General features: G+C 45.5%; 2 protein-coding genes, 1 long non-coding RNA gene, 1 other non-coding gene and 1 pseudogene across 10 annotated transcripts; 1 reads left to right on the top strand and 4 right to left on the bottom strand.

Annotated features, from left to right (window-relative positions):
* On the bottom strand, positions 5,075–5,754 carry Gm6858 (predicted gene 6858; annotated as a pseudogene).
* Gm52421 lies at positions 15,343–19,616 on the bottom strand. Its single transcript, XR_003953046.1, has 2 exons — positions 19,539–19,616; positions 15,343–16,408 (listed from the first exon to the last, which is right to left on the bottom strand). It is a non-coding gene; the product is annotated as a predicted gene, 52421 (long non-coding RNA).
* On the top strand, positions 15,915–21,655 carry Pnma5 (paraneoplastic antigen family 5). Of its 3 annotated transcripts, XM_011247625.3 has the most exons (5): positions 15,915–16,012; positions 17,571–17,693; positions 18,291–18,349; positions 18,468–20,472; positions 21,309–21,655. In XM_011247625.3, the coding sequence occupies exon 4, from the start codon at positions 18,562–18,564 to the stop codon at positions 20,416–20,418; it is 1,857 nt and encodes a 618-aa protein (XP_011245927.1). In that variant the 5' UTR covers positions 15,915–16,012; positions 17,571–17,693; positions 18,291–18,349; positions 18,468–18,561; the 3' UTR covers positions 20,419–20,472; positions 21,309–21,655. The 3 variants fall into 3 exon arrangements, with proteins under 3 accessions (XP_011245927.1, XP_011245928.1, NP_001093931.1); XM_011247626.3 differs by lacking the exons at positions 17,571–17,693; positions 21,309–21,655 and having other exon boundaries at positions 15,951–16,012; positions 18,468–20,677; NM_001100461.3 differs by lacking the exons at positions 15,915–16,012; positions 17,571–17,693; positions 18,291–18,349 and having other exon boundaries at positions 18,533–20,472.
* A 2,437-nt stretch (positions 21,656–24,092) lies between these two features.
* On the bottom strand, positions 24,093–68,384 carry Zfp185 (zinc finger protein 185). Of its 5 annotated transcripts, XM_006527961.4 has the most exons (20): positions 68,117–68,354; positions 65,233–65,319; positions 58,524–58,601; positions 58,231–58,354; positions 57,833–57,898; positions 57,062–57,100; positions 56,890–56,967; positions 56,299–56,385; positions 55,536–55,619; positions 54,565–54,648; positions 54,190–54,231; positions 52,978–53,061; positions 52,177–52,263; positions 43,008–43,196; positions 39,787–39,897; positions 38,861–38,941; positions 37,194–37,262; positions 34,666–34,768; positions 26,693–26,791; positions 24,117–25,963 (listed from the first exon to the last, which is right to left on the bottom strand). In XM_006527961.4, exons 3-19 carry the CDS (start codon positions 58,555–58,557, stop codon positions 26,693–26,695), a joined length of 1,461 nt encoding a protein of 486 aa, XP_006528024.1. In that variant the 5' UTR covers positions 58,558–58,601; positions 65,233–65,319; positions 68,117–68,354; the 3' UTR covers positions 24,117–25,963. The 5 variants fall into 5 exon arrangements, with proteins under 5 accessions (NP_033575.3, NP_001102513.1, XP_006528024.1 ...); NM_009549.3 differs by lacking the exon at positions 65,233–65,319 and having other exon boundaries at positions 24,093–25,963; positions 68,117–68,297; NM_001109043.1 differs by lacking the exon at positions 65,233–65,319 and having other exon boundaries at positions 24,093–25,963; positions 54,190–54,228; positions 68,117–68,297.
* Positions 63,492–63,557, bottom strand: Mir2137 (microRNA 2137). Its single transcript, NR_035517.1, has one exon. It is a non-coding gene; the product is annotated as a microRNA 2137 (primary transcript).
* Positions 68,385–70,682: the final 2,298 nt, after the last annotated feature.

Raw genomic sequence — 70,682 nt, 5'->3', positions numbered from 1 at the left:
CTTGTTCAGCCTGCTCTCTTAGAGAACCAAGACTACCAGCCCAGAGATGGCACCACCTACAAGGGGACCTCCCTGCTAGATCCCTAATTGAGAAAATGCCTTACAGCTGGATCTCATGGAGGCATTTCCTCAACTGAAGCTCCTTTCTCTGTGATAACTCCAGCTGTGTCAAGTTGACACACAAAACATTGTGTATCTCCATTGCACAACACACCCATGGAATAAACCTGAAATCCTATCACAGAGTGGTTTATTATGCACAAATAACTGTTTCACTATCATACCATGAGTCACATCTTGTCTGACTGGTCAGGGTTCTAGCAGACATGATCTGCCACTGGATAACTTCCCTGGTGCCTTTTCTCCACTGGCAGCTCACATAGCACCATCCAGTAATATGATCAATAGAGAGCAATGAGGGTGTTTCCTCCTTTTTGTAGGGAATGATGGCTAATACAGATATGCATAACTGCCCAATGTACTGAGAGTAAGTGACTGGAGCATGCTCAGCTTCTTATCTGTTCTCCAGGCCTAAGGAACATAACAGAAGACAGGTAAGGACTTAAAAGCTAGACTATGGATACCTGCACATGACTGGGCCTTCCAACTTTCCACCGTGGACAGGGGAGATGCCCATGTGGCCTCATTATTTCCTCAGGAGCTATTGGCAATAGTTGTTAGTGAAGGAAGTTTTTTTTTCTCTAATAGGGGCAGCCACTGCTGGGACTTGATGGGAGGAAGGAGTTTGGAGAGAAGGGAAGAGTAATAGCAGAGTGTGATGGAAGGTTGTGTATAGCAATGCAGTGTGTGTGTGTGTGTGAGAGAGAGAGGGGGGAGGGGAGAGAGAGAGAGAGATTGTTTTTAAAAAAATGAGTGGAGGAACTGTCAGGACCAGGTGGGAAGGAGTTCAGAGAGAGGGAAGGAGGGCTAGCATAGTCTAATGGGAAGTGAATATTATAACAGTTTACAATATACTGCCTGGGTATATAACTGTCAAAGGAAAAAAAAACAGGTAGGAAAAAAAAAGCCCTGGCTCTGACAAATTTGCTCTTCCACTTCTGTTTTTACATTTAAACAAATAGAGGCTCCATGACCACTGGGACTAGACAAAATGTGGCTCCACAGCTAGGCCTAATCTCTCTCTCTCTCTCTCTCTCTCTCTCTCTCACACACACACACACACACACACACACACACACACACCACACACACACACACACACACACCCTGACCTCATTCCCAATCCCCCAACCACACTCCACCCCCTGCTTATTAAATGCACAGGGAACTGAACTCCCACAACAGAGCTGGGGCGTGGCTGAGCTGAACTCATTAGTGGGGGATGGAAAAAAGAAGGGCTGTCTTTTTGAGATCAGGACAAGTAATGCAGTTGCTTCAGCAGACTGCCCATGTGAAGAAACCCTGGAGTCCTCCACCATAGCTAACCACCTCCTGAGATAGGAGAAATGGGAGTGGGGGATGGGCAGCAGGAGCTCGCTGGGCCAGCCAGGACCATTTGTGGTCATCTACCACCATCTAGCGGTCAGCCCGGACATTGCCTCAGGAAAGGTTCGGCAGATGCCAGTCTCATTAGCAGCCATTTCACGGTTTGTACTGTCGCTTTTCCCTGGGGTCAGTGCGACTTGAGCTCAAGGCTGCAGGAAATGGCTGCTTGCGCAAGCGTACTCTTACTTAGTCTCCGGCTCTGCTAGCGACTGCCCCTGGTATATTCATGCGCCTGCGCTCATCACAGGCTTGTAGATCACTAAAATTTAGGCTTTAAACGCTTGATTAGTCTGCTATGGAGTCAACACACAGAACACACAAACAGATATATATGTTCTGTTTCTGTTTCTTATGTCTCCGGAATTTGAAAAAACTGGTCTACTCCCCCCACCCCCCATCCCCGTCCCCTTTTACATCTTAAAGTGTGTATTTCCAATGAGATCATGTACACAAACACTATAAAGTGCAAAAAGAAAAAAAGAGAAACAAACTAGAAAGCTATGAAAACAATGTCGATGATGGGGTTTATATGCATATCTTCTGACTTCCCTTTGATATCTTATTTTTTATGAAACAGGTGGTATATGAAAAAGAGGATGCAAGCAGACGCTGCCATTGCCCACCAGTGCCTAGTGCTTAGCATCTGATAGTAAAGGGCAGCATAGTCATTTTCTACAACTTCCAGCTGATAGGAGCTTCACATGAATTTTAAGAGGAGCACTTTTGTTGTTGTTTTTCGAGACAGGGTTTCTCTGTGTAGTCCTGCCTGTCCTGGAACTCACTCTGTAGACAAGGCTGGCCTCGAACTCAGAAATCCACCTGCCTCTGCCTCCCAAGTACTAGGATTAAAGGTGTGCGCCACCACTGCCAGCACTTTTAAACCTATACTTAGAAAACAACCAAAGAAAATTTAAAATCTCGAGCTTGTGACTTTTTGGAATCTCAGTATAACAATAGCACAGAGAGGGAAAGAAATATGAAACATTTTTACATACCTTGTCACCCCCTTTCACTTTATAACCTGCATTTACACATCTTAAACACTTTGTAGTGAAAAAGTAAAACGTAAAAACAAAATTCTAGGCCTTTAGGCCCAGGCTTGGGAATGTGACCTCTGTGACTCAGTGCTCCAAGGTATGCTAATCATAAAACAGATAGCCACATTCCTCCACCCACCTGCTTCCTGGGTTCAAAGAGTGTTCATTCAAAGAATGTGCTATTGTTAGGGGCTCTTAGAAACTGTCTTGAGAGATAACCTGAACAAATACCAGGTATTCCTTGTGACACTTGTGACTTTGCACTTCCTTGTGACTCTTAACTGGTATCTTTGGTATTTTTTTCCAACAACGCCCTCCCCACTTCCTTGAGTTGTGGTTTCTGCCTTTAAATACCCCAGCTACTCAGGGCGCCACGGTCCTCTACCCCTGCGTGGTGTATGACTGTGGGGCTGAGAGCGCTCTTGAATAAAAATCCTCTTGCAGTTTGCAGCAAGACCGTTTCTTGTGGGTGATTTTGGGGTGTCACATCTCCTGAGTCAGAACGTGGGGGAGTCCTCAGATTGTGGGTCTTTCAGTAGACCCACACAGCTTAGAAAGTGTTCACATTCTCGGATCCATATAACTTGTATTTATACACCTTACAGCATTTTTTTCAGAACTTACATAAACTTTAAACATGTTTTTTCCCTGTCCAATTATCTACCACAAGGCATAGGTGGTTGACTACTAAGAGCAGTCACTGCAAAGCAGTTTCCTTTAAAATGAAGGAGAAGTAAAAAGTTAGTTCGAAAGCTGTTTTATGAGTTGATCTCTTTCAGCATAAGGTCTGCCAGCAAGGGAAACTGGGCCTGTGTCTTTCTCAGCAGGAAACCTAGCCGCTCTAGAAACAAGTAAACCCTGTGTGTGTTTGTTTGTTTGTTTGTTTTGCTTTACATAAGAAATGAACTAAGAAGGCAGCTACCAATCTATAGGGCCAGAGAATAGAATGTGTTGTGCTGAATGAAAATGCCTCTCATTGGGGTTGGCATTACTGGAGAGAGTGTATTTATTACCTGAGGCTGGGCTTTGGGATTTCAAGTGCTCAAGCCAGACCCAGTGTCTCATTCTCTTGCTGCTGCCTATGGATCCAGATATAGAACTCTCAGCTATCTCTCCAGCACCTGCATGCTGCCATGTTCTTGTCTTGATAATGGACTGAACCTCTGAACTCGTAAGCCAGCCCCAATTAACTGTTGTCCTTATAAGAGTTGCCTTGCTCATGGTATCTGTTCACAGCAGTAAAACCTTAACTAAGGTAGTCAGGGTTGGCACACACCTTTAATCCCAGCACTTGGAAGGCAGAGGCATGCTGATCTCTGACTTCCAGGACAGCCTGGTCTACAGCCTGGAGTGAATTCCAGGACAGTCAAGGAAGACTACACAAATAAACCCTGTCTCAACAAACACCCCCAAAACACCCACCACCATCAACAACAACAAAAATCCATAACTAAGACACCATCCTAATACCAAACTCAAAAGATCAAAACAGCCTGAGCAAATGCAAGACAGACATGAAAGTGGGCAACCAATAGAGGCTAAAGAGCTTAAGAGCCTGTCTAGTTCTTTTGCAAAGAGGACCTTATTCATACCCCTAGCCTTGTACTGGGGACCATTATTCACATTTTTTTCTTTCCTAGGGCCACAGAGAGGCCCCCTTCCAAGCTCTCCACCAGACGCCGCCTCCTCTCCCTCTCAGATATGTGGCGCCACAGGTATAGCATGTCATTGGCATAGTCCAGCCAGCTCTCGAAAGACTGACCCCCACAGCCAGGCTCTTCCATCCCAGAGAAGTGTCTCAGCTCCTGGTAGGCCATGTTTTCCAGGATGGGCTGCAGGGCTTGGCTCCACTGCTGGGTCCAGGCTCCAGCCCCATGTGCCCCTCCTGCCACATCAAAGGCCCCTTCCTCACCCGAACCTCCTGCCTCACCTACAGCTCCTGCCAATCCTACAGCTCCTATGATCCCTGCAACCCCCATGTCCCCTGCAGCTCCCTCCTCATCTGACATCCCTGCTTCACCTGCAGCTCCTGCCTCATCCTCACCTATAGCTCCTGCTTCACCCAGAGACCCTCCACCGTCCACAGATCCTTCATCCCCTGCAGACCCCTCGTCACTCCCAGACTCCTCATCCCCTGCAGACCCCTCTTCACCTGCCTCTAAAACTCCTCCCTCTCCTGCAGCTCCCACCTCACCTGCAGCTCCTACCCAACCCATAGCTCCTAGAACACCTACAATCCCCATGTCACCTCCAGCCCCTTCCTCTTCAGACATTCTCACAACCCCTGCCTCAACTACATCATCTTCCCCATCCAGAGCCCCCTCGTCTGACAGCCTTGCTTCATCTATAACTCCTGCCTCATATATAACTTCTGCCTCGTCTATAAGTCCTTCTTCATCTTCTGCTCCCTCCTCATCCGACAAGCTTGCCTCAGCTGCAGCCCCTCCCTCCACTGCTCTTCCTGCCTCACCTGGTCCTCCCTCCCCCTCTGCTCCTTCCTCATCTGACAGTCTTGCTTGAGCTGCTGCAGCTCCGGCCTCCTGTAGGAAGGAGACAGGAGCTGCAGCTCCTCCTCTGGCCTTACCTGCTCCTTCCTCGCCAGGCATTCTTGCCTCATCTGTGGCTCCTTTCTCAGCTGGTCCTCCTGCCTCGCCCACAACCCGTCTCATCTATGTCTCCTTCCTCAACTACAGCCCCTGATCTGCCCGAGACCCCTGCCCCACCTGAAGCCCCTTCCAAAGCTTGCCCATGAGCCTGTGCAGGGAAATTGAATGTATCCTGTGACTCGACTTCAGGGACCGGAGGCAGGAAGATCACACTCCAGGACCCCCTATTATTTGGTATTTGTTGGGGGATCAAACTTTGGTTTAAATTGTCGGCGAATTCAACCAAAGCGACCTTTGCTCCAATCTCCTTTCTGAAGACCTTGCCAAGCACTCGGTACCTGCCCAGGGGCCTGAGGGCAGCCTCCACTGCCTCCTGAAATTCTTCTTCTTCACAGTCATCGGGGATGCCCAGGATAAGCAGTGAGCGCTGGGCATTGACCCCCATCCACCCACACCAGTCCTGCAGAATCGCCAGTGCCATAGCAGTGAACTTAGGAGGTACCATGACCAGTCAGGGATGTGTCTGATTGTACTAGTCTCTTCCTCAGCCTGTGAGTGAAAAAGACAAAATTGAATGTTGGTACCAGACAGCCCAGCCTATACTATCTCCAGCAGGGACCTGTGGTTGTTTGAATAAGAACTGCCTCCATAGGCTCATATATTTGAATGCTCAGTTAGCAAAGAGTGGAACTCTTTGATAGGATTAGAAGGATTAGGAGGTGTGGCCCTGTAGGAGGAAGTGTGCCATCTGATACCTAGCAGCTGGAGCCCTTACTAACACCATATGCTACGGGGTCTAGCAGAGGATCTGGAGTGTCCAGAAAACCTTGAGACCCCTTCCTCAGTTGCCCCACCCTGACACACACTAGAATCTTATGAGTCCCACTGCCATTATCACTGCCCCTTTGCCACCAGAGCCACTTCTGCAGCCTGGAAACCTCACTACTCCGAGTCCTAGAGCTGCTGGAGAAATGCTATCACCTCTCTGCAGATGTCTCCATCTATATCCATTGTAGCAAGTGGTGACAATCTTATCTCTTCCCAGGGTGTCTATGATCACTCTAAATTCTTGCCAAAACAAAACTTACAGCTACCTGCTAACTTTCTCAACTCTGACTCCGGGGAATCTGCTGCAGCCTCCAGGAATATGCTACCTTCAGATTGCAGAGAGGATTCTGGAAGCAGCCTCAAACCTCTGGAATAGGAGGTCCAAGAAGACACTTTAGCCTAAGTCCCAAAACTGATCAGGTTGGGTGGGATAGTCTCCAAATTTTTCTGTGAATAAGGCCATGTGGGTTTTTTGCCTCTCCTACAATCCCTAGGAAGATGAAGATCTCCAATATCTGTTCATGGCAAATAGCTGCACACATGGAAGTATCACTGTTGCTACGGCAACAGACATGGGTAGCAAGGGCTTTCTGATGATGTTTGGAGAATCTAGGAGCAATAGACATATCTAGTTAGTGATCTTCCACAAACAGAATGACGTACAGGATATGGAGTGGCCCATGGCTAGAGGCTGGTTCTAGAAATAGTAAATAGCCAAATGCTAGGACTCCAGACTAGGCCTCTGCTCTTCCTCTCCACTTACCAGACTTTCTCATTATTCCAGGAACCTTCCCAGTAGGTAAAGTTTGCCTGTTCCTGACTCAGGAGTCTCATCACACTTTCTTATATTGCAGTTGGTCTTCCATACATATGGAGCCACTGAACTGGAGAGTGCTTGCTTTAACTCAAGCTGAACTGTAGCTGAACATTCAGCCACCTTCCCCACTTAGTATTTTTTTTCAGAATTTTTATGAAGAATTCTGAAAAAAAAATGAGACATTGCACAATCAGGCTTGGGAAATTGACATAAGGTCACTGGCTAAGATGCAATTAAGTGTACAACAATAAATGAACTTTGCATTCATACTTACTATCCAGATTTATCCTTATCCATATCTTTTCCTGAGTGATAAATCAGGAGCACTCACTAAAACATTTATTCTACCCTAGGATCACTTACTGAATTAGTCTGTCATGGTAGTACATGGGGAAAATTAATAGAAACAGCTATGGCTTCCCTCACTATTAATTTATACATTATTCCATTATGATTTTATAAAGTACAAGTAATTAATCTCTTCTTTTTGTATTTGTTAAAGTTGGCTTTATGACTTAAAATGTGATTTATTTTGGATCAACTTGGTTTTCCTCCAAGGATGCATGATGATTCAACCTATGCAAATCTATAAATGCATGAATAAAGAATTACAGGAAGGCTGGGCAGTGGTGGCACATGCCTTCAATCCCAACACTCCCATGGCACAGGCAGGTGAATCTCTGAATTTGAGGCCACCACAGTCTACAGACCTAGTTCCAGGACATCCAGGACTACATAGAAAAACCCTGATTGTATCAAACAAAACAAAACAAAACAAAAAATCAAAAAATAAATTACATTTCATGGTCATTTGAATAGATGTTTTATATTTAAATATTTAATTACATCATTTCTCTTTCCCTCTTTCCTTTTTGAACACCCCCACATCCCCTCTCTAATCTTAAAAGGTTTTTAACAAAGTCTTTTTCTCTTGACAATTTACAATGTGTTTTAGCACTAGACATCATATTTAAACTTTGTTAGGATTACGGATGGTAATGTTTGTGACTTTAATAATATGTACGGAGATTTCTGGTAATTTTTCTTAAAATAAATATTTTCTTGGATTTTTGTCTTCTAGAGTTCTGTCTCGGTAAACACTAACCAGACTGTTCTATAGTGTCCCACAGGTGACTTAATAAATAAATGCGACCATTTTGAAAACTCTATTAAAATTTACAGTTCTGAGGACTAAACTTGTATTGTAAATTATTACAATTAAAAACAAGCACTTGGAGCCAGCAAAAACATTAAGGCCAGCTCACCTCTATAAAGTAGTTGGACCAATGTCAAATTTATAGTAACCTTTATTCTATACCTACTAGTGCTTAAACACTCATTTAAACTGTCTTAGGAAACAGGAATGATTAACCAAATGTTCACACTGTATTTCTTGACTTCTTCTGTCTTAAACAAGTTTCACGTGGCCTCTCACCTCCACAGGCCGCTAAGCAGGGTAGAAACCTATAGACCAGTCAGCATGACCAAAGTCTGAACTGAGAGTCTATATTGAGCCAAGTGCTGGCTGCCTGGAGAGAAACTGTTGTCACATAGTAGTTGAATGGAGTTTACAAGGAGCATTTAAAGGCAAAGAACACAGAAAAACTACATTCTGGTTGGCAGTTGCAAGCAAGCAGCTTAATAAAAGCAGAAACCATCCGTTAGCTAGCTGTGTGCATTTTGACCCCAGTTTCTAGAATAGGCTTGGATACTTTCCTACAGTACTTTTCATGACAGGGATAGAGAAATGGGAGATCAGTTTCAGGTTAAATCAAAGATGGCTCCAGCTGAAATAAGATGTAGGGAACTTTGCTCTGTTAAAAAGGCCACCACACTAATTAAGCCAATTAAGAGTATATGAGTCCTTTAATTTTTATCTGGTGACCAAGAACATAGTAACTGCCTCAGAAAGTCCCTTGATGTTTAAGCTCAGGGGTACAAAAGTCACAATAGCATCAATGTTAAATGTGAGTCAAAGTAGACTTGCAACATTAGTTTTCATAGAACATAGTAATTATTTCAGACACAACATGACAATTTTGATTTATATCTTTTTCAATTATTTTATTCTATGTTTAGTTTGTATAAACCTTAATTATTTTGGTTAGTACATGTGGATTATAACCAAACTATATGGTCAGGGGCATGGAAATCCCAAACAAGTTGCCAAGATAGATGGGTGAGAAATGTTTAAGCAGGCACAAAATGGAGTCAGGACAAGATGGTATTACCTGAGTTGCTCCACCTGACTTTCTCAGAGTCTTAGATACATATGTTCCAGCACGTGCTCACCTGTCCCTGAACAAGATGGTCACCATTCTACTGGCCTTTCATGGCACCTCACACTGACATTCTAGGCGCCTATCAGTCTGACAGCATGATTTCTGGACTGTAGAGACCCCAGAATCATGCTTAATACCATTTAAATCATTTTAGAGGACTGCTCATTGGGATTCTTCTCAGGAATTCTGCTGGTCCTCCTGGTATGAAGATTGACCATATATGATTTAAGTCTTTGCAATTTACTTGCAACCTCTTAGTTTCTGGCTCAAAGACTACTGAAATTTGATAAGATCTCAGGCCCATTTTTGTCATACTGACAGCGTAGATGTTTATTTCCATCCCAGGAGGTATTGTCTCATCTGGTTTGGAAGAAAAACAATTATATAACTGCTTGAAGGATCTAATGCACCAGATAAAAGTATTCTTAGCACCATGTGGGGCTACAAATTTGTGTTTGAAACAGCATGGAATGTGGACTCTTGCTTTCCATGGTAGTCAGGTATGATTTGTATCAGGACCTGGGTAAATTAACTTCTGTGCTAAAATATATAACACAAATAATTCAATGGTGGGTTGACTTTGTCCATGATTTCATAATTTTAATCTATTGTAATGGGAAGGCCATTGAAGAACAGTTCATCTCATGGTGAATAAGAAATAGAACAAAGCATTCACAGGGACTAACCAACATCAGATAGAGTCCTCTAAGACACTATGGAGAGTAATGAGGTTCCACCTTCCATAGCTCTACCATAGTTTTAAGCTATCAATTAGGCCAGAGACACATGATCTAATAATCATCTCTAGAAATGTTATGACAGAAACATGCAGAGGTATAATTTGCCATTTAGGCTCCTCCTCCCTACCCATAGCAGTTTGATATGCCTGCAACCACATGGAAGGGCTGCCAGTAGAAGACACCTCAGGCAAGCACTGGGAGAACACTCTCAGGTGATAGCTTCAGTAAGACAGCTTGTTTAATGGGGAGAACAAAGGCTACTTAAACCTTTGGAGGGTAGGTAGGGGCTTTTATGGTGAGTGTATATCATTGGCAGGGTCCAGGGCATTGGTGATGCCCATTTGCATAATGAGGAATTCCAGGTACTACTGGACATGACCTTAGGGAGAGAAAGTTTAGCCTGGCTAAACTTTTTACTTTGGTGGGCAAAGGTGGAGGTGTGGGGATACATGCTTCAGGACAAGCAGGCACAGGGCAGAGGGTGGGGGTGGGGGTGGCACAGCAATCCTACTCCCTCCTGTTAAGATAAGATTTTCAGGGTTTGAACATGCCTCAACCTGACTCTTGCTCCAGCCCCAACCCCAGTTCCATGGTTCCCTGGCCCCATAGTAATTAACTAGTATCCAAAGTGTTTCTCAATCTAATCAGTTGACAGTCAAGATTAGCCATCATCATAATAAACTAGATGCAGCTGAAAATACTACCTATAAAACGACCCTTAGTGATATCACAGATATTTATGTTGCTATTTTATCCATACAAATCTCATATAGGAAAAGTAAATAAAATTTGTAGTGTATAAGTGCATGTGCATATGTATGTGGATGAATGTGGAGGTCAGAGAGCAGCCTCAGGGAACTATCAATCTTTCTCTTCTCTTCTCTTCTCTTCTCTTCTCTTCTCTTCTCTTCTCTTCTCTTCTCTTCTCTTCTCTTCTCTTCTCTTCTCTTTCCTTCTTCTTCTTCTTCTTCTTCTTCTTCTTCTTCTTCTTCTTCTTCTTCTTCTTCTTCTTCTTCTTCTTCCTCTCTCTCTCTCTCTCTCTCTCTCTCTCTCTCTCTCTCTTTCTTTCTTTCTTGGCACAGAATCTCTCTTATCCAAAAACTCCCTGAATAGGCTAGGCTTCTTCATGGCTACTGTACCCCAAGGATCTACCTATCTATGCCCCCACCCCGAACTATGATTACAGATGTGCACTGTCGGGTCATTTTTTATTTTAAACTTGGGTTCAGATGACTAAACTCAAGTTCTTGTGCTTGAGAGGAAAACGCTTTTTCTACTGATTTATCTCTTTATTCCTAAGATTAAGATATATAGAGATATATATGTATATATATATGTATATGTATATATATACACACACAAATCCCATGCAGCCTTCTTTTTCTTCCAAGATATGAGAGAGTCCTCTGTGATTGAAAAGGCGAGCCTCTAGGAAATATCAAAGACAATTTCAAGTTAAAAAGTCATCATTTATGAACTAGAGAACTAGATCAGTGTTTCAGAGTACAAACTGTTCTTACAGAGGACCCAAGTTCAAGTTCAAACACCCACATTTGGCAGCTTACAACAGCCTATAATTCCAGCTGTAGGGTATCTGATATGCTATTCTGGCCTCCATAGGCATACACACATATCCATACATACATACACATAATTAAAAATACATGTTTTAAAGAGAAAAGGCCATTTAGAATTTTATTTAAGAAAGGAAAAAATATCAAACGTGTCACGCATTTTGAGCACTTTGTATACACAGTATACTCAGTGCAAAATAGAGCTTGACTACCTATTTAACCAAAGTTAGATAAGAATTTTAAGAGTTAACATAGGACATTATATGATTATTTAAAAATTGAATGGAATTGGGAAATGGGAGAAAATATTGATAAACCAAATATGTGATAAACAGTTTATATTCAAAATATGTAAGGAATTCACACAAGTCAATAGCATGAACAAATTAAGGCAGAGAAATTGGGCAGAGAGTGAGTTCCAGGAGGTCTTGCACAAAACTTACAAAATTAGCACATGGAAAAGACAGTTAACAAAGAAGAAGGCTAGAAACCATCCAAGCAGAGCTAATTAAAACCAGTAAATGGTGTAGACACACAGAGGCATTCCTGACCAAGGGAGATCCTTATAATTGATCTTTATAATGAAGATTTAAGATGCTAATGTGACATGGAATGTATTCTTAGAAAGCTCACTGTGGTGGTTTGACTGAGAATGACTCCCTTAGGTTCACTTGGTGGAACTGTTTGGGAAGGATTAGGAGGTGTGGCCTTATTGGAGGAGGTGTGTCACTGGGGGTGGACTTTGAAGTTTCAAAAGCCCACACTTTTCCTTTTGTTCTCTGCTTCCTACTTGTGGATCAGTATGTGGGCTCTCAGCTGCTGCTCCAGCCACCTGTTGCCATACCTTACTCTTAGACCCCAGCCCTCTGGAACTATAAACCAAATTAACCTCTTTCATTTGTAAGTTGCCTTGGCCATGGTATTTTCTCACAGAAAAACAAAAACAAAAACAAAATAAAACCTAAGACACCCACATTGTACAAATGATACAGAAAAATAATTCTATACAAATGAACCAAAAAGCCATGTGACATAAATATTTTTATTCTTTGGGCACTAGAGCCATTTGAGCTGCTAAACTTTTTCCATGCTCTGCCTGTTTTCTCCTTTGTAAGTGTATACTTAAAATATTGTCTTACTTGGCTTGTTACTGTTGGTGGGTAAGAGTAATCTTGGTGTTGCACAAAGAAACACACAAAGTGAAAGTAACTTGGACAAGTGAATTTTTTTTTTAAAGAGTGAATGAGACCCCACAACTGGGTATCAAATACACATGGCTGAGGTGGCCTCTGCTTCTTATCCCTGATCTAGGTGCTGATTGTGTCTCATACCATTGGCAGGATCTGGACTTCACAATCTGACATGACTAATCAGGGACAAAAGGAAATGAAAGTTTAAGAAAATTTGGACCCTTGTCCAGATATCTACCTTTGAGAGAAAAAAAAAATAAAAATGTTTTTTACATTATATCTTGGTCCATTTTTGTGGGTGTATGTGTGTTGGAGTGTTTGTGTGTGTTTACATCTTTCTGTCTCTCTCTCTCTCTCTCTCTCTCTCTCTCTCTCTCTCTCTCTCTCTGTGTGTGTGTGTGTGTGTGTGTGTGTGTGTGTGTGTGTGTGTGCCAGAGATCAGCTTCAAGTTTCTACTTTCCCACCACTGTGGTTTCTGGGAATTGATGTCAGGTTATGAAGCTTGCAGTCATCTTTCTGGATTTTATGTTAACTCTTAAAACAAATAAAGGGGAAAAAGAGAAACAGGAGGTTTGTTGGAAAGGAAGCTAAATGAGATTTATTAGGAGAGCTCTGAAACCACGTGGGGAACATGGTTGAGCCTTGTACTGGAGGATATTAGAGAGAGGTGAAGAAAGACAGAAGGAAAGAAAGACAGAAGCTAGAGCTTACTCAACAGTCACCAGGTTCAGTGGGAGACTCTTGACTCAAATGATAAGGTGGACAATTGAGGCCACTCAATGTTGATGTCTGTCCTACACATGATATACATAGATTCATTCACAGAGTATATTCACATGTATATCCCGCCCCCAATCTATTAAATAGCTTAACTTCATCAAGAAGAAGTAAGCTCACCTTCCTGGCTTTCGAAAACCTCTGCTGTGTTCCCCTTTTCAGACTCTAAAAAGGGTATTTGTGACCGTCTCTCCTTTCCTGTGGTGTTTCAAATTCTAAGGTGGGGCAATTGTGATACTTTACACTCCTTAAAATTAGCGTGTTAATAGGGATTTAGGAGAGGATGTGCTAAGCTGTTTTTTTTTTTTTTTTTTTTTTTTTCTCGAGACAGGGTTTCTCTGTGTAGCCCTGGCTGTCCTGGAACTCACTTTGTAGACCAGGCTGTCCTGGAACTCAGAAATCCGCCTGCCTCTGCTGGGATCAAAGCTGTTTTTAATCTTTACTAACAATACCTCAGTAAATCTTGGGACAAAGAATAAAGTCTGACTTGATGAAAGGCAGGTTGTTGCAATAGGAACAATGTCCCAAAGGTTAGGCAAAAAAGGGGGTGGGTGGTTTTTTTGTTGTTGTTGTTTTGTTCATTTGTTTTTGTTTTACTCTGTGTTGCCATAGTGATAAGGCTTTCATTTAAAGGGAAGAACAAACAGAGAGAACTTGTGGTGAGCAGACACATGATGGAAAGCTTTACCTGGGGGGCCTGCTGATTCTAAGGATGGGCAATTAAGGCTGGCTTTGGAGTGAAGGATGGGGGCAAAGTTCAAGACACTAGTCAAAGTGTCAGATAAACAATATGTTCCTGTTGACAGAGGGTATGAGCAGTTCAGCTAATCATTCATGATATACAAAGAAAAAGAATTTTAAAGACATTGAGCCTGACTTTCTTATATGCAACCAAGAAAAGCATCCCTTGACTCTAAGTTGCAACTACCTTCTTCTTTTTGGGGGGTTGGGGGTTGAGACAGGGTTTCTCTGTATAGCCCTGGCTGTCTTGGAACTCACTTTGTAGACCAGGCTGGCCTCGAACTCAGAAATCCACCTGCCTCTGCCTCCCGAGTGCTGGGATTAAAGGCGTGCGCCACCACGCCCAGCTCTGCAAATATCTTGATCAGTACCTTTTTTATTAAAGTATTCCATAGATGCCTATCCTTTTTATTTGTGTATTTTTGTCTTAGAGTTTTGAGACAAGATTTCATGCTATAACCCAGGCTAGCTGGGAACTGTGTAACTTAGTCTGGCCTTGAACATAACCTGGGTTGCCTTGAAACTTTCCATCCTCTTGTTTCCATCTCCTGGGTGTTGGAACAACAGGCAAGAAACAGCCTATTCTTAAAACAAAACAAAAAGAAACAAACAAAAAACCCTCAAATAAAGCAAAACAAATCTATTCTGTCACCAAAGACCTAAAATATACACCCTGCTGTATGTTGGCTGTGTTCTACCCATGCCCTTCTTTGGGGTAGCAATTTGGTGCTCCTGGACTAATGTTTGAATCTTCCCACTGTCCTTAGGAAACGGTGGAAAGTGTTTAAAGTCCTAGGTAGGTAATTTAGGGCTGGGAAATCTACAGATTGAAGTGAATAGAAACAGGGGAAAAAAGGAAGGAAAAAGGGAGGGAGGGACAAAAAGAGTGAGGAGAGAGGGAGCAGGTGAGAACAGGGAGCTAGCGAGAGAGAGAGAGAGAGAGAGAGAGAGAGAGAGAGAGAGAAAGAGAAGACAGAGAGAGAGGAGACAGAGAGGAGAAGGAGGAGGAATCTAGAGCAAGAGCTGCTAGAGTGAGTGAGGGAGGGAGGGAGAAAGGAAGGAAGGAAGGAAGGAAGGAAGGAAAGAAAGCAAAAGGAAAAAGAATATACAGGTTCTCACTGTGTATCCCGGCTCATGTTTCTCCTGCTTCTGCCATCTGGGGAATGAACTCTAGGATTACAGGCACCTGCATCTAAGTCCAGACAATGAAATCTTTTCATACTATATATGTCTTGATGACCCTGTTTTTTTTTTTTTTTTTTTTTTTTTTTTTTGCGCCGGAGAAACGCAAGAAACTTGTAATAGTCGCCTTCCAGCTCGACAGCAGAACCTAATAAAGAATAAACAGGTAATATGTAACTTTCAGTTATGAAGTCCCTGCTGGGCTTGTATTTTGTGCTGGGCCCTATATATTCCAATCAGACACATACTTAGTGCTCAGCCTGTACAGTTAGACAGTTACACCCACTTTTCACTATTTGAATATACAAATAAGAGTAACTGATGACCATCGCATCACGGCTAGTAGCCAATGAGGCACAGACACGTGAAACAGGAGAACCAATGGCTGCAGGGCCTGGCATGACACATGCTAAGCTTGGTGGTGTCTACTAAAACAAACTTTAGTCCAAACCTCCCGCCACTTTGTTCAAATTCGGTGTTCCTTCCATTTTCCCCTCCCCCAGGACCAACAGGATTGGTTAAGGCAACAGAATCCTCCTATTAGGGAGTGGCGGGGAAGGGGAGGTGATACCAGGGTACAGCCCCAAAAGGGTCGTGTGCAACTCCACGGGCGTGGGCGGGGCCGGCATATATAAGATCTTCCTGCCCTGATCTTAGACTCATTTCACATTGAAGAGTCTGTGGTTGTCGCGTCTGTCTCCTGGAGTTCTGGCCTGGCGGCCTCTTCAGCAGGTACCATGCTGCTTTCCCCTTGGTACCCTAAGGATTTCTGCCATTTCTAGACATCACCCATTCCATTTGTGTCCTTTTTATGGCCTTCTGTTTTCTTTCACTAAAACTTTTTGGAAATGTGAGATAAGGGATATGAGGAATGGAGGATATCTGTGAAGGGGTGCAAAGCATAATGGTTTTTTTGTTTTCTGGTTGTGTTCTCTTTGTGAGACAGTCTGAAATTTCTGGGTTCCGGTGATCTTCCTGCCTTCTGAGAAGCTGAACTCCAGGGTTTGTTTGGCTTTTAGAAAAGGTCCAGGTAGAGGAATTTAGGTAGAAGTGAAGGAGGCATTTGGCAGCAGGAGTGACTTTAGGTTGTCGCTAGGATGTGTTGGTGGGACATGGATGGCACGGAACCTGGAGATGAAACTTGAAAGGTTATTGGAAGGTCCAGAGCAGGGACTCGGAGATGGCTTGGGGTGGGGGGGTGGGGGGTGCTCTGGGAACTTGCCGCAACTGGGAAGGGGTAATACTTGGGACAGTTGAGAAGTTGCTGGAACCAGGATCGGTCTGTGTCTTGTTCAGAGCTGGAACTGAGATAGATGGTGAGTGTCCTAAAATGGCGCTGGGACAGGGAAGGGGCGGTCCTTGGGACAGCTGGCAGGTTGTTCGGACCAGGATGGAGCTGGATGGCAGCAGGTTCTGGAATTTGGAGGGACGTTTCGTTGTGCATGAGGTCAGTGGAGCAGTTGCTCAATTTCATGCAAGAACTTTTTCTTTTTGTTTTTTTGAGACAGGGTTTTTTTGTTGTTGTTTTGTTTTGTTTTTGTTTTTCGAGACAGGATTTCTCTGTGTATCCCTGGCTGTCCAGGAACTCACTTTGTAGACCAGTCTGGCCTCTAACTTAGAAATCTGCCTGCCTCTGCCTCCCGAGTGCTGGGATTAAAGGCGTGCGCCACCGTGCGCCACCACGTCCGGCTGCAAGAACTTTTTTCTTTTTTTTCTTTCTTTCTTTCTTTCTTTCTTTCTTTCTTTCTTTCTTTCTTTCTTTCTTTCTTTCTTTCTTTCTTTCTTTCTTTCTTCCTTCCTTCCTTCCTTCCTTCCTTCCTTCTTTCTTTCTTTCTCTTTCTTTCTCTTTCTCTCTCTCTCTCTCTCTCTCTCTCTCTCTCTCTCTCTTTCTTTCTTAGGTATTTTCTTCATTTACATTTCAAATGCTATTCCAAAAGTCCCCCATACCCCCCCACACACACACACTCCCACTTCTTGGCCCTGGCATTCCTCCGTACTGAGGCATATAAAGTTTGCAAGACCACATATTCGGGAACTTTCAGAATAGCATTTGAAATGTAAATGAAGAAAATATCTAATTAAAAAAAAAGTAGCTACTGCCCGCTTAGGTTTCAAAACTGACAGATCAGCCCCAGCCTACTTCAAGTGCAGGGATTAAAGATGTGCTCAGCCATACCCAGCAAGGGGCTGTCTTTAGATTCTTGAGCAGACTCAGAATTAGCACAGCCTGCGTGGGCAGGGACATTCAGGATAGACCATGTTAAATATTCCTTTGCCTTGCCTTGAACAGATCAGTGGGCAGGAACCAGCACTGCTTGTCTGGATAGAGCCAGAAGACTGCCAGGATCAAGCACCAGCACAGGAAAGTCACCATAGCCACACTTCAGTGGGGCACTCTACAGAAGACAGCAGGGTGAGCATCTATTTTGGGAATAGCCTCTAACTGTAGCAGAAGACTGGTGAAGGGGTTTCTTGCCAAGATTCACAGACTGCAGGGTAGGGCCATACCTGAGAGTTGTCTTTTACTTTCTGGGGTCTTTTTTTTTTTTTTGCCTCTGATTCCAGATTCCATACTATTGTAAACCCATATGCTTAATTTATCAGCACTCGCTCCTCAGTCTCTGCCCTATCCTACTCTCCACACCTGTTGCTAAGATGCTTCATTAGTTGGAGAACCATGGCATCACCTGTTGTCCATAAAAGGCCTTAACCTATGTGGTAACTTATGGTAGAAATCTAGATTCACACTGTTCTTGTGTCCATGTCAATACTTTAGCTTGTCGTACGTTCTTTGCACTCAGCACTGTGATCACATCTGCTGAGTTCTAGTCATCTTTCTTATCTGTTGAGCATTTCTTCAGGTGGAGGAGAGTTTATGTGTTGCCAATCTTGAACCTAACAAGGAATGGGTTAAATCCAATATAGCACTGAGTGGGTGGCAGAGTGCTCTCCTGTTCTTTCCTCCACTGGCATTGGTCTTTGCCTCCTGACATTGGCATTTTCCCCACAGGTACTTGCAGAATGCACAGTAGTGTCCCTGGACTTGCAAGGAGGTTGCTGCAACCAAAGGTCAGCAGGGTTCAGTGAGGTTTGGGGAGCTTTCTGTGATTGAACAAGACTGAATGTCTGGGAAAAGGAAAGGTGATGGGAATCATTAAGTAACATCTTAACTTCATTTGCATTTCAGGTTGTGGAAACCAGGACATCACTGCCTTTCTATATGGCATTGGTTTAGAATCTTTGAGTCCTAGTGTTAGGTCTGCTGATAGAGGGAGGGAACAATGGCCGTGGCTCTATTAGATGACTGGTGTAAGGGGATGGATCTGGATCCCAAGAAGGCTGTGCTCATTGTGGGCATCCCCGTGCAGTACACTGAGGCTGCGATAAATGATGCTCTGAAAGAAGGCTTACCTCCCTTGTGTGCATACAAGGTGATAGGCAGGATGTTCAGGAGGGAAGATGAAGCTAAGGCAGTCTTAATTGAACTGCCTGAAGTTGTTGATTATACTATGATGCCTACTCATATACCAGCAGAGGGTGGGGCCTGGGAAGTGGTTGTCAAACCCCGTAGCCCAGATGATGAGTTTATGAATAAGTTGATCTACTTTCTAAGAGATGAAGGACGGAGAATAGTAGATGTGGCCAAAGCCCTGGGGTTTAGCACTGTTCCTACAGGGAAAATAGAGTTAAAGAATTTAGACCAAGACAAACCAAAAGGCTTGAAGTCTCTGTGTAATAATAGCACATGTTACAAAAAACTGAAAGTATTTTCTGGCAGTCCCTTTCCAGGCCCAGGAGAAGAAAGCTTTGAAACCTGGTTAGAGGAGGTCACTGAGCTGATGCAGTTATGGCAGGTGTCCGAGAGGGAAAAGAAGCAGTGCCTTCTAGAGAGCTTGCGTGGCTCTGCCCTGTCAATCATGCAGGCACTGTGGACTAGCAATGACTCCCTAACCGTGGAGCAGTGCTTGAAAGCCCTAAAGCACATCTTTGGAAATAAAGAGGACTCTAAGGTCTTACAGTTCAGGTTCCTTCAGTCTTCTCAGAAACCTGCAGAGAAGGTATCTGACTACTTGCTACGTTTAGAGCCCCTGCTGCAAAAAGCAGTGCAGCAGAGCCCACTGTCAGCACACAGTGCAGATTCAATTCGTCTCAAGCACGTCTTATCTCAGGTCTCCATGACCACTGGCCTTCGGGGAAAGCTCTCCCTCTTAGATCAGCAAGGGTGCCCACCTACTTTTCTGGAATTAATGAAACTTACTCGAGACGAGGAAGAGTGGGAAAGCACTGTGGTAGTGGAGGAGCAGGAGCAGGTACGAAGGGACAGCAGCGCATGTGAGGCGGCAAATGAAGTTGTCACCCAGGCAGAGGATTCTAGGGAGGTCAGCACCCAGACCACAGGAGAGGAGATGACATCAGTGAAACGGAGGCGACTGCTCTGGAGACACAGTGCTGGGGAAGAGGGACAGAGGAAGGAATCAGGTTTCTGGGCTGAAAGTGAACCCGATGAGCAGAAACCTTATGTTAGAGCACAGGAGTCGGGGAACGAGAGAGGGGCTTGGGCAGTGAGCCACCCTAACCCCAAGGAAATAGAGGCTCAGGACAGCCAGGAATTCCTTCCTGTGGCAGGCAACAGAGATACTTTGACAAAATCATGGGGCAGCCCAGACAAAGGAACAGGGGACATGAGTGTTGCAGAAGGGCAACAGGGCCAGGGTAAGGCACCCAACTTCTTACTAGCTAGAAATGATCCCAACAAGCAAGAACAAATTCCACACAGCTCAGTGACTACCAAATGGCAGGACCGTGGGGAGTGTCAGAGACTGAAATGGGGAGCTAGTATGATAACTAGACCACAGGGTAATCCAGACCGCAGTTGGGATACTAGTGGGTCACAAGATGGTGAGGATGGGTGTTCTGAGCTAAGAATGCCCACTGGCACTGAAGCAGCACAGGGTGTGGAGGAGCCTGCCACAGGGTTGTCTTGGGCAGAGGACACCAGTGCCTGGGAACAAGCACGGCTAGGCAGGGAGACAGTACCCAGGAGAGGAGGCCGCAGGATCCAGCCTGTCTTCAGGATCATCTACACAGCTCTAGGGGAGCCCCATGAGGGCAGCACCCTTGAGTCCTTTCGTGAGTGAACTCCCCCCGCTCCTGTGAAACCTGCAAGCCTCAGGACCCAAAGGACCCGGGAGGCAAGTGCCAACACAAGGCAGTTTCCTTCTTGACACCCTGACAGGACACTAGTGCCTGAGAAAAGCCCCAGGCTGGGGCACATGGCACCACAGGGTTAATGCCCTCAGCTGGCCTGAGAGCCTGGGAGTGTGCAGGACAGGTTTTGTGTGAGCAAACAGGAGCAGCAGAAAGAGGACTCTGTGTGTGGGGCGGGGGCAGGCAGGGGGCGGGGGGGGGGAGAGTTTGTTCTGCTCTCTTTTGTCCAGGGCTGCTGGAGAATTCCAGAGAGCAAGCAGGGACAGGCAGGTGAATACAACTCTGCCAGGCAGCTGCCAAGGCTGGCCCCAAACCCTGCCGACCTGGAGGGTGGCCTGGCAGCTTTGCCGAGGTGCCATCCTCCATCTGCCACCCATAACCAAACAGGTGGACATCACAGAAAAGGCCATCTCAAGGGTTCTGCCAACTGCCTGGCTCTCCCAACACAAATGCCCCTTCCTCTTCCCTTTCCCCTCTCCCCCTTCCCCTGCCACTGCTGTCCAGAGGCAGGCTGCCCCCTGCTCTGGAACCCCGCCCCCTTATCTGTTAACCTCATAGTGACCCAGCTGTCCAGTGAGTCCCTTCCCCTATCACGTGCTTACCCACCATCAGCTGCTCCTGTATAAAGCTGTGAGTGAGGGCAACTGGAGGCCCTGACTACCTACCTGGTCAGCCACTTCTACACCCTGGCACGTGTTGTGAGCTTCTGTGCCAGCCTAGGCTACGCTAGCTGCTCTCTTACCCACCTGGTGTTGTGAACTCCTTGTCAGCTTTCCTAGTGTACATCTAGGCCAGCTGCCTGCTGCTTGTTCTCTTGCAGATGTGTGTGCTAACCTGAGTTCCTGAGCCTGGTTCTGGAACCATGGATGTTGACAAGGCTGATGACTTCAACTTGGGACTATGTGTGATATTCCTCTCCTGTTATTACTTATAATTTTACTTTCTAGGGTTGGTGGGGTGTTGCATGCTATGGTTCCACCAATTCCCTGTGCCTGGACTGTGTATGCTATAAGGGAGAACTACACTGTAGTGAGTGATCTCTTGAGATAGCAGAAGGCCCTGTGTGAGCAGAGCCTATGGCTTCTAGTGACCACTCAAAGTTTCTGTTATGTTTTTAATGGTTTTAATACAATTTTTGTTGAATAAATCTCATGAATGTTCTGGCTATGTTCTTTCTGGCGATGTTCTGCCTCGCTGTGAGTGAGTTGGGCAGCAGTAGTGGCTGAGTTGACACTGGCATATATGCATGTCAGAGACCATGAGGGGCTATAGTCGTCTCCTGGGTGGGAAGGAACCAGGCTACTGGTAGCCAATGGATATGGGGTACAATAGCTATTTGTCTTCCTAGGGCACTTGGCAAGAACAGGGATAAAGGAGCTATGTGCTGAAGGGAGGATGCAGTATATAAGGCAGGCCCCAGGATTCCTGGTGCAGCAGTGTACTTGTAAAGAGCACAGGGCATCTATGTGATATATTGACAGGTATGAAAAGATGCCCCTATAGATGTCATGCCTAACTCAGACCATGGTGTTTTTCACTCCACCTTGTTCAGTCTACCTCCTGACTGGTTAGGGGCCAGCTTCTGTCTTCGCTGAAGGGTGTTTGAGCACTGGTAGGACAGTGCTTGGCAGACATGGGTGTCACAGGAAAGAGTGGAAGGAAGGACTCATTCCGGACACCATGTCATAGTATTCTTCCTTTCCTTTGGTGGGGATATATTTGACTGTTTACATGCACTCATGCATGCATGCATTCACATGTACATGTGTTAGTGTGCATTTCTGATTGACTAGGCATGTGAGTCACTGTGTAGGAGGTTCTTTTTGAATGTAGGGAGTGTGTGTGCTCATGTATGAAAATCTCTGGATGTGAATGTTTGTCACTGAAGGTTAGTATGATCACATGACATTGTATGTGAGAATGAGTGTGTCAGAGCATGAGGCTGGACTCTGAGGGTTAAGTGTCTTTAATATGAGCCATTTGTATGTCTGTGAATGTAAATATGTGTGTGTTACTGGGTGAATGTGGCTGTCATATGTGTTACTACATAGCTTGTGAACCAGTGTGTTATAAATTTGGTGGGTCTGAGTGAATCAAATGAAGATGGAAGGGAGGTAACAGGAGGCAGAACTTCCTTTGCACAGATTCGTGTACCACTCTCTCGTGGCCCAATATTATCCGTAGTGGGTGCTCAGGAAACATGAGTGAGTAGGCAATTCTCCCCTTTCCTTTAGGTTTACAGCTCTGAGGTTACTTTCCCTAGGAAACTGTCTTTAACTTGAAAATCCAGATTATACACCTCTTATACTCCTTTAGTGGTTATTATTGGAATGGGGTTGTTGACCACTATTTTCTCATTGGGGTAGGAGAGCTCTCTGTCTGATACCATTAACAAGAGGCAAGGAGATAGGTAGCCTGTGTATAAATTCATATTAAAGCCACACATCATTGTGGGACCGTGAAAGGTATCCTGGTCCTTAGCCGAGCTAAGGCTAGAAGTCCTGGAGACCATAAAGGGACGGTAGGAGCTTTGTTTGCTCCCAGGCACCAGGCTCCTGTCACTAGCTGCAGGCCCCCATAGATTTCTGGCCATCAGTCACATAAGGGCAATGCTCCAAGCCCTCCACATGTAGATGAGGAAAAGGACATGACCTGAGGTCTTAGGCTCAAGACAGAGATTGCCATGCTAATGAGGTACCTAGAGGCCTGGAGGGCTTAGCCAATAAGCTTTCCTTCCCAGACACTCCTCCCTGCAAAAGGTATTTAGTCTCAGGCCCACCCTGAGAAGTGGGGTATGGTTTTACACATCCACTTTCCATGGCAATAAATGATTTGGAACCACAGAGTGTCTCTATTCATCGGGATCTGTGGTGGGGAGCCATGGAGAAAGCCTTTGTTTACAGAGCTGCTGTCTAATCTTCTGAAGAAGGCCTCTCTGCACTCCTAGCCACAACCACCACCAAGCCCAAACCGCAGCCCACTGAGCCAAGGACAACCACAGTGGGACCGGCTGGAGCTCCCTCCTCCCACCCCTCTCCGGTCACCAACCCCAGGTTAGATCCAGCCTTCTGGCCCAGATTCTGTTCTATGCTCTTCCTCAACTTGTAGCAGCACCTGGGTGTCCAAGAGTCTGGGAACCCCATGGCCCCAGCCTCTTTATAGGCTTGGGGACCCCGAGCCAGCTCCAGCTGTCCCTTGCCTCAGACTTTGCTCTCCCACCCCACAGTAGTGTCCTGGGGATTCCCTACAGCCCAACACTTGCCCGGAGACAGCGTGGGGTAAACACAATTAAAGTTCCCATGTCCCGGTTCCCCGAGCAGCTGTGCCCTGTGATGGAGCAGACTTGGGCCCCGCATATCATCTTGTTTTGTTTTAGACAGGCTCACTCTAAGTAAGCAAAACAAAACAAGAAGACAACAATTCACTCCTTCTTCAGTGTTCCAAGATTATATCAGGGATCAGGCCTGTCACCTCAGAGTGGCCCGTCTCCTGAGTGCTAGGATCACAGGCTACCATGTCCAGTTTTGTTTTGTAGCAAGAATGGCATCTGGTAAGGCCTATAACTACCAAGTTATTATACTTAAGTGCACACATACACACGGATGGTTTAAAAAAGAAGTTATAATACTGCTGTGTAACATCTTAACATTTATTATAATTTGTGTACATTAATGTGGATTAAGCAAGGATAATTAAAAACGGAAAGCAATTAAAAAGAAGCAAATCAATGCAAAACCATCTCTCTTTGTTAGCTGCAGAATTTTGTGTCTAAGACACAAAAGGGCTGTTTTGGATTCAAATCAATACTAGCCTTACAAGCTGTCTTTGAGTATATTTTATATTTCTAAAACTCCTTAAATGGCAGAGTACACCTTTAAGTGGGGAAGCCATCCGATTTAGAGCCTTTTACTCTTGTCTATGAGGCCTGCACTGAAATGCCTAGATAATTAAGGGACTGACTTAGTTTTCTCTTACTAATTCATTTGGCACACATATGTTATTGGCCACTCTCTGCTAAGTCCCATCCTAGAGCTGAACTTGAGAAAGAACTAGTTCATAATTAGTATTGGGGTGTGGCACAATGTACTCCTTCTTCCCTTCAGAGTTCAGGTAACAGATAAATAGTCAAATAAATAGAATGTTCTTCTCTGGTTACCTGGTAGGAAGAACAAGCCCATTCAAAGTCTGCAGAGAGTGAAGAGCTATCTTCTAAGTCAATCCAACAAAGAAGCCTCAATTTTGCATTCCCAAGTCTTGAGGACTATTTTTTTCCTTTCAAGGAGCTTCCAATTTAATGCTGAGCCCAAAGGCAGCAGAGTGAGGTTGACTTAGAGCAGCATATTAGCAAACTGCAGGGACGAACCTGCCTCTGCTGTGCCAGACATCAACTGGTAGTGTTTTGAGTACCTGGGAACCTAGAAGTTGATGTTAGTTTGAGACAGATTCAGGACTAGAAAACAGGTCACAAAATGCTGCACGATCAGGGCAGAGAGCCTACTTGACGTTTCACTGGATAGCAAGCTTTTCTTTGAGAAGTTACATAAGCCAAATTCGTCTCTGGGTGAAAGACTCTGGAGGAGAGGGAAAGGGAGCAATTAAATTACCGTAGTGTTTCAAGGAGGGACCCAAGAAGCCCAGAGATGGGGTGAATTTCACACTTTTCAAAGCCATTTCTAACACTACGCTTCAGGGAAATATTTCACAGTAGGAACAGAAGTCTCAAGAAACCGTATCTGTTTTCTTTACCCTGATTTACACACATTAAAAGCTGTTCAGAGGATAAAAGTTCAGCAATACTGAGGGTAAAGATTTTAACTAACTAACAAAATTCAAACAGACACAGATATCCCTTTGGTAGAAGCCTCCTAATATTGTATCTTATCAAATTTAAACCTGGGTAAACTTTCCAACATGTGCTGACATACCTTACTGGAAAAACCAAAGGAGAATGGAAGGAGGTAATTTAAATCTGCTATGTAATTCAATCAAAAAATTAACTATTTTTAAAATGTGAGAAATTTAAACACACACACACATACACACAAAGTGAATAGACAAGCTAAACAGTAGCCTATTGCCAACCCTTAGTATTTAATGCCTGTAATTTCCCTACCAGGGATCGTCAACAGTTTTTTGGCTTGGGCTCTCAGAAGCCTCAGAAAGTCTGCATACGCTGATACCTAGACTTGTACCCATGTCTAACATACTAGGTCATCTGCACTCATTAGAAAACATGTCTCAGGGAGGTCAAAGTGGACTCATTCATCCTGGAAGCAAGGAACTGAGATATTCCTAAGGTATAAAAGGCTACACAAAATCATAACATCATGGCTACACAATCTTAGATGTATGCTCCTTCCGCACAAGGTAGGCAGAAGTACAGTGGAACCATGGAGGATGTAAGTGACGAGGAGCCAACAATTTGGGTCAACTGGACAGCCAAATACAGCTGGGGATCATCAGCTTCTGTTCAGCCTGGAGGAACCAAAAAAGGAAATAGAGGTACTGGTGAGATTGAAGTATCTAATCCCTTACAGCCAGGGTCCTTTGGGATGGGTAACTGTTGCAGTGATTGTGAGCCCAAGCCCAGCACAAAAAGCATTTCCTGGAGATAAGTCAACCTTCAGGTAACCAGAGAGGGAAAATATGTTGTGTTCCGACACTTGGGATAATCCCACTGGCTACTGGCCCAGAGAGAGCTTTTAGTCAACATCTTGGTTATTAAGCCTAAACCTAAAGCTATGCAAATAATGCTTGAAGATGGCAGAGACTGGTACTAGAATTTGAGAGCTGAAATGAGGTAGAGATTTTTCCATATACCACCTACATGTTTGTTTAGAAACACTCCCTTTCTACATATTTATTTCCTTGTCACAAAATAGGCCCAGGTGTGCCAGGGTTAACAGATTCAGCTGCGGTTCTACATGGGTGAGGTATTTCTGTAAAGGAAGATACTATGACTTTTAACAACTTGGAAAGGGTCGTGGGGGTGGAGGTGAGGGTGGGGAGGGGTTCCTACATTACTTAAGATCTCAAAGAAGCATAGGGCAAAGGACAAGGACTTGAGATTCTCTAATTAGATGGCTGAGAAGCATAGCAGGGTCCTGAAGTAAAACCCATGTCCAAACCAAAGCAAATTTTTGTCTTGCTCCTTTAGTTTAATTCGGCTCTGGGATGCTTCTCCTATGAGCTTCCGGAACTCACCTAGAAGAGCTTCTCATAGCATTTCCCACAGTGGATGGTGTCACGGTGAATGAAGATCTGATCTAGGAGATCACCCATCGGTTTATTGCAAATCCCGCACTAAAAAAGCAAAATGGAGGTGAGCACTCAAAGCTGTGAGTTGATGGCACATCCTGGACTTCCAAGGAGATAAGACATTGCAAACACAGATATTAAACGTGATTTATAAAGCAAGATAAACACACAATAAAGCACCAAAAGTAAGCTGGTAGTGGCTGGGGAGATGGCGCTTGCTGCAGATTTGATCTCCAGAGCTCATATAAAAGCTGGGTGTAGAGGCACAAAACTGTAATCTCAGGGCTAGGATGGCAGGCATGGGATTTCTAGGGCTCGGACTAATATTCCTGTTCTTAAATAACACAGCAAGCAACCGAGGAAGACATCCAGTGTTGCTATATGGCACACACACACACACACACACACACACACACACACACACTGGCAGGATGATTAGCATCCTGGCTAGGGGCTGCAGTTTCATGATCAGCCCAGGTTAAAATCTTGACTTTTATTTATTTATAAGCTGAATTACTAAAACTTTCCCAGTCTCCGTTTTCCTCACCTATACGATTAGGAGAGGCTGGAAGCTGTGAATGTTTAAGGTCCAGAAGAACGTGATAGAGATCCCCACAGAAGAAGGGAGGTTTTGTTAACCCAATCCCTCCCATAAACCTGTGTCCCCAGGAATGGCAGTGGCAGGACTTCCTAACCCTGGGCGTTGAGTAAAAAGAGACTATGAAGTGCCAGGTTTGCCAGAACTCTCAATGTCTCCAGCCTGAGGCTTCTAGCTACAGGCAGCCAAAGGTGCACGGGAAGGAGAGAATAGCCTTTCGACAACCCCAAGCTCATTGCTCATCCTCTCCATGCACCCTTCTGATGGCAATCTGCATACTTCTACTTCCCAACTTACTTCTCCTGGCAGAGTATCCCTCAATGTAAATCAATTATGCTTCTATTTCCTACAGAATGTTTCTATCCTTTTAGTTACTGTACACCAGACTAGAACATGGACTTAGAATGGTGCTGACACATTGAGAGGGTCTCTTCTGGGCATGCAGAAAATGGACAATGTATATGACTGGCCCTAACCAATGTAATCATCACTTTTCTTGGGGCAGCAAAAAGGAGCTGGGTAGAGCCGAGGATGAAATTTAGTGCCAACCCTGTTTAAACTGTGGGCACGCAGGACACTGGGGAGTTGACTGCACTGCTTTGCCTAGACAAGCCAGGCTGGTTCCCCCACCCCCAAGGTCCTACTCCACAGCAAAGTTTGTCCGATTTTCTGGTCCTGGTGGTTGAAGACTAACTCTGTCCTGGGACTCTGCACCTAGTAACCATGGAGGAACCTACGTTGATGACTGTCCAGGTTAGCCAGTAAGTCTGCCATTTTTAATAGATTCAAAAGCTGCTTGGCCTGTAGTTCCTGCTTGCTCAAGTAAAATGTATCCTTCTCATATGTCTGATGGGATTGATGAGTAGGCTAGTGACACCTTTGTCAGTGTAACGGCAGCAACCAAGAAGTCCCCAGCTGCCTTCTCAGTTCTCTTCAGGTGCAACAATCAGGCCTCAGGCCTCACTTTCCTGGAGCTTCAACTAGGACTAGACACAATTTACCTCATTACCAGACTCGGAAAAGAGATAAACTCACAAAACAGATATCAAAGTAACTTTCACTATTCCTTTATTTAAAGGAACCTGCTTTACAATAACTTCTCTCAGTAATCATTCACCTGTGTCTTACGGTGAATGATTAGATAGATAGATAGAAAAAAAAATGTAAAGTTCATCTAAGGTCTAAGGATACAAAAGGTTAGGTTGTAAGGATCTAAGAAAATAGTTTTTGGTCTAAGAAGTTGTGTATATATGCAAGTTAAAAAGGTCTGAGGATGTGAAAGCTTCAATTGTGATAAGAAAGTGATTAAGGTATAAAAATGAAAACGGTTTCAGATTTCTTTCCCTCTATGCTATTGTTATATTAAGACTTCAAAAGCTCAGCGGCTTTTGAAATACATTAATCAATGAAGTTCTGGTAAGCTATTAATCTAGTTTTGGTAAAGCACTTCAAAATGATATCATAGTAACAAGCTCAATATTTTAAATTTCCTTTAGTTGTCTTCTAAGTCTATACTTGGTACTGTGCTAAAAATGTCTGTCTAATCTCTATACCCCCAGTTTCTGGACAGAGGAAAAAGGCCCTGATTTCATGATCTGGACTTGTACTGAAAATCAAGATCAAGCGAGCTTTTGCCCTTCTGCTCCACGGGAGGTTTCTGTCCTCCCTGAACTTGCCTTAAAAAGTGTTCATGCTTTGAACCCAAAATGATATCCCCAGGCTTCTACTATGACACAAAGATGTGAATCTACTGCTTTTTCTCCAGCATGGATTTCAGGATAGATTACAAGCAACATTAATGCTAATATATATAAGACTTATCTCTTTTGTAACCTTAAAAAAAATCTTGTAAGTTTTGGGTAATCAGCTTAAATCTACCTCTCTTGCATCAAATAGACTCCAGATAAATACTGTCAATCAACAGCCTGTTTCTGCATCTGCCTATTTCACTTATTCCTGAGGGTGAGATCACACCCCATTTCCCTGGTCATGGGGCTTCCCTCCCTCAACTACCAGGACCTTAGGCCTGGAAGTTTCAAATGTACACCTAACAAAAAAATTCTCCCTACACTCCTTAGCTTTATCTTCTGCCATGTATGTATATATATATATATGTATATATATACTCCAACATCCTCCCAGCTTTAGGTGTTCCAAGACATCCAAGACAGTTCCAAAGCAGCTAGCCCCAGGTAGTCCAGCCTCAGACTGCTTCAATTAAGCCTACACTTTCCTAGTCCCAGACAGTCCTGCAGAGAGCCTGGATATTGAGGGAAACAGTCTGTTATTTCTGGACTTGGCCAGCATATCAACTTTCTTGGGTCCTCAAAGATGTCAATGCCTTCAGACAGCAGGAAGCAGTCTAAAGAGCACAGCACCTCCATTCCTGCTTCACCATCACCCCTTCCTTTTCCCTGACCTTTTATAATAAAAAAGAATGTTAGAAATCAGGCACTTCCCCAGACTATCTGTCAGGGCCTCAGCACCTGCAGATACCAGCCAGGTGCAGGTGCATTTCCACTGGTGCTACAAGTTCCATATTTTCCCTACGCAACACACATACTGTGGTGGTTTGAATATGCTTGGCCCAGGGAGTGAGTGACACTACTAGGAGGTGTGGCCTTGGAGGAAGTGTGGCCCTGTTGGAGGAATTCCATCACTGTGGAGGTGGGCTTTGAGGCTTCTTTGGTCAAGCTCTGCCCAATGAGGAGGGTGTCTTTCTCCTGGCTACCTTTGGATAAAGCTGTGGAACTCTTGGCTCCTCCAGCACTGTGTCTGCCATGCTCTCTGTCATGACGGACTGAATCTCTGAACCTGTAAACCAGCCCTCATTAAATGCATTTAGTGTCATTTATGTCCTAACTTGTTCCTTTTCAGTCTTTCCCATGGTAGCAAATAATATCACATTTCTTTACCATGAGGCTTAGGCATAAAATCCTGGGATATCTTTTGAATCATCACAACTTGCCAGCTGTGAGCAATCCAGTCACCATCTTAACATCTTCACTGTCAAATGCTTGACAAGAGACCACTCTCTCTAGATTGATTTGTGAATGAGATCTCCTAGAAAAACATCTGATTGGCTGCTTAGAACATTAATGCCGTGGAGAGGCTGGAATAGTGAAGTTCAAAAGCCTAATCAATCATCTTGGGTTACCTTTGACCTACTAAACAGCAAGTTCTTGCTTCTTCTCATCCTCTCACTAAAAGAAAAAGACCTCACATCGTAACAAACAAAAACCCTTCTGGAATCTAGCAAGTTAACCAATCAATGAAATGCTAAGTGTGTACTTAACTTCTCCACCAATGTTTTTAAAGTATCTTGATTTATAGAATTCTTTGTTGTGAGAAAAACAAATGAGTTCTTCAATCCCAGCTGGTTTTATGTTTATTAATGTAGCTATTCAACTTACAAAAGTAAAACCAAAACCAAAACAAAACCCTAACTATAGGTAAGATTTCCTCTCAACTAAAGAAATTTATCATCTTAAACTGGTTTATTTTAAGCACTTAATTAAAAGCCATAGGTTATATGTAAAATAATCAGAAATGGGCATTAAAATTAAAGTGTAAAATGATCCGTAACAAAATGATAAAATTGTTCATTCATGACAATAAGATGTAAAACTTATATATAAAAACTTATAATGTCAACAGTGACACTAAAATGAATTTAAATTAATAAAAAATTAGAGGTTATATCAAAGTTACACATGCTTTCTGAGATAAGTGTCTATGTTCATCTCTTCCTCTGACTTGCCACTTCATTTTTATCTCCTAACAATGAGATTCCATATCAAAGGGGAGGACAGTGGCCTATATTAAGATATTACAAATTCCCATGTGTAAAAGTCACTTTCACTTGGAATGCTAGACCCACGATTACTTGTCATATTTTTCTTTTAACACTCATGATTACTAAAATATCTTTATTATACAAGCCAGTTCTAAAATTCCTTTCAAATTCCATATTAAAGCCAAAAATCTCAGTTTGGTTTGAGTTGAATTCCATAAAGCTTAAGGGACCACCTTAGACTGCTAAGTGTTAGGTATCAAAGAAATCCAGAATACATTGCTGAGATACCTATAACAAATTAAAGCAAACATGGCAGCCAGGCTCTCCTAGTACATGTTAGAGAGTTCTGGTTCTTCTTAGAAATTCTTAGCTCCATCCCCTGTGTAAAACCTCTCCAGGACCTGCCCTTCCTGTCTTTTTTTTTGTGGGGGGGTTCGAGACAGGGTTTCTCTGTGTAGCCCTGGCTGTCCTGGAACTCACTCTGTAGACCAGGCTGGCCTCAAACTCAGAAATCCGCCTGCCTCTGCCTCCCAAGTGCTGGGATTAAAGGCGTGTGCCACCACACCTGGCTGGGTCCATGCTGTCTTGATTCTCTTGGCTCCAGCTTCCTGTCTTGGCCTCTTGGTCTACAGCTCCTCTCTTAGTTCCCCCCACCCTGTCCTTTTCTCCCTCTCTTGAGCCTCCCCTGTCCTTCCCCTGTCATGGTTTAGTTCAGTCTAGACCCTTTCAGGTGCCTCTGGCGGTTCTCTCCCTCATATCTGCAATAAACCCTTCTCAGCAACTATCCCTAGGAGAAGTCATGTCCTCATTTTACATTCATCTGGTGCTGAAACCATGGGAGTAGCATATACTAATTCCTTCCCAAGGGACCTGGCCGCTCTGAACTAGCCTGCTGATTTGACTTTCCTAAGATATGTATAGATCATTTGTTTCTGCTGGATTCTGCCATCTACCATATTGTACTCCAAATTCCAGACTCCACTTCAGACACACCTTCCCTCCACCTGCTCTAACCATTTGTCTCTCCTTGTCTACTTGGTAAGTGTCTCTCTGGCTCCTGTAGTTTGCTATACCTCCTGTGCACTCATCATGCATCTCTTGGTCTCTCTGGCTCCTGGAGCCTCCTAAATCCTCCTGGGATGCCTATCACCTGGGTACCTCTCTCTCTCTCTCTCTGACCTGTTAAGCCCATGTGGGCACCTCCTTACTAAAGATGCTCCTTTTTTCCCCCAAAGCCTCTCCCAGTTCACCTCTTCAGCAGTTTTCTCCACTACCTTCTGTCTTTTTCTACTGGATAAATGTCACCCCAAAGTTGCCTGCTTTGTCTACTATTACTACAAAAATCACTCTGGTGTGCTAAGATGCTCCTCTTGTCCCACTGGGCTCCTGTCTTGTAGAAAAGGATGCCTCTCCTTTGTGATTTGATACATTTCTCTCTGACAGTTCTCTCATTCTGCTTGGGGACACCCTGGATTGAAATTCTTTCACCACTACACTTACCCTTTCCTTGCCTCCTCTCCCCCAGAGGTCTCTCTCTCTCCTTACGACCTCCTGGGCTTGTTTGGCCCATCCTCTCTTTTATCTTGGACTCAGAGATTTTATTAAAACCTCGCTGTCTTTCAAGAAACAGTCTGGCCTCAGTACAGATCAATCAATGGCCAAAGATTGGCACATTATATTTTCCAACGAGTTTTGCCACTGTACAAATGACCCCAAAATCTTCTGGCTAAACTTGTTCTGCTCTATACTCTCAAAGGTTTCTCATCTCTAAGGTTGACTTTATTTTCTACTCTTAAAATTCTTCTATCTCTCTAAGTTCTTTGCTTTCTAATCTCAAACAAAAACCTCGTAAGACGTTTCTGCAAAAAATCTCAGGATTTGTAAGTTCATTAGGTATGGTTAAAATATCTGTAACAAAATTTAGCTTTAAAGTTATAATAAAAGGCTTATAATGAAAAACCTATACATTGGTATCTTAGTTTGCTACAACTTACACTTGTTTAAAAAAATAGATCTACATCCACATATAAGTGGACATTAGCCATAAAGCACAGGATAACCATTCTACAATTCACAGACCCAGAGATGCCAAATAACAAGGAGGGTCCAAGGGAGAATGCGTGAATCTCACTCAGAAGGGGAAATAAAACAGACACTGGAAGTGAATCAGAGGGAGAGAACTGGATGGGAGGAGGGGTAGGGAGGTAAATGAGGCAGCAGGTGGGGAGAGGTGGGGCAGAGGAGGGCTGCAAAAAAGAATGGAAATCAGGGAGGCTCATCTCAGGGATGAGCCAGAGACCTGGGATGGAGGAGGCTCCTGGGAGTCTATGAGGGTGACCCCTAGCAATACTACTAACAGCTGGGGATACAGAAGACTGAAGTGGCTACTGGCTAAGAAAATGCTGCTGATGGAGAATTGTCACCAACAGATTTACTTGGATAAGGATCCTGCACGCTATACAATGAATACTGCAGGTATGTGCACTGGTGCAACCAAGAACATTACAATTGGATTTAAGGCCAGCTTCATGGAAGGGAATTCATATCCCATACATGCCCTATCAAAGGCAGTGGCTGGGGAGTGCATAGGCCCTACTATGGAACATACTGTTACTGATTTATTAAATAGACATTTGTTCATGGCTACAGATTGTGCTGCTGTTAATTTTCATCTGGAAGCTTCTTTTGCAGTGAGAGGTAGTTACTGTAGACTTCTAACGAGTTACACTGCCGACTCATAGAACTGTTGCTGAGGCATGGTAGCACAGTGCTTAGGTCTACGTGGGAGAAAATAATCATGCATTTGTACCACAACCTTCCAAGAGCCAGGAAACATCAAAAAAGATGGAGTAGACAAAAAGGTAGGATTCAGAGGGATGGATAAATTGCTGTGGAACTCTGTTGTCCTGGTAAGACATGGATGTCACATCTTAAAAATCATGGCATTTGTGATTAACTGTGTGAGATCTTTATAAGATTAGGCACAATAATGTTCGATTGTAGTACTCACAAAGAAGATTGTAGCTTCCATGAGGCATATTACTAAATGCAGGAGGCCTCACCACACCCAACTCTAAGAATATATAAGCAGCTCATGGTTGCTAAGGGGAGGGTACTACTTTTCTTTGGTGGTATAGCTATGTCATAAGTTACATATCCTGTAATTAACCCCAATTAAACTCATTGTTTCACCCAACTTGACTTGAGCGAAATAATTTCTTTTATCTGTTTTTGGTGCTGTATATGGGGTACAATGACATCTGTTCACATGTTCACATGTGCCCTAGGAAAATTTAATCCAGTATCCTCTCATTCTTGCCATCCTATTCATTCCCGTTAGACCCCATCCCCACCCCTTTTTGCCTCCATTTTGTTATTAGCCATGTGGAACTGTCACCACTCCTCTGCAACTCGCAGTGCTGATGAGCCTCTGAGATTGTTTGCAGCTGTGAACAGAAATCCAGTTTCTTCTACACTTTCACACTCTTTGACGTCATCATCAGAATACTCACACCTCTTTCTTACCTTAAAACAATACTCATGGCAGCAGATGCCAAGATGTTCAAGGGTAATCTTCGGACAATCTTGGATCTCATGGCTACAGTAAGTACAGACCCCTTCGGTTGGTCTAGGAGATGGAAACAAGGACCAAGCAGTCAGGCTGGTTCCCACACTTCTGATATGATGCAGCAGATCTTTCTAGGTTTGCCAGTATTCCCAGATTTCCAATGTGTTCTGTGTTCTATAACTGGGAGCATAACCTATGCCAAAGTGGTTTTTCAACTTGTCACTATTCTCCTAAACCAGTCTTGACAGCCTCTTCTACATGCCTGGGACCATGGAGCTCACCCTTTCTTCTAGTTACTATCAAGGCCACCCATGATTAGTTGGATTGTATAGCCTACTCAGAACTCATGCTAAAGTCCTAGAAGATACTTCTTGATCAGTTGTATCCTCCGTTCCAAGATTCCTTTTACTTTTGAGAATCATCTCTGCTTTTCCTCCCTTTTCTTTTCTTCCCCCAACAAGAACTGCCGAAGCAGATTCTATTCTCTGATCCTACAGGCTTAAATTAGGAGTTCTATCTTCCAGAGATGTAGACGTGATTCAACAGAAGCCATGGTGTCACTAGTAACCAGGACCTAGCACTGCCATGGGCACTGATGTTTTATCCCTTTGTGGTGGTTTGAATGAAAATGCCTCCTCAAAGGCCCATAAGGGCGTGACACTATTAGGAGGCTTTGTTGGAGGAACTATGTCACTCGGGGTGGGCTTTGAGGTCTCAGATACTTAAGCCATGCCCAGTATCTCACTCTTTTCCTGCTGCCTGTGGATCCAGATGTAACTCTCAGCTACCTCTCCAGTACCATGTCTGCCTGCATGATGCTGTGATTCCTGCCATGATGATAATGGGCTAACCTTCTGAATCATAAGCTATCCCCAATTAAATGTTTCCCTTTATAAGAGTTGCCATGTTCATAGTGTCTCTTCAGAGCTATGGAAACCCTAAGACACCTTGCCATCCTGCTGCTGGCTTATAGCTGACTCTCTGGATGTAAGAATTGTCTGAGAATCCTCTTCTCAGTGCATCCCTGTTTCTCCTATGTTCTTTGTGTACACTTGTGCACAAGTGACTGGGCTTGTCCTTGGAGAGAATCCCAGTCCTGTAACCAAGCCCAGTGACGAATCAGTAATGTAGATTCTAATATTGGAACAATGGAGAGACAGAGAACCATGGTATTTGATCTGTCATGCTACTGGAATATGATATATGTCATTTGCTCCTATATAATTGTAGAATTCTCAGGCACCTGAGCAGTCCATGGTTTTTTACAAAGCTTGAGTGTATCCTCCAGAGAGTCATGTGTTAGAGGCTTTGTCCTTACTATGGCAATATGACATGTGGTAAGACTTTTAAGACGCAGGGCCTAGCAAGAGGTAAATAAGTCATTGTAGGTGCTTCCTTCTTTGTATGTTTTGTTTTTGAGACAAGGTCTCACTGTGTAGCCCTAGGTGGCCTGAAACTTGCTATGTAGTCCAAGCTGGCCTCAAATTTACAGAGATCCACCTGCCTTTGCCTCCTGAGTCCCAGGAATAAAGGCATGTGCCACCATACCCAGCCTTGGGCATTTTGGTAAAGTAGCATATACAGACTATGAAATTATCTGATAACATGACTTACCAAGTGATCTGTGACTGTCCAGAATTCAGTAATCTGGCATAATGGAAGGGACATCTGTCACCTTGCCTATATAGAAGCTCCTGTACTCGTTTGTGTTGGGGTAAATGGAGCACACTGTTAAGATTTGCTTCATCTTAACTTTCTCCCCAGTCTACCTGTGGCTTCTGAGTGTAAAGCACAGTAAGTTAGATCTCATAATAAGTGAGAAGACATATGGCAGGGGCGAGATCTCTATAACCTGTTAGTACTCAAGCCCCAGGATTCATTTCTGGCTCTGCCAGTAACTAATTTCCTGTAACTTATTCCTTCTCCCCTTTTTTCCTCACTGTAACCTGGGTAGATTCACTCTCTGATGCAGATTCTTTTCTTTCCTATTCCAAGAATTTAAAAATAACCTTTTTTTGTCCTTAAAACCATCCTTTTATTGCTGACATCTAGCGATCAGTTCCATGGCTCTAGGACATTGTGCATTCTTAGTTCCGTCTTCTTGATAATAAAACAAACAAACAAACAAAAACATTTTTCTCTACATACCAATCTCTTGTGTAGTTGTTTCTTTCAACATCTATTCAGAAGTGCAAGTTAGTCAAATGAATCATTAGATTCGACTCTGAAGAGTCTATCTTACTGACAAGAGCCTCCTTAGGCTCTCTTTCAGGCCCTATTTTTCATCTTGGTTTGCAGGCTTCAGTTGCCGTATATGTGACATCCCGATTGGGGTAGTAACACCTTATGCAGTGTTCCACTATATGACAGAATTGCAAACAGATCAAAAGCCTCAAAGCAGCAGAGAAAGACCCATGTGGAGGTCTGCCTTAGGACTCTCTCACCTACATAACTGGAAGACCTCTGTTCAAGAAAGCAGACATACCTCTCAGAAGGAGTACCTTCATGTGGGGCTTTCTTTGCCAGATCCAATGAGTCTTCAATGCTGCTGGGACTGCAAGAAGTGTAATGGAGAAGAGGGCACAACATGGGCCACATCATTATCATAGTCATACATAGAAGACACTTTTCTCATTAGCCTTGTGGCCACACACAATTAGAGATATGACTACACTGACAGTCATCACCATTGTGATCAGAAATCACTTTTGGTACAAAAGCTTGTGCTAAGGAGGCACATTTTTCTTGGTGAGGAGTTCTTTCATGGAGAATGAAGAAGACACTCTGGTAAGATTCTTGAGACTTATGTACCAGTGGGACCCTCAGTTCCTTTGACCAGCAGAAAAAAAGTAGAGTCTTACTACATATATTTGTGTATGGACTACTATGGGAACTTTTAGGAGCCTATACACTGAAGAAATCAGAATCTAGATATACTGCCTACTTTTATGACAACTTGATATAAGCAAGAATCATTTGAGAGATGAGAGCACTTGGGGGAAATGTCTCCATAAGATCAGCCTATAGAAAAGGCTGTAGGGAAGTTTCTTAACTAGTGATTGACATGGGAAGGCCTAGCCGATTTTGAATGGGGCCACTCCTGGGCTGGTTGTCTTAGCTTCTTTAAGAAAGCAGGCTGAACAAGCCATAAAGAGCAAGCCAGAGAGCAGCATCCCCCCCACAGCCTCTGCATCAGCTCCAGTGCCGCCTGGGCTGCTGCATCAGCTCCTGCCTTCAGTTTCAGAAAGCTGAGAACAATGCAGAGGATGGAGGCCTGGCTTGTGAGGTGCCAGAGAGCAGTCACAGGATCACTTAAAGACTCTATGGAGGCCTGGTATATTTTAAGAATCTGTGGTATTGATGAGCTGGGACAGACTGATTGGCTGTGAATAACAAGGAGCAAGCAGCACTCAAATGAAACGTTTCCTATACTGGGATAATCAATGCTGGTTGGCTGGAACTGATAATTTAGTGGGGATCACCAGCATCACGGAGGTGAAACCCTTTGTGAAGTATGCCCTCAGCATTAGCACTCAGAAACTCTGCTCCAGAGGTGCCCAAGGCTCCACCCTGTCCTGGCAGCTGAACTTGGTAGTCAGCCAGGTGGCACTAGATTTCATGGCATGGACTGGTAAGTCTGGAGGGCTTTGGGGGCTTGGTAGCATGTGACAGGACTGGAGACCCTGAAGAGAGGCTGGGAGAGGCTATTATTGGTTAAAGTACAGTCCAGTTGCAGCAAGAGACCCCAGTTGGCTTAACAGCAATATGTCTGTGTGTCACCCCCTGGTCCATTGTGCTGGCTAGTTTTATATCAACTTGACACAAACTAGAGTGTGAGTGGGTGGAATAGTACTGAAAAGTCTCGGAAGTAACTTCTTGCATAGCATCAGAAAGCAAACAGGGGTTCAGTGGGTCCATCTAGCATGAAAGAACATGGGGGCTAGATTTTCTATCCACCTAACTAGAAAGACAATCTGAAAATCCATAAATCATGCATTAGTAGGCAGCATTGCAGTATGCTGTCACTTACTGGAAGATTACCCAGTAGGTACTGTCCACTAAGTCCTGCTTGAGGTAGCAGGATGTAGGAACGAAGGCAGTACTGGGCCTAGTACAGGCTATGACAACAGATCAGCTGAAACCTGTTCTTACCTGTCACAGTGTGAAGACACTGGCTTCCCAGAAGACACTTCACTGGTATTCATGTACTCCTTCACGAAGAGAATCCCTTTGCTGTAGAAGGAGCACAGCAAAATAGCAATGTGTACTAGAAGATTCTAGAGGACTGGGCCTGGCCCACAGAGGAGAGTCAGTGCCCCTAGCCCGGCGTGAAGGAAATGCAGAAGCTCAATGAAGGCGTAGGGTAGAGGGGCAAGTGGGCTCCACAAGCCAGGCTGCAGGGGAAGCTGCAGACAGATGGCAGGCTGCTGATGCCATTGTACATGGACACTCATGCCTTCCCTGAAGCGGTCACCTGCTACACTTCCAACTCCATTATCAATCGGGTTCCAGGGGCCTACATTAACCTTAATCTATGTTTTGGAAAGCCTCTGCAAGCGTTAGAAACAAGGTTTGCTTCAGGCTGGCTCAGTGTAGCCCCACCCTTGACCCTCATTTCCATGTCCCAGCCCCCTGGCCTAATCAGCAGAGATCTTACACATACTGCTCACTCAGCGGAGTCCTTGAATTGCATCCCTTCTTGTAGGCTAAGGGTATTCAACAGTACAGGGAAAGCAGTGAAAGAGGGGTGGAGAGATCAGCCTGGCCTCCATGGCTTTCATACAGAGGGCAAAACCTCCCATTGGTTGTATCTGCTAGCTTTGTATGTTCCACGTCTTGTTGAGCTGAGAAGGAAAGCATGTTACAGTCCTGCCAATAGGCTTGGAGAATGTAAAATTTATACTTGAGGGACTAAGGACTATATTCTATCTGTGCATTTGCTACTGGGATGCTAGGAGCTGGAAAAGACATAAAAGAGAAAACAGCAGAGAAGGAAAGTGGTATCCTTTACTTGCAAGGAGATTATAAGGAAACCCCATGCTAAAGGACACCAAGACTTGCTAAATGGCCCTTCTTACATAGTTGAGCTGGAGTCCACCTTGCTTGAGACACCAGGAACACACAATTGAGATTGTTCAGAGGTGTCAGAGATGGTAACAGTGACCATGCAGCTTGAAGGGCTCATCAGCCTGAAAGAAACGAAAAAAGAGTAAGCATGTCTCTACTTCTTGATTCAAATAGAACTTTCTGCCCTAACCCCAAAGTTTGCAACTTCAAGACCTTTAAAAGCATGCCAGTGTTTTGGGAACAGTCGGTGCAAATCCCTTATCATTGCTCTTGAATGACTCATGCGTGAGACTGCCATTTTCCAATTTTTACTCTGAATTCTGGACTGCAGGCTAGGGTATTGGTGTTGGTAACTTGCCCGTCAGGTTACTGGGACTGTGGCAGCCAGGGTGGAGGAGCAGGGAAAAACAGTCTAGTTTGCTAGTTAAGAAATCAGACAAAACAATCTTTTTGTAGGACTAACTTCCTCACCCAATATCAAAGTCTGGAGAACTGCAGGCCATGGGCGGAGAGTAGATTATTGAGGAGGCAGTCACCCTGGCTGCGACACATGGCCCTGATCCAGGATGCTGACCCCCCTCCCTAGGTAGCTCACAAGTACAAAGACTGGAGTTTGGATCCCCAGAATATACATAAAAATCTAGGCAATGCAGCAGCCACTTATAACCCCAGCACTGCAGAGGTAGGCCCCGTGAAAGGATCCCCGGGGCAAGCTGGCTAGCTTAGTAGCAGAAATTAGCAAGCTCCAGGTTCAACAAGAGACCTGGTCTCAATAAAAATAAAATTATCAGATACCTGATGCCAATTTTGACCTACATACACGCACCAATACCCACCATGCACCTATACACGCATAAATGTACACATAGCGCACATATACCCACCCAAAACATTATTAAGGTGGAGACTGATAAAAATACCTGACCCTATCCTCTGGTCTCCACATACTCATACACATACATGGGTAAGCATGTCTCATACACATCACAGACACACAGATACACACACACAGACAGACAGACAGAGAGAGAGAGAGAGAGAGAGAGAGAGAACAGCAGCACTGAAGAGATAAAATTAAAAAAGAAAAAGAAGACCCCCAGACCTGCAATGTAGGTAGCAAGAGGCCTCCAGAGTTCTTCATACCCAGCGGGAAGGAAACATCCCAAGTTCTTCCCAATGATCTCCTCTCCCTGAGCTACAAAAGCCCACTTTCTGTTCCCCGGTTCCCCTTACTCCATTCCTGTCAACCTCAGGGTCCATCTTATGGGCCCTTCCTGGTTCCTTGTTTTTGTGTGGTCTTTCTTTCCAGCTGCTGCAGATCTTCCTCGTCAATAACACTTTGCCTGCGTCCCTCTATGTCATATTACAAGATAATTTTTCTTGGCTTATTACAAACAGAAAAACAGTGTGCGGAGTCTGCTGGTGAACAGTACGCTCTCTGGGCTCCAACTGTATCCTCATTCCTGCTAAGACTCTTGGAACTGAGATATGGAAAGGCAGAGGTGAGAACAAGACAGTGGCAGAAGAAGCCAGGAAGCCCAAGAAAGAAAGGAGTACTGGAGTGAAAACTTAAGGCTTCTTTAAAAAGTCAGTTATGTTGGAAGGTGTTTAGTTGGGGCAAACAAGGGAAGGAGTATTTTTTTTTTAATAGACACAGGTTAAAGACTAAGACAGAGGGTATGGGGGACTTTTGGGATAGCATTGGAAATGTAATTGAGGAAAATACGTAATAAATAAATAAATAAATAAATAAAGACTAAGACAGACTCGTAAGGGAATGTTTAGCTGAAGCAGACATAAGAGAAAGGCTGCTTTGGTAACCATATGCACGTATTGGTCTGTCTTACATTGTGTACTGGAGCTCTATTTGTTGGGAGAGAGAAACATAGTAAGAAGCTTTTGGTGGTGTGTTAGTTTTTTGTCACTTTTGTGTATTGGGTTGCTTGACAAAATGATGTCAACTGAGACAGACACATGTGCAAGACTGGTGCAGGACACGTGATGTTTAGAGGGCATATAAAAACAACTTAACAGACAGTGACAGAGTAAGTAAACTTGGCTTGTTTATACAACTAGTTGGATAACATTTGTTGGTCTTGTGTCTTGGTTCATTTTCGTTTTGTTGATAGAGACATAGTTGAGAAGTTTTCCTGGCATCTCTTTGGGTATCTCTTGACTTGAGCAGAGGCTGAGGCCTCGCTGTCTCTGTTCATTTGTGTTTCTTATTTCAACTCTATCAAATTAAACTGTTGGTCTATCTATAAAGTGTTTGTGAATGGACTGAACTATCATTATTAACCTATGAATTAAATTGTTGATTTTTAGACAATATAGACAAGAGTTGTTTTAAAGAACTTTTAAAAATAAATCTATTATTTTCAATATCCTTTCTTTCCCACTACCTCTGGTGGATGGTGGGCTAAAAGAGAGGCTAAAGTATTTAAAAACCATCATTAGAGTAAGCCGTAAAAAATGAAAGTTACAGAGTACGGAGGATTGCTGATTTAATCCTAGCCTCTAATGGATTTTATTTATAAATAAAAATTGACAGAATAGAACGGAGAACAATCATACTATAATTTGAGAAAATATTATATAAGCATCCTTGGTGTGAACAGGCCCTGCACTTCTGAGGCTAGGAGTCAGAAGGCTCACACGGTGGGAGGCCTGAGTTGCTCTCAGAAGAGTGGAAGGGGAAACACTATTTCCTACTGCTTTACCCCCTGGTCTTTTGGACTCTCACAGAAAACGTATGACCCTTGTTTCCTCAAACTCCTGCTGTTAGCCTATTTCAGTTGCCACACACGCCTAGGTCAGCACCACAGAGGTCAATTATTGACTCACTGGTGCCTTCTCTGGCCATCCTGGTAGTAGTAACAGTGAAAGAACTCATCCAACTGGCAGCTTTAGTGATGGCAATACTATAATAACCTCATTCATAGCAGGCTCTACTTTTCTCAGACCTTACAACCCCATGAATAGGGTTGTAAAACACCCCATATCCGTAACTCCAACCCACATCAGTTTTCCCACTTCAACTGGTTGGTGGATAACATGGTGCTCTCATTCAAATGACTCCAAGAGACCACCTGCACTCAAATCCTTCTGCTTTTTAGCCTCTCATAGCTGCGAAGAGAAATAGGCTTGTGCTGTAAGTGCCGTAAGTGTTTTTCCTAGATCGTGGCCCCTGACAGCTGCGACGGGGCAGTAAGAAGGTAGTGTGGGCTCTTACATGTTAGTACAGTCCTCGGCTTTGATTTGCTGCTCGGCTCCACTGGGGCTACCCTGTGGCTCTAGGATGCTGAGATCTGCAAGTTGCTGAGAAGCCACAGTTGGGTCACTTTGTCCATCTTGTAGGGTGCCAGGTATTTCCTTGATGATCTTGGGGGCTGCATTGTTCTCCTCACAAGAATCTGGAGTGCTGAGAAAGAATGAATATTGTATATCATATACAGAGAAGAGCAGAGGCTTGACCCTTGCTGACCTCTGGAATCTGAATGTTACTTCCCAAGGGCACTGGGAGACCCATCTCAAGAGGCAAGCAGCCCCCCAATTCCCAGAAAGCAAGCAGTTTTGAAAGTGTCCTAAGTTAAACCACCAACAATTGAGAAGATAAAGAAAATTGGAGAGTTGGGGTCAGGAGGTCTTGCACAAGCTCATGGCTTATGCCAAGCATGTTCCTGGTTTAGAGAAAGAGTTATGTTCCTTCTTCATGCACCAGTCCCTCAGGGATGTATCTATGCACTGGCTTCCAGACTGCTCTTATACCCTCCTCTCACTTGTCATCTATAAACTGACAACCCTCAGGTCTCTAGTCAGTGGTCAGATCTTAACTCAACTCTAACCTAGTGGGCTTCTTGTCACCTAGGTCTCCTACAGGCGCTTCAGAGTCAACATGGCCCAATGACCTTAATATTGTCACATCTGCACAGCATCTCCTCTAACTTCCTCATCCTCAGCTAGTTCCTTTCAACATCCAGCCTGTCACCCCAAACAGAAATATGGAAGCATCCCTGGGTACTACTTTTCCATCACTATTGTCTTTAGTTAAAGTCAGCAACCCTTGCAGCCTTATCAGGTCACTCTCAGTCTGAGCCGCAGGTTCGGTACAAGCCACCTGCCTCGTGCTGCTGTGCACCTCCCTGGCCTGACAGTCCTGCAACTCCTCTTGAACTCCTCTCCTAATTGAAAAGCATCGCTGGTCCTTCAGCTCTTCAGAATATAGTTTGCAGTCACCAGCTCATGAGTAAGTGACTGCTTAGTTTCCTTTCAGGGCTTCCTGGCAAGGGCACCAATTAGCTTTTCTTTCCTATAGTCACTCTAAATTTACACTCACTGTGATGGTTTGTATATGCTCAGCCCAGGGAGTGGCACTAGTAGGAGCTGTGGCCTTGTTGGAGTAGGTGTGTCACTGTGGGTGTGCGCTTTAAGACCCTCATCCTAGCTGCCTGGAAGTCAGTCTTCCACTATCAACCTTCAAATGAAGATGTAGAATTCTCAGTTCCTCTTGCACTGTGCCTGCCTGGATGCTGCCATGCTCCCACCTTGATGATAATGGGCTGAACTTCTGAACCTGTAAGCCAGCCCCAATTAAATGCTGTCCTTATAAGAGTTGCCTTGGTCATGGTGCCTGTTCACAGCAGTAAAACCCTAAGACACTCACCATATACCTCTCTTTGACGGGTCTCTGGTTTCCTCAATCTGCAATGCCTTCATTAGCATGTCGTTTGGGGGAAATCTTCCTTAGCCTTCAAACCTAAGTTCAACCTCACTCCCCCAAACACCACAGAACTTTCTCCTGCATCCGTAGGCTGTTCTTGTAAAAATTTATTTTAAAATGTTTTTGTTGTGTCTCTTATTGTACCTGGTACACTGTGTTATGTTACATAAGGACAATTTAAAACAAGCATTTTGTACACTGAACATATTTCCCCCATATACCTTGACTCTCATTTTACACACACCTCCAACTAATTCCCTTTGTTCCCCTAGATATTTCCATTTCTAATTTTATGTCATTGATTTTATGTACCCTTTAAAATCTCCGAACCACAAATGAGAGCGGAGGTTTGAAAATCTGCCCATACTTCACAGTTACCTTTCGTTACAGTCACAGTATCCATCATTCCCGTGCAGACACACACACACACACACACACACACACACACACACACAAACTGTCTTCACTCTCTCTTTTGCTTTCTTAAGCGTGGTCCTTCCTTGTCTTTTTCATTCCATTTCTCTCTTCCCCACAGTCCGTGTCACTCATGCTCCCTGTCATACTTTGACACCACCACTGGATAAAGAAAAGTAGTCCTCAGCAAACCTAGCAGCTTACCATGTACGCTCTGGGAAACAGACTTGCCTCTTGCCTCATGCACCAAGAAACATGCAGACTTCTTATGTTGATCACAGTCCCATTCCAACATCTCAAACCCGAGAAAGCAGTCAACACCGCCCCAGGACCAGGGTATCAACATTCTGAGCACATTCAGAGAACCCAGGCAGTGGCCTGGAGTAAGAAAAACAAGCTACCGCACTGACATAAACAGCTCGAGCTACATCTGAGGCCATCGAGGAGGGTATGTCTTCCTCAGTTTGTCTGCAATGTCCTCTCAAAGGTGGGGGCCACAGGAAAGACAGTAGAAGGTGTTGCACTCATCTCTCATCACTACTCCTGTCTCTTTATTTTATCATCTTAGAACCTCCCTGCAGTGCTCTGGGAACTCCTGAGGTAAGGACAGAATAAAAACCCATTATCAGTGACTACCATCCCTGGGAGGCTCTAAGCTGGCAGAACAAAAAGAATGTGCGATGGCCATGCTTTTCAGGGACTAGGTTGTAAAACTAATTGAAGTTTTCAGCCTCAGGTAAGAGGATACTAAACTCCTCTGCTGGTTCCAGCTCTGCCAGGAAGTAGTGCTGAGTAAACAGAGGCAAGGTTCTTCAGAAAGAGCCGCTCGGAGGCAGGGCAATATGGGGAAACCCTGGGCCTTGAAGCAGGGCAACTGCAGTTTCAGCTGTAACCTTTATAGGTCATGAAAAAGATATTGGTCAAACCCTCACAGGATGCCTTTCTGTGCACTATAACATCCTGAAGGGAGTATCTTAATTTCTTGCCACTCGGCCTCAGCTACTGCTAAACTGGAGTGGGGAGAGAGAAGGAGGCCCATAGGATGTGATATCTGTTGAATTCTCTGAAGCCTTCACAGACTCTGGTAGCTTAAGGCAACCACTGCCAATTTTTGACCTAACTACATACTGCACAAGAAGACAATGCCACTTTCTACGCAATGTAATCTGCTGCCTGACCACAGTTGCCAGCACTGAGTACATGTCTAACACTCACCTTCGTGTGTCAAATACAAACTAGAAAAAATCCACACTTGCAACACAACAAAGAAGAAAACAATCTAAGTCTTAGATTTAACATGTGATACCAAAACTTTGAAGGAAAAAGGTAAGACGGTGTGCTATCAAATGACTGAATAAACAACAAAAAAAAAAATTGGCAGAACTTTATCTATCTTGAAGGTTTTATAAAGGTAGCATTTGATTACTGAGGCTATGGAGCACTCACAAAAAGGGACCTATCATGACTGCCCTCCGAAGGACCCAACAAGCAGCTGAGTCAGATGCAGATATTTGCACCCAACCAATGGACAGAAGCAGCTGTCCCCTGTTGTTGAATTAGGGAAGGCTGAAAGAAGCTGAGGAGAAGAGCGATCCTGTAGGAGGACCAGCAAGTCTCAATTAATCTGGACCTCCAAGATCTCTCAGACACTGGACCACCAAACAGGCAACATACACCAGCTGATATGAGGCCCCCAACACACATACAGCAGAGAACTTCCAGGTCTGTGTTCATTCAGAGATGATGCACCTAACCCTCAAGAGACTGGAGGCCCCAGGGAGTTTAGAGCTCAGGTGGGGTGGGGTAGAGACATCCACGTGGAGACAGAGTGGGGTGGGGAGGAGGTATGGGATATGGAGCAGTTGGAGGGTGGATGGGGGGAGCAGGGAATGGAACATGGAGTGTAAAAAATAAATTAAAAGTAAAATAAAATAAAATAAAATAAAGAATAAATGTAGCATTTGATAATATTTTGTACACACTCCTCAGTGTCCTGCATGCTTTACATATGTAAACCCATTTAACTCTTTGAACTGTCTATGGTGGAAACTATTTCCATTATTGTTCATGTAAGAGCTGAGTGATCCAAGGGTCCCATAAAGTTACCTTGGGCTTAAATTCAAGCTCAAGAATCCCTGCATTTAGTCCACTTTGCACAATCAAATGAACACTGGGTAAAGCTCCTAAGGCTTCTGACATTTACATTAACTTTGTCACCTGGGTCTGTCCTCAAGCCCATCAACCACTGTTTATCAAAGGAAAGGGGACTATCCTTGGGTTTGGTCACTCCTAAGTAGGCTACTGTAGTCAACCGCCCTCTGACATTACTAGTAGGGGGATGGGTAACGGGAGTGCACTGGCGCAACAGGGACCATTTGTGATCCTCCAGCGCCATCTCGTGGCTGGAGCTAGCACTGCCTCAGGAGGAGCCCCTTAGAAGCTGGTCTCTGGAGCAGCCATTTTGTACTCTCCTTTCATAGCGGGCACCTCAGCCTGAGCTAGCGGCTGCAGGAAATGGCCGCGCGAGTAGGTGTATTCTTACCCTGGAGCTGGCTAGCTTACTCATGCGCATGCGCCCCCTCCCCCCTTCCCTCCCCGCCCCCCCCCCGCAGGAGCGATCCAAATCTGCCTGCGCAACAGAAATCTGCTGCAGTCACGGGTGCATGCGTCCGTATTCGTGGTGCCTGTCTGCGGCAGTCTGACTAGATCTATGCTGACACACTCCTCAGTGTGTGTGTGTTCCCCCAAGTGAACATAAGTTGCTAGAGCAAGGCTTGTCAATATTAATATTAACGTTTTTGTCTGGATAATAATACTGTGTGTGTTGAGAATGAGGCACTAATATCACCTGTCACTATAGGTCGTTTAGCAGCATCCATGATTTTTAGCCTTTAGAAGCCACCCTCGGTTGTGGCAACCCAAAAAATCTTCGGTTACTACTGTATGACGCAAGAGGGTAGGGGTGGGCAGGACAAACCTCTGATTGAGAGCTGCCATCTCCAGTGTATACTGGAGAAGAGAGGAAATTGAAATGCTTAAGAAAAACGCTGGAGACATACCTTCAGGAAATTAAACAAAAATCTCAAGAACTCTTGTTATTAATATTTCCCCAGATGAAGGGCTAGAAAGATGGTTCAGCAGTTAAGAGCAGTGTGTACTCTTTAGAAATCTTAAGTTTTATTACAAGCACCCACATACAGCTAGAAACAATCTCTAACTCTAGTCTCCGAGGATCCACTGTCCTCTCTCTACTGGCCACCACTGACGTGGCAAATGGGTGGTGTGCAAAAACATACATGTGCAGGCAAAACACTTATACATATAATTTTTTTAATTTAAATGGGAAAAAAAACAATCCAAACATAGCCAGTTATTAAACAGTGTCATCAGAAATGTTTGCTTTGATTTTTCAAACGGGTAAATATTAGAGCAATGTTACTATCTGGGCCTGAGCTCTGCAGTAGGGCAGATTTAGAGTTTATTCCTATTTGCTCATCACATGTGTGGACCCAAGTTTTCTCCTCTATCAAATTGCACAATCAGAAATCTTTCTTGGCTTGGGGAATAACACCAGATTAAGTACACCAGCTGGAAGGAGACATTAGCCTTCAAACACATTTCATCAACTAGCTTGCTCAAGTTTCTCAGAAGGTTTCTCCTTGAGGCTGTTCATTAGCTCTCAGCTACCACGGGTATGGTTTTGGATAAATCACTTAACCTGTTTGTTTCCCCATTTACCCATCTCACAGGGTTATTGAGGCAACTGTAAAGTACATAAAAACAACATACTGTAGCTATCATCAGCTATTATTTTCCTCAGTTCTAATCGTTAGTAAAATTTAAAAGAAAAAAAAAGGTGCATAACAAGGCCTGTAGCTTACAGATCCATTTTCCACACCACCTCCCAGCATATGATTTAATGTAAAAGGTGACTGTAGTGTGGTGTTAAAATTCAAATACCTATTCATCTTTAAGTCTATAAACCACAGCCGTTCTTCTTTGGATTAAAACCTGATAAAATTTCATTATATGGAACACGGCCCTGATCCAGTCTCCTCACTCATTAGTCTTCAACTACTCTATGCTTTGGAACATGTTAAATCCTAGGTCCTGATAAGAGATCCTGTCTCACAAAACACGATGTATGGTGCCTAAGGAATGACACTAGAAGTTGATCTCTGGTCTTGACACACATGCGCATACACAAACACACAGACACACATAAACACACACACACACACACACAGGAGCATACCCATGTGAACATACACACAGACATGCATACACATGTACACCCACATATACATACAAAATCAAACTTCAAACTAGTATAAGTGAGATAACTGTAACAGACTGCACTAAATCCTACAAATCTAGAAAGATACTTCATGTTATTTTGCAAATGAGTTTAAGGTTTAGCTTCATGTAAAACAAATGGAAGGATGATGCCAATGAACAGTCCAAAAGAAAGCCACCAGAGCCAGACTAGATCAGATGTCTTCTACAATAGCCAATAGCACTCTGAAACAGTTTGCAGCACTGTGGTACAGGAGAAAGAAAAGGCTGGATAGGGAGTCCCCACTGCCATGCAGAACTATAGGAGCTAGAGACAGGGGTTTCGGCTTAATTTCAAGGAAGTAGAGAGCCATTGAGAAGTTGAAAGAGGGGGATAAACACATTGTGGTTTATTTGGGAAAGATCTTTCTGATGCCTGCAAAGATAGCAAAAAGTTACATTAGTAGCAACTCAAAGAACCGAGTCCCTGGCCTAATGGCCTTTCCCAGACCTCTTCAAAACAGAGATTACCGAGGTGGGGCCTACTTTATCTGTCTCCAGGCACCCGCTGCAACTAGGTAGATTAGTGAGAAAATGAACCTGCTGCTGGGAGAACCAGCTGGGAAAGCACCTAGAAAAGTGTCCTCAAGGGATGGATCCACGTGGGGTGGACTTCAGGAGGTCATGAGGATGGGCTGGCCCTTCAGCAGTTTCAGCTCTCTTCAGACCAACAATAATAATAATAAAAAAAGTGACAGTTCTACCAATTCCAACATGGTTCCAAACTAAAACAGAGGCATCCCTGGAGACAAAGGCTACTTATGCAGATGAGTATGTGGGGAAGGCAGACTTTGTAAGAAGGCAGAGATTCCTCTATTATTAGGTCATTCATTAGTCTGTTATTGTTTTTTGTTTTTCTGCCTTCCCCACACATTCATTGTACCCGAGGCCATTCCTTGCTGAGGGATGGGCCTATAGCTATGAGTTAGGGACTTGGATTTGTTCTGCAGGAATTGGAGAGTCAATGATGGGGGTTCAGTAGTGGCTAAGTCTGGAGAAGAAGAAAATCCAACAAGAAGTAAAACATGCATGGGCAAAGGATGTGGTACTGGTAATGGCGGTGGGAAGCACTGGCATCTCACCTTTTTTTTTTTTTCCTGCACCAATGCCTGTTTCAGCACGTTCATTAGGCTGTGACCTCGTGTAATTTAGATGACTTGGGAGCAGAAATCTTTGCCTCTCTAAATTATTGTGATCAGAGCCAATCCAAGTTCCAGTGGACTCTAGGCAAACATTGCTATTCAGATTTAACAGCTTTCAAACAAGAATGGAAACAAAAGGTGAAAACTCAGAGGGAGGTAGCCACATTGATGGTCAATGGTCACTAGAGCAAGACACGAGGAATTCTGGGCTGCTAGTAAGCCAGAGAGAGAAGTCAAAACCTTTCCCATTCATCCAAGCTCCCCTTCCCTCATTCCCAGGGATCACTTCACTCTAGGGAGGGGGTTCTAGGGCTCCCAAATGACAACATAGTGCCGGCCCAAGGACTTTGAGAGGGATAGCCTGGTCTGGAGTCGGTGCGCCTCTGGTGAAATATAGTTCTGCTCCCCCTAGACCCACGCTCTCTAGCTCTACTTCTTCCTTTTCAGATATGCAACAGTAGTATAGTGCTGGTCTGTATGTCAGCTGCTAACATTGGACCCAGGCTACCAGAAACCTTTAGGCTGAGTGCACAAGGCTTTTTGGGAAGAGCTGCGGAGGTAAGAAATGACTTTACTCCTCCACCCACACTCTGATGGAGGCAGTTACCTCATCCTTAAATGACAGCTGCCTTGAAAGAGCTGAAAATATGCTAATGATGAACTGACCAACTCACAAATCCTCATTATTCGTCACCGTTGTTGACTAGGGGCCAGGCTCTGTTCTTCCAACTTTCCACACATTAATTCTCCACATCGACTTCAGTATCGTTACATGCCCTTTTTCCAGATGAGCCACCTGATGCTCAGAAGGCCTGAGTGGTGTGTTCCAAGTTCCACAAGTGACAAGGCTTTCTTCTGAGTTCCTGTCCTAACCCCTCAGTCAGTCCTGAGGTCATCAGGAGCCCTTTGTTACCAAGTCCAGAAGTCAGTTTCAGCATTATTTTGGGTCACCAGTGGGTCTCTTCCCCCAGACTTACCATCTCTCTTCCCTCAATCCTGTGAAACCTTCTGCTTCCTTGGCCACATGTTTCTGGTCTCCTTTTATCCCCCCCCCCCAATCTGTCCTTGAAACATTCATGCTTCTGTGTTATTCCCAGTCTGCATAACCTGCTAGGCTACTCACTGTTCTTTCATGCTATCAATTTAGGTAGATGTGTGGAAGGCAGCATGGGGGAGGGGGGACAGTAAGAAAGATGACACAGAGTTTGAAGATAGAGCTGGCCTGTCTCCTGCGTGCCCACCCCAAGGAAAAGGAGCTTGGATCTTTGTGCTCCTTGATGGATGCAGCCCCTTCATCCATTCTTATACCAAGCACAGGGCACTGTGGCATTGTGAACTATGGAGGCAGACCCAAGAACTCCACCCAGTTCCAAATGCCTTGTCCTATAAGCAACATAATTAACACTCTGGTTTTAATAAAGGGTTACACAGACACATTGACCCCACCCAGCTCTGCTGACCAGTCTTGTCACTTTCTGAGGGCATGGAGGTACATGGCATGGCCAGCATTATAGGCTGATCTCGTTCATATTAGCATCTATCTGTCTCCTTCATCAGATGAAGTCAATAGTTCTTGCCCAGGAAGTCCCAATCATGATTAGATCCCAAGGCCAGGTCTTTGACCTCACAAAATTACATTGCATAATTATTCATTATATAATTATTTTAAATGTATATAAGATAGTGATGGAGAAGCCAGGTTTGCCACACCTGTTACAAACCAGTCTCCTGCTTCTCTCTCATGTTGAGAAAGGCTAAAGAGAGACAGGACAGCAATGGGGCCTCAGTACCTCAGGGCTTCCAGGTCTGGGGCCACCAGGTGGAGTTCTGCTGTGGGGGGTGTAATCTGCCGATGGGCAATCTTCTCGGTTGTCGAGCTGTAGGCCAAAGGAGAGCCTGGGCAATGTGTGGGGGGAGGAGAGGCTTCCCCTCCCACTCTGTGTCAGCATCTTTGGGCGTCCTCCTTCTGGGGCCTCCCTGCAGTGTGATAACCAGACCCATACCTCTCCCTCCTGGTCCTCATCTTTTCTTCGTCCTTAAGCCTTCTTGGTTCCAGTCTCCCACCCAGAGCTAACCCTAGGCTACTCTCAGGCAATGAAGGGGCTTCTAGGTGGGCATTCTAGCAGATGTGCCTGGTAAGGGGAAGCTGCAAATGGGCTTGAAGTGGAGGTAAGGGGTTTGACACAGTCAATCTGACATTTTAGAAAGGTCATTGGGGTAGCAGCCTGAAAATAACAGCCCTGCACTGTAACCCCACTGCTAGACCTTCCCTGGCTGCCAGAGCCAGCCAGCCAGGCCAGTGAGAAGCCATATTACCAGCTCATATACTAGAGATGATTCTTGACATGTTCCTGGCTTCCAGAGGGGCTAGGCATGTTTAGCATGCACTCAATTAGAATGTCCTGAGATATTTGGGTCCTACCTCCATCCACACTGGCAAAGAAGGCAGATGTGAGAAGTGTTGGAGACAAGTGTGTCTCCCAGGTAGGCTGAACTTGGCCAAGTTATAGAAGTCCGGGTGCAAGCTTAACACTGGGGTGCTACTGCTGCAGTGGCCAGTCTCTCACAGCCCAAGGGGAGTGACTGATTACCTGCTTCGGCCAGGATCAGGTCTTGCCAGAGCAGGTGGTTCCTGGTTTTTCTCAGGAAGGACGTCCTCATCTACCACATCAACCCTGTGGGCGGAAAAAGTGGCACCTGTGGTCTTCTCAGTTACCTTGGTGCTTTTTGGCCTTTGAAGGGTGTGCTTTCACCAGTGTCCAGATGAGTCAGGTGACTATAAAACCATTGGAATAGTCCCTGGAACCCATGAGTCTGACTTCGTTAGAAATACGTTCTTGAGAGATGCAAAGAGGGTAAGCTGTAGGTGTAAAGTCAACAAGGAACAGGCACTCCAAATGGTCCAAGCCCCAGGCCTAGCCACTGCAAAGGCCCAGAAGTAGATATACTGCTGTGTGACATGACAGTAGCTGACTAAAATACAATAAGCAGTGAAAGGTACGGGGGTTGGCAGCACCTTGCTCCTCCATAGACAAAGTAACAGAGAATAGTGTGTTCTTAGCTGTGGCTACTAGAACAAGGTACCACCAACTGAATGGCTTAAAACCCCAGAAGTGGAGGTCAGAAATCTGAAATTGAGGTGTTGGCAGGGTTGGAACAAATTGTATTTGCCTCATTCCAGTTTAGGCCACTGTCTTCATTCATGTGGACTTTTCTTTGTGTCGGTGTCCGAATTTCCTTGGTCTCGAAGGGACACTACCATTGGATTCAGGGCCTACCCTAATTTAGTATGACCTCATCTTCCCCTGTTTGCATCTCTAGAGATGTTGACCTGTGTCAAATAATGAGACCCTTACCTCACTCAACTAGACTACCGACATAGGACTCATTCCCTCTTTCACCCTGTTTGCCCCATAGGACCAATCAGTAACATCACAGTCAGCTCCCATGGAGTTTCTCTTGGTGATTCTGGTCCTAGGTCTGGGTGATAGAAGAGCACAGGGCAGGGCAAGAGCAAGGAGTCTTGCTATGTTGGTTTCTTGGTGCCTACCAGCTTGTGGAAGGAGTGAGGACATTTGCTAAGGCCCCTAAGCAAAAGCATTTTCTCAGCCAGGCTCCTAACTGCACAGAACTGGCTAAAAGGGACACATGTGTCACCAGTTACCTAGGTCTTTGCCTGGCCTCCAAAAAGACGCCGGAGTTGGCATCACATGACTCTCTTTGCTCAGAGAGAGCTTCCTTCTTTTTCCCAGCATCCCTACTGACAGCAGGCTTGCTATCTGGCTTTCCTGACTGATACTTACCTTTTTGCAAGGAATGGCGACTGCAGCTCCTGGGTCGGACTGCTAGAAAGGAAGCAGAATGGGGAACATGTTGGAAAAAGTTCAAGGGCAGGTGTCATCTTAGCCCCCATCCCTATAGGGTCCTGAACATTTCCAGTTGCCTGAACCTTTCCAACTCTCAGGACCTTACCTAATTTTAGTCTGTTTATCTTTCTAAGAAGTGCATCTGAGAACCCTGGAGCTCAAGCTAGAATTCTCATGGAGGTATTCAACTCATTCTTTCACCAGTCAAAGGAAAGCTGAAGCCCCAAGAAAAAAAGAAGGAGCCCAGAACATGGAGTCAGCAGTGGCCAAGGCAGGCTCAAGCTCACAGGGACTCATTCCTGGACAACTCACCTAGTGGTCTTCTTAGCTGCTGAGAGGACGTAAGAGTGCTCCCGGGGGGCTGTCTTCCTCAGAACACCAAGTGCAGCCTGGGACCTGGGGTAGTATAAAGGGGGACATTTGATGGGTGTCAGTCTAGCCTCTCTGTCAGTCTAGCTTGGGATGTTCACTGTCTGACTCAGGAGCACACCATGGGGAAGCACTGCTCTAAGAACTATTCAGAGGGACAATGGACATGGAGGGAAGGACACTTCCTTAGGGAGCATGTAGCATGTGCCCTGCTCAGCAATGCAGACATCTTCACAATGGTTCATTGACTCTCCCAACCCAGGCAAGTAGGTGCCGACATACTCCATTACTGACTGAGCCTGGCCACTGCTCTGGTGATTTGACTAAATTCACACACTTAAGCAGGTGACAGAACAGCATTCAGTAGGAGCCACCATCAGAGCTTATTCATTTGCCTGTCCCTTGCACTATCCAGATTTCAGGCCTTGTGCAACTGTGGTCTTTTTGCACAGAATGGACACCCTTACAGGGCCTTTAGCAAGGGGTTGTCACTATGCTTCCTAAAGCATATGGGTTGGCAGATGTTGGCCTTTAGTCTGGATTCCTTCTTTGTAAGCACAGGGCATTTGAAATTCTGGATCCATTCTTGAACTCAAAGAACACTGCAGACGCCCCTCCTAGGGCACTTTGCCCTGCATATTTTTCAAGTTCCCTGGGACCTTTTGAATCTGCACATAAGCCTTTTTTTGTGGACCTGTGTTTCCTAGATTCTATCCCTGGAAGGTTCTCAGAAGTGCCTCCTGAGCTGGCCTAGCACTGAGAGATAGTTCCTAGACTCCTGGAAAGACATGGGGTGTCCTCATGATTTATGTGTCATGCATTTTGTACTCTGGCTTGTATGATTCCTTTCAGCAATCTGTGAAGACTCTGGCCCCTGCCCTGCCCATGGGTATGCCCATAACAAACACCATCACCTCCGTTTCTGCTCATCTGGGGTGAATGGCACCTCCTCTTCCTCAGTCCCTGATATGGAGCTGCGCCTGATGTTGTACGGTGCTCTGTGGGGGAGAGATGCAGGTATGACTCTTTTTCCTCCATGTCCTTCCTGTTCCCTGCTACAGGCTACCACCCTCAGCCAATTGCAGTTTCACTACTTCCCTAGAAATACTGCCAGCTGTGCCATAAAACAGGATGATGGGGGCAATGAATAAGCTGTATGAAGATGTGGACTACTGGGAAGTACTGGCACAATCCAGACATCTGTCTAGAACCCCCCTTCCAGTCTAGGGTTCCTTGGAAGGAACCTCAAGGGAAGCTCAGCTTTAGATACAAAATACCCACACCAATAGCCAACGGGGACAGTGGCAACCTAAGAAAATTCATGCCTCAAAGCATAGCTCAGCCCAGCCCAGCCCAGCCCAAGAACCTGAGACCTGAATGGGGAAGGGAGTTCATCTAGGAAACCCAGAGAGTGAACCCCCCATAGCTATGGCTCATGGTCCACTGACTAGACGCATATGCTCCTTCCAGAAGCTTCCAACAGTCTTTGCCTCCTAAAAGGAGGGTATTGGGCATGAGCATTCATTTTTCTAGAGTTTTGTCATCCTTTGCTCCAGGCCACATCTATAAGTGGCAGGGGTTGTTAAGCCACTAGAATAGCTCTCCCCAGGTTGTGCTCAGAGGTAAGTGTCTACCTGCCTTCAGTAGGTCCAGTATCGGGCACCACTGTATACTCACAGTTTCTTATAATCTTCCGTAGTCATCTTATAGCCAGACGACTGAAGAGGATGACCAGAATTAGCTGCTCCCAGCTGCCCAGAAGCACTAGAAGAGCAAGTCATTTCCATCTGCCCAACCACAGGTCCCCTCTTGCCTCTAGGTTTACCAACACAGCCCAAGAGAGACAGGATAGGGGCCAGGCATTCTGAATAGGGCAGACCCAACTGGGTAGAAAAGAACCCACTGGGCTCTCTTCCATATCTTCTCCAATAGTGCCCCAGTTTTGACTGGTATCAAGGTGTTTGGGTAACATGATGCCTTGTCATACTGGAAAGGTGAACTAAGCGCATGGCTCAGTGCCTTCAGCAAGTGCAAGGTGCTTGCTGTGAGACCAAGGGGACAAGGGGTAAGTAAAATGAAGATGTGTGGGCACAATCCACATCTCTGTCCAGAGTCCCTCTCCCTGGGTGAGGATCTCCCTCTCCCAGCCTCTGTCCCTGAGAATAAGCCAGACAGGACATTCTCTTATTACTTTGCTAGCCCTTTCTCAGACTTGGTTCTGGACAAGGCTCTCCCAACCTTCCTATTGACTATCTAACCAGGATGTACCTTCTTGGAGCTCCGTTGGTCTTAGAGGGGCGATGCTGGGAGTGAGAAGAGCTATCTATTGTTCGGGTGAACACTCCCCTACAAGAGACACCAGAAGGTATTGAGAAGTCTGGGTGTGGCTCTAGTGGCTCTAGTGGCATGAGGATGCAGGTAGGGTCTAGAAGTCACTTACCGGATTATGTAACCAGCTGGAGCCCTTGCGTTTGGAGACCTGACAAGAAAAAAGGAGACATCAAGGGAATCGTGGCCTTACTATGGATTTCAGACCACTTATTCCATCCTATTTCCAACTACAACAGCTGATCTCCTAATACTGTGACCAGGTGCCCACTCTGCTCCACCTATCTCTCCTTCAGTCTCTTCCAGGAACACTGCGATGTCTGACTCCTCCACAGCCATGCTCAGCATAGCCTAACCTACAGCAGGTACCAGGCCAGGCTTGCTTTATGGCTGGACATTTACTGCAGAATCTGTTCTCTCCTGGATCAGACTGAAAGTCCTTTGGTCAGAGCCCAGGCTGACCCAAACCTGGGATGTTCTGATGGAAGGTAAATCTCTATGGCCTTCCCTTCCTACTCCTCTAGAATGTTTCCTCCTCTGGTCCTTGAAGCACTCACTCCCAAGTGGCAATGGAAGTATGAAAGCAGAAAGCAAGATGACAAGGACTCAGCCAAGAGTTGTTCTATTCAGCATATGAGTGCTCTGGGCAGGTCTACTAGTACCACAGAACTCTACCATTCACTCCTATAAACCTTGTTCTTAGCAGATTCTTGGAGATGGCCAAGTTCCAGAAACACTAAAAGGAAAGTTCAAAGAACATTACAAATGACTCATTAAAGGTCCTCCATGCCCTTCTCATGTAGATCTCTTCTGTGAGATCTACACTTCTTTGCAGAAGAGTTCCTGGGGTCCACTTAAGAGTCAGCTAGGTACCACCTCTTACCTGGCATTTGATTCGTCTCTGACTGATGAGAAGGATGTGGCTCGGTTGTGACGTGAGAGTGGCTCTCTGCAGAAAGACAGGCCCTGAAGATAGTGGCTCCCATGCTCCTCACCACCACCACTCCTGTGGCTCTATCACAAAGTTAGCCTTACGTGTACCGCCATTGCACCTCACCTTCCCCTTTCCTGACCCACTTTACACATGCCTCTCAGCACATAGGATTGCGATATTTGTGGCTGTGTACAGCTTTTCAAGTTTTAATGTCGCCTGGCTGGCCAGTGGACACACAACCTGACCGAGCTGTAAATGGTGGAATGTCCTCAGCATCCCTAGGAAGGGCTGGGTCACATGCCCTCACTATTGCAGCCTTCCCCTCTGGCTTTCTGTCCTGGACTTACATGGTATGATCCTCAGAGTCATCATGCTTGGTGATCCAGCTCTGGTCACCCTTTAGTGTAGTCCGTACTTTCATCTGTCTTAGGATATTATTGCGCTCCTCTTCACCAGATGGTACAGTTCTCCCTGGCAGAGGCAAGGCTAAGAGCTTTATACAGGGAACCACAGCCCCTAGACCCAGGGCTCTTGCCAGCCCACCCATTATGAGGTCATCCACTAGCTGCATGGGCAGTATGCATAAGCCCTCTAGGGGTTTGCCTGGGATAATTCAGGCAGACATGGCACCCAGGCTCACCTTTCCCAATACTTCCTAAGGAAGAAATACTCATGATGTTTATCTTTCAGCTCTTTAATTAGTGGATTCAGTGAGCTCCTGGGAACAAAGACAAAGACAAATCTGTCAATACATGAATTGTAATGGCTTGTGGGTCACCATTAGAGTTTGGATGTGGTTTGTCCCCTAAAAGCTCTTGTGTTGGAAGCTTGGTCCCAATATGGCAGTATTAAGAGGGGACACTTAAGAAATGAAATTTGGGGGAATGGGAAAATTACTCAGTCAGAGCTGGCCATCATAACACACCCTTATGCTCTAGCACTGGGAAGGCAAAGACAAGAGGATCCCTGAGGCTTGGTGGCCAGCCAGTCTAGAAGACCCTATCTCATAAAATAAGGCAAACAGTGATAGAGATACCTGATACTGACCTCTGACTTTGACGTGTGCATATGAACATGTATACACATGTGCATCCATACTTAGCCCCTTTACCCACACATCCATACCCATTCCCATCCCCACTCCCTCACACAAAATAAGGTTGGATAGATAATTGGGAGAGCTTCTGTATGATGGAATTAATGTCTTGAGAGAAACTGGTTAGTTCTCATCAGTGTTTGTTGTCAAAAGGCAAGTCTGGCCCAGCTCTGGTTTCTCCCTGGCTTTCCATCTCACAAACTCAGGTTCTCCTGCCCAAAACTGTAATGCCACCAGCCATGAGATCCTTACTTGAATCAAGGCGATGCTACCCCCTATGGCCTTGAGTCTCTAGAAGTAAATAAATATATTTTCTCTAGCCTAGCACCCAGTCTCACATATGGCATCATAAAAGAGAAATGAACCTGGAGCACACCAAGATCATGCAGGTTTCCTTTCAGGTATCAGGGGTGACAAGAATTGGTGGAATTCCAAATGTATGAGAGAGATCAAGGACTAAGCACACATTCCACCGTGGGTGCTACACCTACCTGTATAGCCATGGCTGCTCACCTGGAGAATATGAAAACATGTGGGTAGTCAAGAACTGACTGTTCTAGTCAGTTATTAAGGGTGGATCACAGAGAGTGCTAATGGAAAGAGTCTGGGGAAGGGAGCAGGTAGTAATACGGAAGTTCCAACAGTGTCATGGAGAGTAGTATGGCACTGAGCCAGACAGTAGGATTGAAGGAAGCACATTTCAGACACACCACCTTTGAGGGCAGGCAGATTTGGAGGTAGGGCAAGGGTTCAGGGAACCAGCAGCTTTAGGACTCAATCATCTTTCTTACACTAGCTGTCATGCTTTGGGCAAATCAGTTAATCTCTCTGGGTTGCCTCAGTTTTATCACCTGTAAGATGAAAGTGAAACGATCTACATTTCTGGACTGCTGTAAAGTCAGGCATATCATTGGCAGCTGGCCATAAGCCAAGTCATAGTGACTTTAAATCTGTTTGCTGGGGGAAAGCTGGAGGAAACGCTCTCAGCTAGTGTTCTCCAACCAGTGCAGGACAAAGTGGATATTTGCAGCCCTATTTGAGGTTGGCTCCTCATCCTGTTTCCTCACAGGGACCAAAGGCTAAGGAGTGGCCTCGGCATCAGCTGAGGAGACTGGTCAGAGTCAACAGGTTCCAGGTTCTTTATAATCTGTTCGCCAGGCTGAGAGACCCAAAGCTGAGGAAGAGGAAAGGACTAGACTGTGGGTTTGGATATTTTGGATATATTAATAACCAAACTGGCTCCTTTGGACATAAAGAGAGTCTGGGAGGTTCAGAGGTGTGAACAGGACAAAAAGCAAGGCCCTGGCAGTGATAAGGCAGAAAGACCTTTCTCCCTGGGGTCTGCCACCCCCTTGGGTCCCTCCAGGGCTACACTTTGACCAGTTCAGTAATGGTGCCAACTGGCAGGACCTGGATATGTTTTTGTGGAAATCGGGGATACACTAAAAGAGTAAGGGAAGGAGGCCAAGACCAAACTAAATTAGCCACATCAGCAAGAGCCTGCTCTCCCATAAACTACCAAGTGAGCAGTCCAGGCAGGCTGAACCTTCTACATGCCAGGAATGGAACCTCATTATGGCACTGAAGCTGCCACATCAGTGTTCAGTTGCTCTTATGGTTGCATAAACTCAATTGTCTGCATCCTAGCAGAAATGTGTAGTGACTACATGAGCCTGAGTGCATGATTCAGTCAGTGTTTGTATGCAGACCACTAAAGCCTGAGCCTTCAGCCCTAGGTCTTTTCATGCTATTAAATATGAAAACCTTGGACAGTCCCTCTCCTCTTGCATGAAAGCAAATGCGCCGCCCATTGGTCCCTCAAATTGTACTAGGCCATTTTTTATTTTTGCTATCTTAACTTATTTTCTGTAAGGTACCTCAAGGACATACTCCTTTCCAAGACCCCAGGGACTGTGGCCACTGGTTTCCACAGAGGAACTGGGCAAGCAGGTGACGTTCATCCCCATTATAGCAGCTGCATTCATGCTAGGCCTTGTATTAAACCCAGAACTTGTGAGTTTTCCCCTTGATAGATCCAATAGCCATGTTGTCTAGAAGTTTCCTAATACAGGCAAAGGATCAAGGATATGTGCCAGAAAGAACTGGGGCTGGTGCTTCCATATCACCAGCTTCCCCTCAGATCTGACTACATTTCAGAAATACAATTCTCTTTCCAGTAACAGTAAACATGAAAGGGCCTAGGCATATAGTGCAGTTGGATCAGTACTTGTTGAGCATCCACAAGGCCCTGGGTTCCACTCTCACCACCACACAACTAGGTCGATGGTAAACTCCTGCATTCTTAGCACAGAGGAGGTGGAGGCAGTAGGATCAGAAGTACAAGGTCATCCTTGGCTACACAGCAAGTTCAAGCCAGTCTGGGTTATTTCAGATTCTCTATTGAGAAACAATAAAGAAAAAGATCACTGCTGAAATAGAATGCAGACTAGGGCAGCTCACTGGAAGAGCCAGATCAAGATACCCCAAATTTGCTCCCAGTCTTAGAAACTGAAATTGGTGCTAGATGTCAATAGAAATTAACTGGGAGTGAGAAAGAAGCAAAGCCTTTAACATTATTTTGTTTTCGTTCGTTCATTCATTCATTCATTCTCCCAAGCTGGCATCCATCTATCCATCCATCCATTCATTTTCCCAGGCTGGCATCCATCCATCCATCCATCCATCCATCTATCCATCCATCTATTCATTTTCCCAGGCTGGCCTTAACTCACTATGTAGCCAAGTGTGATGGTTTTTGTCCATTTGTCTACATTGCCCAAGTGCTGGGAATATGTATGTACACCACTACATTTGCTTTATGCAGTGCTGTGGACTAAATCCAGAGCTTCGTGGTAGGTAAACACTCCACCAACTGAGAAAAATCAGTTTTTATTTTAGTGTGGTGTGACAATGAGAGGGTGCCTAAGGTATAGGTGATGGGGTTTGTTTCCATGTTGGTGTGCTAGGCACGGGTCTGAGTACAAGTAAGAGTGGAAGAGGAAGCTTGGCAGTGGTGGCTCACACCTTTAATCCCAGCACCCGAGAGGCAGAGGCAGGCGGATTTCTGAGTTCGAGGCCAGCCTGGTCTACAGAGTGAGTTCCAGGGATACACAGAGAAACCCTGTCTCAAAACAAAACAAAACAAAACAAAACAAAACAAAACAAGTAAGAGGTAGAGGTAGGAGGGAGAAGAGCTTCACTGTCAAAGATAAACTGTGATATTTTATGCAGAGGAGAGGAGAGGAAGCCCAACTCCACCTCTCCAAGCATGCAGACCTTTTGCAGGGATCATCAATCTCTGGCTTTGCCAGGCAGGGGCCCTGAGAGCAGCCTCAATCTCCCAGAAACTTCACTCATCAAAGATGGATGAAGGCTGCAGTTAACGCTAATCTCTTGGATGGGCACTGCTTGAGATCAGGGGCAGCCTCAGAGAGTCCATTGGTCTGTGGGAAGAGCATCCTCATACTTGCTCTCACCCTGAGCAAACCCTCCTCCCCACACAGCACCTTGGTCCCTTACCACCATGTATGGGTGCAGGACCAAACTTGAAAAAAAAAATCAAAATCTGCAAGGGAAACAGGCCCCTGATTCTATAGCTGTCCTGCAAGAGCTTAGTTTGAGCTCCAAAACTCTGAGAATCCAAACTTTCTGAGCTCCAGAGTCCAGTCAGATTAGGTAGCTCCTTGGCCAGAGTACTTCCACTCCTCCCTTCTTGCCCAATCCAACCTATGCCAACAGATGCAAGGATGGCCTTAAGGAAGCCCTTTTATCAAAATGCACCCAAGCCCTTATATCTGTTTTTCCCCCCTGTGGGGAAAGCAGAGGCTTTAGAGCAGCTTCTCTGCTCATCAATGGAGCCCAAGAAGAGCTTGCTGCTTTGTATGTGATGGAAGGCCAGCACAGTAGTGAAAATCTCGGCTGTGGCAGTCTCCCTCTAGAGGCTTCATAAGGAAGTGCAAGGATGAGCAGGTATACTTGACCCGGAGGATGAGGGGCCAAGAAATGCTAAAATTTAGGAACCACAACCTCAACACCCCCACTCATATTCCGCATACTTAGCTCTACTAGTCCAATCCCTTCTCAAGGAATGCACTTGGCCCACAAACTGGACCCAGGCTGACCTAAACTACCACTCATGCTGCCAACTTGATTCTCTTTCCAGGCCCAAAAGACTGGAATGATGAAATGTTCCATTTGTGAAACAGGTTCCCTGTGGCCAGGTTTTGTAACCCTGGGCATTCGGATTCTCACTGTCCTGCACTGGAGTGTCAGCAGCAGTCAGCAGATGGATTGCTTTCCAACCGTAAGGAGCTAGCAGAGACACTACTATCACTGGTCCAGGAGGGACTAAGATCTATGCAAGTGATTTAGAGACCTTAGACAGCGCTGGCTCTGCCAGAGCAAAGGCTGAGCAGCAGCTGGCTCTGGTCTGAGCTCCTAAGTCTGCTGCTCAGTGTACAGGTCCCAGGAATTGAGGGCTGGGCCTCTCTGGCAGGAGTGTGTGGCCTGTCTGCAATGCTCTACTCCCTGGGGCTCCCGCCGGCAAGCCAACAAGGCAGCAGGAAGGAGGTATACTACGTGGAAAAAAAGAGTTGGAAGAGACTTGGGTTGCAGAGGGAAAATGTAATATGGAAAAAAAGCAAGCATGGTGGGAGGGAGTGGTATTTGTAAATGTGCTTTACAGGTAAATGACTTCTGCATGAAAGTCTGGAATTTCACCTCCCACCATCCCATCCCCAAACCCCAGATTCTAGACTTCTTGGCGTCTGTGCTAGTGGAATCCTGGGAGGAAGATGTCTGAGGCAGGCCAGGTCCTTTTCAATGGGGTAGGGAGCTGCAACACCAAGGGGGAAGGGGTTCTCTTAGCTATCTTCCATTTCTAAGATCCTAGAATCCCCTGACTCTCATGTATTCATTTTCTGGTTCTCAGAGAGATGTATTTAAAAATGATTGAAGATGCCGAGAGACTTCAGGGGTACCTTGGCCTACAGGACCACTAAGGGCAGCTGGGAAGAGCTCTTAGAGATATGCCCTGAGATATGTGGATGAGGGCAGCCTGCTGAGGGTAGTGGAAAGCATCTTGCTCCCAACAAGACCTTGGCTCCAATTCCCCATATGAGCTATTTACATTGTTACTATTGTTGTTACCTCTGCAGCTATCCCACAAGAAAGGGCACGGAGGAACTCCTATGCCTTCCTCCACAGTCCTAGGCACCTCTCTCATATCTCTACATCACAACGGTTATTTCTGCAAACTGAAATCTAAAGTCTCAAGCCAGCCCTACTCGCTCAGAGATGCTGTATCCATCTACAGATGGACATGTCATGAGGTCAAAGGGGCTGGGAATCCTGGAACCAACCTTCCTCCATCCTTCATGTGTATCCCAAGTCCTCACAACTGCCACCTGTTTGACCTTTTCCGGAGCACACATGATCCCAGGAGCTCAGCCCCACTTGCTTCTAATTTTGGTCAAATTGCTTTTGCCCATCTTGAAAGTGATCCTCTACTGAGAATGAAAAAAAGAACTACCCACCAGCTTTTCTAGCACCAAAAAAAAATGTTTCTCTTTACAGCCTTCTCCCCATCAATCCCTCTATACTCTCTTGTATTTCCCTGTCCATCTCAAGCCCAAAGTCCCCTTCACTCCACCCTTGCTTCTACAATTACCCCCATTTTGGGATAAAAATATGGAAGCCAGGAGAGAAGTATGCATTTGCCCAAGGTCACATTTCCTTTTCTGCAACAAGCTTCCATAGAAAGCTAACAGTCAGGGCTGGGTGCTGGGGAGATAGACAAGAATCAGAGGAAAACAGACAGGCCCCGAGGCCCCTGCCAGAGTGCTGCATTTCCCAAGGATGTGCCCTTGGACCAGGTCCTAAACTATGAAAGAATGAGTAGGAGCTGAGTGTGCGCATGCTCAGAAATGGTGAAACAAGGTCTGCTTTTAGGGTTTTGTGGGTTTTTTCTCTTTATAGGTTAAACCAGGCAATGCCTGATGTCAGCATTTTCAACAGGGATCCCCATTCGTGTGACTGGAATCCTGGGGCCTCCTCTCTCCATAGCAACCTTCTGCCACATCAAGCTCTCTGGGAAAGTGACTTAGTCATCAGAAAGTGGTGTTCTGAGCCAACCACCACAGGGATCACAGCCCAAGGGGGCTGAACCTCATGCCTGATGTGTGCCCACAGATGGAACCAAAGACAGGGACCACCAACAGCCACCACCAGTAGCTTGGGTTTGCTCACTACTGACCCTAGGGGCCAAGTCTTCTCTGAATCTTGGGTGTGTCTCCAGAGCTCCACAGCCTCCCCAGGCCACCAGCAGTAACTTCAAGGGCAGCTGTGCAAGAAGAGGGGCTACAATGTAGGCATTAACAAGTAGGTTAAAAAAAACTGCTCTATGTCCACCCTCCTCACCTCTGAGTTTAAGTTTGCACATAAGCCCTGGAGAACAACATGCCCAGGGCCTCTGGGTCTTTCGTTTTCCAGCTTCTTTTCTACCCAGACCCCCTCCCTCTTCCCTGCCCACACCCTTTTACTTTGGTCATCCTAGCAGGGACAGTGAGCTGAAAAGACCTGCCAAATGTTTTCACGTGGATCCACAAGAGAAGGTAAAGGGCCTCCATTCTGTGCCTCAGTTTCTCTTTGGGAAAAATGAACTGACACCAGCTATGCCAATGGAGAACCAGCTGATACCAGGACCAGGGCCGTGTGCTAAGGGAACTGACGGCAGATCAGGAGGAGGAACTATCCAACAGATCGCCCGTAGCAGGGTGTGTGGTCAGTGAAGATAGTATCTTTCCAGCACCATGGGTAAGAGAAAGGCCCAGAGGCCACACTGAGTTCAGAGCCCAGCCTAAGTAACCATCCACTTGGACAGGCCTGAGCATACCACGCAACCTCTTATGGTTTTGATTTCCCACCTTGTATTCAAGCACCTTGATACAAGGACAGTGTTTAACCTAGGATGGTATTTGCCTCCTCATTGGCCGTGGGAGCAAGAGGTGAAGTGGGGCCTAGTTTGGGAGAAAGAAGCCAGACAAGTTGTCTGCACCCAGGCCAAGTACCCACCATGGGTGTCCAAAGTCTGTAGTGTAATACGAGAAGTTTCTCCCAGCACCACACCCCAGACCCCCATCAATGATCCTGTTCCATGTCACTATAGGGCTGGCAATGAAGGGGGCCTCAGTGTTTAGCAAGCAGAAAGAAAATGTGTGTTATGTGTGACCCAGCACAATATAGGGTATGGCTTGAGGCAACATCTAAACTAAAGGGATAAATCACATATGGAGGCTTCAATGAGAAAGGAGAAGAGCAGGCTTCTGGCTTTCATCAAACAGGATTCTGCATCAAAGCCAAAATTGGGGGTGTTTTCTTGGCACACAACTGAACACAGTTCAGGGAACAGGTACCAGTGCCCACCTCAACCAGGTCCCGAGCGCTAGGAAACCAGAGTTCCTGCCCTACCAGGTCTTAGAAGGCCTAAAGCACTTTGAGGAAGGACGTTGCTACATTCTAGTTGTTCCTGGGACCACTACTCTCACCACTAAGTTGGGAGGGTTTTGTCCTATTACCATCCAGATGGCAGCTCTTTCTGGAGTAACCTATCTCTAGAGACTTCTTGGTAAAATGAAGGGCTGATTTCTCTCCTATCCCTCTTGACCTGCTCAACTTTCAAAGGTTCCCTCCTCCAGGGAGCCTTCCTAATCTTTCCATCTTGGGTTGCATCCATGATCCAGGCTAACACTTTTCACCTTCAAAGCTGCAGCACCCTCTGTGGTCATGAGCCATGTTTGTCACTGACTCATGAGTGCCCAGAGGAGGAAAAGGAACAGATTTTGAGCATCTGCTGTGTACTTAGCTTTGACCTAGGCACCTTCTATCAGTTCTGCTCCACTGAGTGCACAGCCTCGGTCAGCACTGATAATTGATGGGATGGTTCTGTTCCTTCCAATCTTGTAGTGAGTGGGCTGAAGGCGATGGACAGCACATTCTCGAAAGGCCTCCAGTAAGTTGTACCTGTACCCTGGAGATCTGTTGGCACCCACCCAAACTGGCACTGTTTGTGCAGAAGAGCCAGTTGAGGCCATGGGAAAATAAGAACTTCATAAGCTTCCTACTGCAGCTCTCCAGTTCAGAGCCCCTCACCATTATTCAGGTTTATCAGCCTGTGGAAACCTGCTTCCTGCCCATGACTAGAAATCCAAAGAACCATGAGAGCAAGACAAGACCAAGAGCAGGTGTCACCACCTACCTTAATGTCAAGAGTCAGTACCAATGGCTTGTGGAGAACACAACTCCCAACATACTTTATAGACTCCACAGCCTTGGAGGGGAAGGTGGGCCTGATAGGCTTCTCCTTTTACTCAGTGGAGCTGCCAGGTGCCACAGTACAGAAGGAAGTGGCATGGCCGACAGGAGGATCTGCGTTTCCAACCTTTCTCAGAGGCCAAGCTATCACTAAGCAGTTGCAAAGAGGATGAGGCTATTGGCTCTCCCCTGCTCCCACACAAACAATCCAGTTACAGAGACTGTGCACAGCAGATCCCGCTGATAACACCACAGTGACACTTGATTCGGCGCCTTCTGTCTGAGTATGAGCAGCTCCCTTCCCAGCCCTGAGGTCGCCCAGTGACCAGTACATGTCTATCACAAACCACCATTAAGTCCCTTTGCTCTGGGCTCCAGGCCAGTGAGGGGATTATTGAGTAAGCTTGCCTCTGTACCTCAGTTTCCTCATCTATAAAATGGGCACATTTTACTAAGGATGTGGAATTCTGTGATGCTTGCAACACACCAATTCTAGGCTCACCCTGCCCCATCCCCGCTGGCAGTCTACTAACAATCGGTCTCATCCACAAATGAGTAGGTCAGAGGGACTAGACCAGCCAGAGAGCCACCTGCTTTTGTTGGACACTCTGAGGAACGTTGCCTGTCTCTTCACTCGCGGTGAAAAGCAGAAACCGAGGGCACTGCCTCCCTGACGGGATTCCGAAGAGGGATGCTTGGAGCGAGTATGAATTATTGGTAGGGAAACTGAGGCCCTGGCTTGTGTCCAGGAGGACACGAACTGGGTGCTCCTTGTAGCCTCCCGGTGGTCGAGCCACTTCTTTAGGACGGCGACTCAACAACCCTACCTGGTACAGGTGCCCGGCTTGTGTGACGGGCAGAGGGTCGGACAGGCGTGGTGCGCGGGCTCCCTCGGGTGGGCAGCACTGAACCCAGCCGGGCCGCGTCAGCGGGCGCGGGAAGCGGTACGCAGTGGGAAGCGCGCGGGGCAACGAAGAGGCACGGACTGGGCTCCGCCCGCCCGAGAACAAACAGGTTTTCTCCGGCTGCTGGGAGCCTCGCCCCTCGCCCCTCCCCTCGGCCGGCCCCCTTCCTCTGCCCTCTCCTGGGGTAGGTAGATGCGCCTGGCACATTCCGCACATTCTCCAGCCGGTGTCCTCGGTCCTCCCACCCCTTCCCTGCTCCGCCCAATGGAGCTGCTGGAGAAATCAAGGCTGGGGCTCCCCTCACCCAGCTCAGAGCGAGCTCCAAAAAGTTTTGCCGCTATGGAAAACTTCCAGGCTAATTCCTCTGGGCTCCCAGCCCTGGGGCCAGGAGGACTCCACCACATGAAGGGCCCTCGCTGACTAGTGGCGTCCCTGCCTGCGCCCGGCGAGATCTGGCCAGGCTCTGGGCCAACGACTTCCACAGATGCTGGCGGGTCAGTTCTGTCGAGAACTACTGTGCCTAGATCCATTTTACAGATGGAGATCCCAGACAGGGGCGGGGAAAGGACCAGGCTTGGGGGCAGGGGGGTGCGGACTGATGGCTGAGATCATGCAGGAAGTCAGGCATAGGAGAAAAAAGTGAGCAAGAAACTTCTGTCTGGCGCCTGGGAAAACTTGTACCCTGGAAGGTCATTTTTGGAGCCGGCAGGTAGGCAAAACAGGACTACCTCTCAGGGCATGTCGGAAGACACACACATTCGGTTTAATAAATGACATTCATTCACAGTTTTTGGATATGTAATGTGTGAAAGGCACGAAGTGTGAGAATGTAGTAGGGGTGTCGAACATCCAACAAAGGCTCCTAACCCTCACTGTGAGGTCAGAGAAGTCCTTTCAATAGAGGAGAGAGTTAAGCCAGTGTGCACAAAAAATGATCAAAATGATAGACTACAAAAGAAAGAAAAAGAAAAGATAAAAGGAAGGAAGGAAGGAAGAAAGAAAGAAAGAAAGAAGGAAAGAAAGAAAGAAAAAAAGGAAGGAAGGAAGGAAGGAAGAAGAAAGGAAAGGAAAGAAAAGAAAAAAAAGGAAAAAAGAAAGATTAAAGTCCTGTTGCCAATTTTACAGCAGTGGCCCTCAAATCTACTCACTGTCGTGTTTTCCTGTGACTTATCGCCCTTCCCATTTCAGCCATCACACAGTATGCATGCAGCTTCACTGGGTATATGACCAGATGCTAGCTGCTTAGAGCGCTTTCCTACAGCTTCTGGTTGTTGTTGGAATGAAAGCAGATGCTTTTAGAAGGCCTAATGTTTGACTGTGTTCAACCTCTGTCTGTAAGACCAGCCACCCCAGCACTCCACTGTAATCTCCCCGGCTTCCCCATGTCTTCTGACTACTTCTGTGCCCTCATACCTCAGACCTTTGTTCCTGCACTCATACTCTCTGCAGTACCCTTCCTATATCCCTTGCCACTGAACTCACCCAATCTTTAGATGTCATCCTCTCCTGCCTGCCACCTAGTCAAGTTGACCACTTCCTTCTGTGCACTCACTCTCCCATTCCCTCGGATGACAGTGTATAACCCTTTATTCTCAGTGGTGAGCTCTGGGATGTTGGCGCCCTGTCTGATTATCTCTGGATCACAGAGACCAGCCCAGAGGATCTGGGACATTTGCAGAAGGAAGAGATAGAACAACTCTGAAAGGAGGGTTCTTTTCTCTGTGGGTTTATCAGACAGAAAGGAAGTGCCTTGTGTGTTCTGGGGGAGTGGTTAATCTTTGTCTCCTGCCAACAGGTGTTTTTCTCCTTCCAATTCTGTTAGCCCCAGACCAGTGGCCAGCATCTAATGCTTCTTCTTCCCCGACAAAAGCTACTGATGGCCTTCCATTTGGCTTGACATCCTAGCTCCCAAACATACTAACTGGATGGATCATAAGACTCTTTTGGACCTAGCCCCAAAAGAGGCAGAATGTAAAACACAAAGTGATACACCATGGGTGGGAGGGAGTAGGTGGTAGCAGTTGTCTCCCAAGGCCCTCCAGAAAAGAGAAAGCTCTGTTGCAGAGCCTTGAATCAGGTGGGCCAGCTGTACAGCATGAGCAAGAGTGGTATCCAATAATGTAGCTGGCCATTAAGAGCTACACCAGACCTCAAGCTCTTTTCTTGTCCAAAGTGACTCAGGCTCTGCCCAAGACAGATGGGAGCTCTAGCCAAAGAGACTAGCCTTGGACTCCTCCCTCCTAGCTAGGCTGCCAGGCCCTGCAGCGGATCTTGCCTGCAAACGGGTTTGACTCGAATGGTAGGTGCCGTGCCCTGCCCTGCCCACCTGTTCACTGCCCCAACAGAATCTTCCAATGATGCTTTCAACCCCCACCTCTTACAGGGCTACCTCCAGGCACCTTAGCCAGTCACCATTTGGGGGAGGAGAGGTGCTATGTAGTCCATGTTGGTCTCAGATTCACAACAGTCCTCTTGTCTCAATCCCCTA

This window comes from Mus musculus, chromosome X (genome assembly GCF_000001635.26).
Source record: "Mus musculus strain C57BL/6J chromosome X, GRCm38.p6 C57BL/6J".
Lineage (NCBI taxonomy): Eukaryota > Metazoa > Chordata > Mammalia > Rodentia > Muridae > Mus > Mus musculus.
Note: the sequence above shows the minus strand (reverse complement) of the source record. Positions and strands in the feature narration are given on the sequence as shown.

Bases quoted from the DNA above. Each gene is read 5' to 3' on its own strand.
- Zfp185 (XM_006527961.4), bottom strand. From the start codon at position 58,557: ATGAGTATTTCTTCCTTAGGAAGTATTGGGAAAG. The intron at 34,769-37,193 runs GTATGTCTGCTT...TCCATCTCCTAG, and splicing joins GAAGGTACTCCTTCTGAGAG to ACCAACCGAAGGGGTCTGTA. The intron at 26,792-34,665 runs GTAAGAAAGAGG...TTGCTTTTTTAG, and splicing joins GCCATGAGTATTGTTTTAAG to TGCGGGATTTGCAATAAACC.
- Pnma5 (XM_011247625.3), top strand. From the start codon at position 18,562: ATGGCCGTGGCTCTATTAGATGACTGGTGTAAGGGGATGGATCTGGAT.